The sequence below is a fragment of the Strongylocentrotus purpuratus genome, unplaced genomic scaffold (genome assembly GCF_000002235.5).
Source record: "Strongylocentrotus purpuratus isolate Spur 01 unplaced genomic scaffold, Spur_5.0 spur5_contig_845, whole genome shotgun sequence".
NCBI classification, from domain to species: Eukaryota; Metazoa; Echinodermata; class Echinoidea; order Camarodonta; family Strongylocentrotidae; genus Strongylocentrotus; species Strongylocentrotus purpuratus.
Window position 1 is genome coordinate 1,866,067 of NW_022145552.1, and position 64,146 is coordinate 1,930,212.

General features: G+C 38.1%; 4 protein-coding genes, 1 long non-coding RNA gene and 2 other non-coding genes across 8 annotated transcripts; 2 read left to right on the forward strand and 5 right to left on the reverse strand.

Moving 5' to 3' along the window:
• Nucleotides 1-4,622: 4,622 nt before the first annotated feature.
• Nucleotides 4,623-10,714, forward strand: LOC115926676 (actin, cytoskeletal 3B). 2 transcript variants are annotated; one of them, XM_030991731.1, is made up of 5 exons: nt 4,623-4,744; nt 8,143-8,533; nt 9,479-9,725; nt 10,087-10,590; nt 10,672-10,714. In XM_030991731.1, exons 2-5 carry the CDS (start codon nt 8,168-8,170, stop codon nt 10,683-10,685), a joined length of 1,131 nt encoding a protein of 376 aa, XP_030847591.1. In that variant the 5' UTR covers nt 4,623-4,744; nt 8,143-8,167; the 3' UTR covers nt 10,686-10,714. The 2 variants fall into 2 exon arrangements, with proteins under 2 accessions (XP_030847591.1, XP_030847597.1); XM_030991737.1 differs by lacking the exon at nt 10,672-10,714 and having other exon boundaries at nt 10,087-10,612.
• On the reverse strand, nt 10,501-10,744 carry LOC115926683. The gene is made up of 2 exons (XR_004065209.1): nt 10,691-10,744; nt 10,501-10,609 (listed from the first exon to the last, which is right to left on the reverse strand). It is a non-coding gene; the product is annotated as an uncharacterized LOC115926683 (long non-coding RNA).
• Nucleotides 10,745-25,323: 14,579 nt separating this feature from the next.
• Nucleotides 25,324-28,235, forward strand: LOC115926517. The gene is made up of 2 exons (XM_030991304.1): nt 25,324-25,950; nt 27,600-28,235. Exons 1-2 carry the CDS (start codon nt 25,324-25,326, stop codon nt 28,233-28,235), a joined length of 1,263 nt encoding a protein of 420 aa, XP_030847164.1.
• Nucleotides 28,236-30,121: 1,886 nt separating this feature from the next.
• Nucleotides 30,122-30,192, reverse strand: TRNAE-CUC. The gene has a single exon. It is a non-coding gene; the product is annotated as a tRNA-Glu (tRNA).
• A 2,940-nt stretch (nt 30,193-33,132) lies between these two features.
• Nucleotides 33,133-33,203, reverse strand: TRNAE-CUC. Its single transcript has one exon. It is a non-coding gene; the product is annotated as a tRNA-Glu (tRNA).
• A 4,432-nt stretch (nt 33,204-37,635) lies between these two features.
• On the reverse strand, nt 37,636-44,461 carry LOC115926686. Its single transcript, XM_030991752.1, has 2 exons — nt 44,128-44,461; nt 37,636-41,156 (listed from the first exon to the last, which is right to left on the reverse strand). The coding sequence occupies exon 2, from the start codon at nt 40,222-40,224 to the stop codon at nt 38,767-38,769; it is 1,458 nt and encodes a 485-aa protein (XP_030847612.1). The 5' UTR covers nt 40,225-41,156; nt 44,128-44,461; the 3' UTR covers nt 37,636-38,766.
• A 4,531-nt stretch (nt 44,462-48,992) lies between these two features.
• LOC100889927 lies at nt 48,993-58,607 on the reverse strand. The gene is made up of 2 exons (XM_003725323.3): nt 58,152-58,607; nt 48,993-50,559 (listed from the first exon to the last, which is right to left on the reverse strand). Exon 2 carries the CDS (start codon nt 50,462-50,464, stop codon nt 49,532-49,534), a length of 933 nt encoding a protein of 310 aa, XP_003725371.2. The 5' UTR covers nt 50,465-50,559; nt 58,152-58,607; the 3' UTR covers nt 48,993-49,531.
• Nucleotides 58,608-64,146: the final 5,539 nt, after the last annotated feature.

A 64,146-nucleotide genomic window follows, 5' to 3' on the forward strand; every position in this document is an offset into this window, starting at 1 on the left:
CAAATTATTTTATTCACCTGATGAGAATAATACAATTTCAATAGACCGAACTGCATACATTAGTTGTTGCAAAGTTGGACAAACATTATGGCTTGACCTACCTAGCAACACTTAATATATGCAGTTGCATTCTGACTATTGAATACTATTATTCCTATCAGGTGAATGAAATAATTTGTATTGAGGCATTTCACAAACACTTATGCATTAAATTTGGTCACATTACGAAAATGGCCTATTCAGGAGCCTTGTAGGTCAAATTCTGGGTAACCTAAATAATGCCAATTAATTTTCTAAAGAGGAGTCATACGATATGCCCCATGCATCCCCCTTCAAACCCTACATCCACCACTGATGATGTCAATATATGTACGTGAAAGGGTAGTGTGTTTGCTAGAGCTGTCAACATGTGCGTGATTTCTTTTCTGAATGGAACAAGGCGTGTGTGATATTCGTGTTCTGAACAGTGGCTTAGCTACAAGGGATCACAGGGGACACGTGCCCTCTAAGACTTATTGCCTGAAAAAGGAGAGACAAAAAAAGAAAAGGGAAAAAAGAGATGAAAGGAGGGAGAGACTATTTGAAAAAGGATGCTTTGACCACCTTCCACATCTTCCCCCGGATTAGTTGCCCTTGGAATTTGAATTACATCAACCGACCCCAACCCAAATGCCGGTACCCTCACCGTACCATGACCAGAATAACATAAGGAAAGACAAAGAGAAAGTGATAGAATGATTTTTTTTTTTTAAATAACATAAGAAAAGGTGAAAGAAGGACAAAATACAGAATAACATCAGGAATGATAGAAAGAGAAAGTGATAGAATGATAAAAACAAAGAATAACATGAGAGAAGATGAAAGAAGGAAGAAACAAAGAATAATATGAGGAAAGATAGAAAGAAAATATGATAGAATGATAACAACAACAATAACATTAGGAAATACAGAAAGAGAAAATTATAAAGAATAGACAATGGAAAGATAAAAGAGAAGATGAAAGAAGGAAAAACAAAGAATGACATAAGGAAAATAAAGAGTATAATAGAATGATAAACGAAGAATAACATGAGAAGTGAAAGAAGGAAAATTGAATAAGCATGCGGGGGCCATTACGTCGTCGTGTAGAGAACGGGCGTCGACTAAAAACGAAAAGGGTTATATAAACTAGTAAATAGGACGGGTGTCTGACGCCAATTCGCAGTAGAGGACGGGAACGCGGTCCTCGTCCACACAAACGAAAAGCCCATAATGTTAAAACGACTGGAGAGATAGCGGCGTAGGTATATGGAGGTACGGGGAGGGAACGACAATGGAAAGATAGAAGAGAAGATGAAAGAAGGAAAAACAAAGAATGACATAAGGAAAATAAAGAGTATAATAGAATGATAAACGAAGAATAACATGAGAAGTGAAAGAAGGAAAATTGAATAAGCATGCGGGGGCCATTACGTCGTCGTGTAGAGAACGGGCGTCGACTAAAAACGAAAAGGGTTATATAAACTAGTAAATAGGACGGGTGTCTGACGCCAATTTACACTGGCTACCCATTCACTCTCGCATTTTATTCAAAATATTGTTGTTAGCTTATGAATGTTTTTATTATTTTGCACCTCCTTATTTGATAGAGCTATTAAAATTGTACAAACCTTCTAGAAATCTTCGTTCTAATAAGACAAAATTGTTTGTTATTCCACCAGTGATTACCAGGTCATTTAACATTTAATTCATCCATTTTGTCTGTTACCCAGAGAGCGCTTAGGGACATGTTTTAATACTATGTGTTATGCGCTATACAAGAACGGGTAATTATTATTATTATTATTAGAGGACGGGAACGCGGTCCTTGTCCACACAAACGAAAAGCCCATAATGTTAAAACGACTGGAGAGGTAGCGGCGTAGCTATATGGAGGTACGGGGAGGGAACGTACCCCCCCCCCCCCCCCCGAGTGATCAAATGAATAAAACCATAACAATTACCTTCTGGGCAATCACCCCCGGCAATTACCAGCGAGACAACCCCCCCCCCCCCCTCCAAAGGACAATTACCCCCAGAAAATACCCCCAGAAAAATTACCTCCTCAGGACAATTACTCCCTAGGAAATTTACACCCCGCCGTTCAGGATAACTACCCCTTTAGTCAGGAGCGGCGGAGCGTCTTCCAAAATGAGGTGGGGGCACCATAAAAAGTGGGCACTTTCTGAAAAAATAGGGCACCTAAAAAAGGAAACCTCATGTAACGTCAAATAGTTCTACTTCGGTGTAATTATAGGTGCATTGGTTAACTTTCCCATAAATATTTTTTGCTTATCTACTTTGTAATTTATTTTTTTATTAATGTTCTTTATATATTTAAATTTGTCATGGTTTTAAAGCGCATAGAGACACTTTCAATTCATTATAAGCTTTATAAATATTCTCTATTATTATTAATGATGACTTATCAGAAGTGATTATTAGAAAGGAAAAGGGAATGTGTCAAAATAACATAGGCACTTATCAGAGGTGAAAAGGAGCGAAAAGGAAAGGAAAGAACAGGAGGGGAAGGGGAGCTTTACACAAGGAAGAGGGACACTTGTCAAAGTATAAGAGGGCATTTTTCCTATGAAAAAGGGGCACTTTTCCTACCTAAATAAGGGTACTTTAGGTGTACTTGTAAAAGTGGAAGGGGGCACTGTGTCCCCTACCCCTAAACAAAGTTCAAAATCAAAGTTCCCTTCAAGTTAGGTATATGTTTGTTGTAATGTTAAAATACATTGTTTTGTGGTAAAATAATCTCTTTTGTAATCAAAATTGCCTTCAAGCTATATATACATACATATATATTTATTATACACGTATATATTGGTATGCACAGTGTCATGTTATAATATAATAACAATTCCGCTTTCAGGAATTTTCATTTCATTTGGTTTTGTAGCTTCACAGATATGTATTTTCATGCAAACCTCGCTCAAAATGATAACTTTCTTGGAAAGCAGCAGCACGGGTGTAGCATATACATTACAGAGAAGGGAAATATGTATTCGGTAGGGAAAGTATTTCGAGGAACATGGGTCCTTACATGGGATATAATGGGCTCGTAGCCTTCTTCCCTCAGATCGTCTTTTACACTCGAATTCTCTTCTGTTAAGAAAACAAACTTTCATTAGAATAATGTTATCAATATTGTATTATAATTCTATTATAATTGTATTTGCCCTATTATTTAAGAACTTTAGGTAAAGCCCCTGCTGACATCAAACAAACCCACACACACACACAGACAGACACACACACACGCACACACATAAAAGACTAAACAAGGAAAAACAGACCACCAGTATGTGCGTATGTCTGCATGTGTGCTTGTGTGTGAGTGTGGGGGGGGGCTAGCACACGATGTTTGTGCTTTTGGCAATCGCCCTGGGGTACTTATTAATTAAGATATATTTCAAACAAAAAATTGTGTAAAAAAAAAAAAAAACACCTTCGTTTTTATACAAACACGGTCACTTTCCACCGAATTTAATTAAGCCGCTATTTGATTCACGGTGGAAACAAATATACATTATGAGTTACGCACTGTCCTCCGTTGTAACGACTGACTTGTATTTGTTTAATTTTTTTAAAAATCTATTTATTTATTTATATATATTTTTACAGGCACACAAGATCAGAAATAAATCTGTTTCGCATCTTGGACATGGTATTAAAAGCATCATATAAAAAGTAGCAACAATAACAAAGCAAAATACACAATACATCATAATAATACAAAATATGGTAGCATAACAATTCAAGGCCAAGTTACCAAAAATAACTTAAGAGTAGGTGATAAAAGGAAGAAACTAAGGATAGTGAAAGGAAAGATAGGAAGAGAATATAATAACAACAAAGAACAACACAAGAGAAGGTGATAGAAGGAAGAAACAAAGGATAGCGTAAGGAAAGATAGGAAGAGAATATAATAAAAACAAAGAACAACACAAGAGAAGGTGATAGAAGGAAGAAACAAAGGATAGCGTAAGGAAAGATAGAAATAAGATATAATAAAAACAAGAATGATATAAAAGAAGGGGATAGAATGAAAAACAAAGAATAACATAAAGAAAGATAGACGGAAGAGAAGATGAAAGGTGGAAAAACAAAGAATAATATAAGAAAAACAGATAGACTGATAAAAAGTGAAACAAACTATTGCATAAGATCAGGCACTCTATTCGGTTATTTGGCGCAAACATTTGACCCGCTGACCTTTGCTACCTCAGCAACATGAGCGGTCTAGCTCGTTCGCGCTATACCATGGCAACAAGACCGGTCTAGCTTGTGAGTGTGATCATAAACGAAGCGTACCTCTGAAGCGATCGAGTGGATCGGCCTAGCCTAGATCGGTTTAAAAAGGGAGTAAGAACGGGGTGACCTCTTGGGTGTTTATGAGCCGCGAAGCATTTCTAAAAATGCCTTACCGTCAGATCATCTTTTTTTTCATAAATAATTGAAGCGTAAAATAACATCCTTTACGAATAAGCACCGAATCTCATTTGCATATTCTTTTCAATGCATTCCTTATCTGCCCTGAGGCGTACAATGCGTCTAAATTTTCTCCTTATTTGGTCAAAAACTCTGGACATAACTCTCGCTTGGGGATCTATGTCCAGGGAAGGGTAGTGCATTCATTGGTCCCAACATCATTTGACTCTCTACCAAGCAAACTAGCAGGTGGCGTCATCCAGTTCTCTCTCTCTCTCTCTCTAACTCGGTAAGTTTTTGCCGTCATTGAATAATTCTTGCCTCCTTGTCTTATATTCAATGTTGATGCGATATGAGATTTGAGTTCAACTCACGCATATATATATATATATATATACCCTTGTTTAATATTGATTAATTATTCAACGTGTACACTATACTGATTCAGTAGAATGTTCCTTGTTAGTTCCCACAATTTTGTTAAACTTATAGTCGTACTGTCAGCTGAAGCCTGCTACCAGTAATTTATGCCTTAGACCAAACTAAAATATATTTCATGTACACTGTCGCTCATAACGTTGGAATATTTTATTTTTTACCCCAATTTATGGAATTCTTTTGACAATGATTTAGTGTTTTTCGTGACTACTAAAGCATGTGTATCCTACTAATACTATGCTTATCAACTAGGGGACCTACGCCCTTAAGTCATCAATGACAGTAATGAGGATTAATGCCCCACAAAAGGACACTAATATAGCACATCCACACAGTTTTGATCCTGTGGCCTCACAGTTACGAGGCCATTGCTTTGCCACTTTACCATGACTGTACGCAGCGGGGGCTAGGGTAGGGGGCAGTTCCCACAAATAAAAAAAAATGCTCGGTCGCCGCCGGAATTTAGGCATGGCCCAACGATTTTTTGGAAGGGTCGAGTAGGCTGTAGAGCTCCAGCGATGCCTAGGCGGTGTCCTGTCGATTTCCCGTCGGTCGCCGGTCGATTTTAGGTCAAAACTGGGCGAAATCGGGGAGCTTCTCCGGGCGGTGTACCGGCATTGACTGACTGATGACCCACCGATTCCCGAGCGGTCTCCCACGGGCCACCGGCTGATTTGAAAGAAATTGTCCGACGGCCGGCCGGTGATCGGCAAGGCACCAAAATACGCTCAGTGCCCGAGCGTTCGCCGCCCGGGCACCGACCTTATCGAGCGTTCGCCGTCGAGCGATTTAGGTCAAAAATCGAAGCCGCTAGGTCAAAGGCTGTCGACCGATTTTGAACTCACTGCCCAGTGATCGACTAGTATCCCAGCGGCAACCCGGCGGCGACCGGAAGGCGACCGCTCCGCAGACTTTGACCGCTCTGGGCTTCACACACGTACACACAGCGCCTTGCCTATATCAGCATGCATGGTTTGCGTGCATAGGCAAGGGCTTGCAAATGTTTCATTTCAGTTCTAACATCTCTACCTTTAACAAATTTATTACAGATCTACACATATCAGCTTATCAAATTGCTGTGAAACTGTTATTTAGCACTAAGTTACAATTATTCTATCAATCAAGGATAGCCTTGGCCTTTCTCGTCATCGAAGCCACTATATAATTATTATAGGGACTCATTTCTAAAGATTTTACAGTTGAGAATTTATTATAGATCTATACACCTCTAAAAAGGCTCTAATATAATATCAGCTCATTAAATTGCCGTGTAAAGTTACTACTTAGTGCTAGATCTAAATTTCAATTATTCTAGCAATCAATGATAGGCCTTATCGTCATCGAAGCCACTATATAATTATAGGGACTAATTTCTAAAGATTTTATGGTTGAGAAATTTACTATAGATCTATACCTCTAAAAGACTCTAATAATATCAGCTTAAGAAATTGCTGTGATGTTCTCAGGTAAGAATTCCTGCAATAAAAGAAGTAACAAAATAAAGCTGATATTATTAGAGCCTTTTAGAGGTGTATAATATAGTCTAGATCTATAATAAATTCCCAACCGTAAAATCTTTAGAAATGAGTCCCTATAATATATAGTGGCTTCGATGACGAGAAAGGCCTATCCTTGATTGCTAAAGGAATTTTGTTTTTTATTTATGGAAACTGCCCCTTACCCTAGCCCCCGCTGCGTACAGTCATGGCTCAGTGACAAAGCAATGGCCTCGTAACTGTGAGGCCCCAGGATCGAAACCGTGTCGATGTACTATATAAGTGCCCTTTTGTGGGGCATTAATCCTCATTACTGTCATTTATGACTTAAAGGCGTAGGTCCCCTAGTTGATAAGCATAGTAGCATATACATGCTTTAGCAGTCACGCAAAACACACATTGGCAAATTATTATTCAATAAAATCTGAGAATGTAGACTATTATCTAGATCTATTATTTTTAAATTATTTTTAAAATAATTCCATAAATTGGGGTAAAACAAAAATATTCCAACCATATGAGCGACAGTGTACAAGCAGAAATGTGAATACAGGTTTATATGTATTTCTTCCTAAGTGTGGGAGATATGAATTGATATCAAATTGCTTTTATATGTTTCTCAAAGTAACTTGATGTATTCCAGAACAAAAGAATACATTAGAAATAAAACAATAGATATAATAAGAAATTAAAAAAAATAAAAAAATACAAAAGGAAATAAATGATATTTGAAAATCGCATCAAATATCATTGTTAATTACATAAAAATAACTATTTTGTGTTAGAAAAGAAGTTCTCAAATGAATAATGAGTTTCAATTAACATTCAAAAAATGGAGTCTGACAATTTTTGTAATGATTCTAGTTCCCTGTATATTTCCAGATTTGATATTCATGAATGCGTATTCATAATTTATGCAAATTAACCTATACATTTTCAAATATCATACAAATAATTTAACCTCATGAATTTGAGATGAAGGAAACATTTATTCAATACATTTTAAAAAATTCTTCACAAGTCTACAGACAAATATGTAGAGTTTTCTGTAAAATGCTTAAAATTAGCATTTTGCATAATTAATAAGGCTATAACGACAAAAATGTGCATATTAGGATAAAACTAATTATACCATCTTGTTCCTTACGTAAATATCTACAAACATGCATATTTTCGTGTTCATCGGACTTTCGACGGCCGAGATCATGGGGGGGGGCCTCCCAGCCCCCCTCCCCCAGTCACGAGGTGCTCAAAATAGCCCAGTACAGTAAGGGTTAAAGCGATAACAATTTTCTTGTCCCCGTACTTTCTTGTAGCGCCCAATCCACCAATAGGCGGCGTCATGAGCCATGTATTTTGAGGGGCTGAGCCAAGAAGTATTGACAAATTTCTTATGCGCCATCAACTCAATTCATGTGACTCGGGCATTAGGGATAGCTTTGATTTTAAGAATGTTAAAATGAGAATGTCAAATAGCCTAACGCTGGTCTGTGCCAGTAAACATGAATCAATTCCAAATGTTGATATATTAATAGTCGGGGAGTTCAAATAGGACAACATGTTTCACGGGGATAGAATTATCAGACATAATTATAATCCCACTTTGTCGTGAATTTTGTTGGTTGTATGAAAGTTTTTTAGACCGTTTGAAAGGAAAACAGACCTATGCCAAATCCACCACCCCGAATTAACTAGTCTGCAAACAAAGAAACTAAAATTAATATTTCTCTGGGTATGTTTTTCTCATATTCAGGACAGGAAAACGAAATTCAATCATCATGTGTGACGATGATGTTGCCGCTCTTGTCGTCGACAACGGGTCCGGAATGGTGAAGGCCGGATTCGCCGGAGACGATGCACCAAGGGCTGTCTTTCCATCCATCGTTGGCAGGCCCCGTCACCAGGGTGTCATGGTTGGTATGGGACAAAAGGACAGCTACGTTGGAGACGAAGCACAGAGCAAGAGAGGTATCCTCACCCTGAAGTACCCTATTGAGCACGGTATCGTCACCAACTGGGACGATATGGAGAAGATATGGCATCACACCTTCTACAACGAGCTTCGTGTCGCTCCAGAGGAGCACCCCGTCCTTCTGACAGAGGCCCCCCTCAACCCTAAGGCCAACAGGGAAAAGATGACACAGGTAAGGATATAGTGCGGAATTGCAAAACATTCCTTAAAGATACTATGTCTCTTTTGCACCCAACATCAGATTCTGTAGAACTTTGCAGGAACTATGAATATGACTTGTCATGTATGTCCTATCTATGAAATCTAAACATTAGCAATGTCGTATTATTCGAATTATGCAAGGAAACCCGTTTATCTTCTAGACTTCACTGTCAGACTTACTGACATCTATTTTTCTTTATTGTAATAACATACATACATTTAGCTTTAACAGGTACATGAGCATTTGTCTACATCAATAACCCACTATTTGTGACGGCCAAAATTAAACTGATTGAATATTTGTACAGCACAAAACGTACGACCATTCGGTGAAAGGGTCTGAAAATGAAACTATTACTTAGGTGATCGCAATTACTTAACTCGATTCGATAACTAATGGTAACATGTAGTTATTTTCCCACTAAAAGCCCTTTTTAATCCTTTCGTTTCGAAGGAACTTCTAACTTAGTTTTTTTCCTTCAAATGCAGTTGGAATTTAATCTTTTCATTTGTTTGGCCTGCAAATGGGACATACAGTAGTACCTTTAAGTGCCATTTTGGCAGGAATGAAATGAACAACGGCTACAGATAGCCCACGTGACCAATAGCCTACATAAGCGACGACAACTAGTCGGATACCCCCACACGACCGACATATCGCTCTCCCTGACCAATCTAAAATATCGTTTTTCTTTTTTAAAGTCCATAAAATGCTATGAAAACCTTTTCGTTTCTTTACTGCAGTGAAAATAAAAGCTGATACGGACTACGAGTACAAAATCGCGAACATTCAGATAAAAAAGTTGAATTTGCCCAGTTTATAATCCCTAGAGTTTATTCTTAATTCAAAAAATATTTGCTTATAAATATATTGTAACTTATCGCATTGATTTATTACCCCAACTTCTTTTGTTAGATCATGTTTGAGACCTTCAACTCGCCCGCCATGTACGTCGCCATCCAGGCCGTGCTTTCCCTCTACGCCTCTGGTCGTACCACTGGTATCGTTTTCGACTCTGGCGACGGTGTTTCACACACTGTACCAATCTATGAGGGTTACGCCCTCCCCCACGCCATCATCCGTCTGGACTTGGCTGGACGTGATCTTACCGATTACCTGATGAAGATCCTTACCGAGCGTGGCTACTCTTTCACCACCACTGGTAAGACATGATAATGATAATAGCAATACTAATGATGATAATTAAAATAGGGATAATTATAATATTAGAATACTAATGTAAACAGATGAATGTCTTACCAAAGGGCAGTCGTCTCGGGTTGGAATTCAAAACCTCACATCTCGTTATCTTTAAGCCGCAGACCACAACACCTGCATGTTCATTTTTTTTTTACTGCTTGTTCAAATCCTTTTGACAAAGGAATATCTGATTAGATCGATAATAATTAATAACAAAATACCCCTCTAAGTCCCGGAGGTTTCAACACATTTCATTGTTATCTTCACATTTTACAATTTGTCTGCAATTGATATGTGACTGCATCCATTATTATCTCTTACAGCTGAGCGTGAAATCGTCCGTGACATAAAGGAGAAGCTCTGCTACGTAGCTCTTGATTTTGAGGAGGAGATGCAAACTGCTGCCTCATCCTCCTCCCTCGAGAAGAGCTACGAGCTTCCCGACGGACAGGTCATCACCATCGGCAACGAGCGATTTCGTTGCTCAGAGACCCTCTTACAGCCCTCTTTCATTGGAATGGAATCTGCTGGAATCCATGAGACCTGTTATAACAGCATCATGAAGTGCGATGTTGACATCCGTAAGGATCTATACGCCAACACCGTTCTCTCCGGAGGCTCCACCATGTTCCCAGGAATCGCTGACAGGATGCAGAAAGAGATTGTCGCCCTTGCCCCACCAACCATGAAGATCAAGATCATCGCTCCTCCTGAGAGGAAATACTCTGTATGGATCGGAGGCTCCATTCTTGCCTCTCTCTCCACCTTCCAACAGATGTGGATCAGCAAGCAGGAATACGATGAGTCTGGTCCATCCATCGTCCACAGGAAGTGCTTCTAAACAACCTTCCAACAGATTTGGATCAGCAAGCAGGAATACAATGAGTCCGGTCCATCCATCGTCCAAGGGAAGTGCTTCTAAACAACTTGATTTTCTTCTACTTCTAATGAGCAACCTGATTTTTTTAATTCTGTTTCACTCCATGTTGCCACCTCTTGATAGCCTTTGGTTTCGGATGGTTACATGTTATTAGATATTCACCTCTGTCTTTATCAAAAAGGTTTTTACCTTTGACCTAAATGTAAAAACGTTCATTACAAATATATAAGTATAAATTATAATTATATATATATATTCGGACTTAGAAAAACTTCTAATGAGCAGCATAAGAAACTGTCAGAGCAAGTTCATTTTACTCCATGTTGTCACCTGATGATAGTTTTGGGTTTCGAGTTGTAACTTACCTCTGTCTTTAAAAAGGTTATGCATTTGTCTTAAATGTAGAAACGTTCATTACAAATACATTAGATATATATATATATATATACATTTATAAATTTAGACTTTATAGAAGAACAACAATAAGAATAATCCGTCACGTTCTGTTGAATGGAAAATACAATAAAAACAGTACTAACTAAACTATTTTTATTATTTGAATCTTTCTTATTTGTTGTGTGTTTTGTCGTGAATATTTAGCCTTGGATAAAATAATTGCGGGTATGTAAGCGTTTCTATTAAAGTGTAAACACAGTTCATATATATATTTCATTTGTGTATTTTGCTAATGATTTTTTGTAAATATGGCAATGGTCAAGCACGGGTGCAGGGTTGTAATGGGGGATACAACATCGGAATACATCTGCAGACTAAATATATATAAAATCATATATATATATATATATATATATATATATTTTATATATATTTATACACTGTTGGTCATAAAGGTGGAAACATTATTTTTACCCCAATTCATGGAATGATTTTTTTGATTTTTGGGGGGCAGTAGGTTCCATTGTTATAAGTCTTTGGTATGCCTCGGCCGGGGTTCGAACCCACTACCCCCGGTTCATGAGGCGGGCGCTCTAACCACTGAGCCACCATGCCCGTCATACGATGTGCCCCATGCCCCACCTTCAAGCCCTAAATCCACCACTGATGATGGCAATATATGTACGTGAAAGAGTAGTGTGTTTGCTAGAGCTGTCAACATGTGCGTGATATATTTCTGAATGAAACAAGGCATGTGATATTCGTGTTCTGAACAGTGATGTAGCTACGAGGGACCACAGGGGACGTGTGCCCTCTAAGACTTATTGCCAGAAAAAGGAGAGACAAAGAAAGAAAAGGGAAAAAGAGATGAAAGGAGGGAGAGACTATTTGAAAAAAAGGATGCTTTGACCACCTTCCACATCTTCCCCCGAATTAGTTGCCCTTGAAATTTGCATTACATCAACCGACCCCAACCCAAATGCCGGTGCCCCCGCAGTAACATGAGCCACGCTACTCTGCCCACTGGTTTTGTATGGAAATCAAAGTAACATGTTCTTGATAATAATAAAAACGAGTTCAGCAATACCAGTTCAGAACTAATATTGTTGAAATGAGTGGAAGGGCAGCTGCGTAGCTATCGGGAGGTACGGGGAGGGAACGTACCCCCCCCCCCCCCCAATTAAGTGATGAAATGAAAAAAACCCACAAAAATCACCTTCTGGGCAATCACCCCCGGGCAATTACCAGCGGGACAATTACCCCCCCCCCCCCTCACCCTCCAAAGGACAATTACCCCAAGGAAATACCCCCAGCAAAATTACCTCCTTAGGACAAATACTCCCTAGGACATTTACACCACCTCACCCCCCTTTCAGGATAACTACCCCTTTAGTCAGGAGCGGCGGAGCGTCTTCCAAAATGAGGTTGGAGCACCATACAAAATGGGCACTTTCTGGAAAACAGGGCACCTAAAAAGGGAAACTTCAAAGCGAAAATATACTACTTCATCCATTGGTATATACCCCTACATTTTTTGGGGGGACGTGCCCCCCCCCCCCCCCGTGGCTACGTGGCTGGCTATTACACTCCTTTATTTAATTTTTACAAAATTATTAAATATAAATGAAGAAATAAGGTTTGTTAATTTTGAAACATGGGGCACAAAATTACTTGTTAAATAACTGAAATTGGGGAGACGTTGGCAAATACTACTACTACTCCCAGAATCTCTAACATCCGAACTAACTACACCTACTCTCCCTCGTGGCTCTCTCTCTCTCTCTCTCTCTCTCACTCTCTCTCTCTCTCTCTCTCTCTTCTTCTCCCATACACTTCTCCCTTTCTTGATATCTTTATCAAGATTCTCTTTTCTCGCTTTCTATTTCACCTGTTAATATACTATCCTAGCCTTTTATACAAAATATATACCTGTACTCGATAACTGTGATACCTGCTCGGAATCTGTGATACTCCCAAACTTCAATCATGACTATAATAAGCCTACCTGATACACACGTCATGGCATGCAATGAAAAAATGTATTAATCATTCAGCTCAAAATGTGCAAGTTGTATATTATGTACATGTATTTTATTTGCAATTCAAAACATCCCAATAATCGATTTGTCCTGGTGTACGTATAGCTAGTTCGAACGATGCGATGATGTTACTGTATAGTTTGGGTGCTGAAAATACTGAAACTAGACACGGGTGCAAAAGTGCATCGTACGTACTACACATTTTCAAAGTTAAAATTGATATAAAGACTAAAATTATTGATATTAATCATGTTGAAAGTAATATTGGGATCAATATTAATATGAATGCACCACTTGTATGAAAGTGGAAAGCCGTAATTACAATCCCCTTCTTCGATTTTCAGTTCCCACTGCTTCACGGAGGAAAATACAGCAGCAAAAAACAGGGCAAGTGACACGATGATCATCGCAAGTTTCATGTTGCCCGACTGTTCTGTAGGCGTATTACAAGTAGTGCTGAGTAGTAACGTAGTAGTATTGTAGTAGTAGAAGCAGGGCTCAAATTAATTTTTTGTCCACGGGGGCTCTTCTCCCGAAAAAAGAGCCCCCGTGAGCCTTCTCACGGGGGCTCTTTTATTACTGACGGGGGCTCTTTTTTATACAAATATCCATTGAATTGGTACCTATGATACTCCACAATTATTTGCTATTTCATCATTATAATTTCAATCAGCATTTTCCCTCTTACAAATTTACAAGCTACATAGCTGTTACTGGCCTGTGTATATAATATATACGCATACAACACTGATCTTTATGATGTCTTTAACGTGACATATCTTCTTCTCCCCTTGCAAACGAAAAAGAAAACATGGTCATTAAAAGGGATTAAGCGACAAATAATGATTGTGATTCAAATTGATGCGAATATTTGTTTGAATAAGCACTATTATTCACCCGAATCATTTTTGTAAAAACAACTTTTACAAATCTCAGCCATGCTTACTGAGTTGAGACGTTCCATTCAATTTAAAATACCCATTACATAATACACTTCTCCTAATCTCAAAGTGATCTTACAGCACAGTGGCAGAATTGCATGGCTGAGATTTGTAAAAGTCGTTTTTACAAAGAAGATTCTGGTGAAAAGCATTGCATATTCAAAACTAGATGGAATTTTGACTGCGCGCAGTCGAAAATGATGCCTCCGCCATAGAGCAATTTAAACAAGTTTGGAGTTTAAATCTCCAGTGGTTCTTGAGATATCATGATAACAATCTCAATGTATGGAATTTCATAAGTTGACCTCTGTGACCCTTGACCTTTGACCTACGTGCTCCAAAATCTAATCAGATTGTCTTCCTATGGTGATACACACTATCATTAAGTTTGAAGTTTAAATCTCCAGTGGTTCTTGAGATATTATGATATGGTGATACATACTATCATTAAGTTTGAAGTGAAAATTCTCCAGTGGTTCTTGAGATATCGCGATAACGATCTCAATGTATGGAATTTCATAAGTTGACCTCTGTGACCCTTGACCTTTGACCTACGTGCTCCAAAATCTAATCAGATTGTCTTCCTATGGTGATACACACTATCATTAAGTTTGAAGTTTAAATCTCCAGTGGTTCTTGAGATATGATAACAATCTCAATGTATGGAATTTCATAAGTTGACCTCTGTGACCCTTGACCTTTGACCTACGTGCTCCAAAATCTATTCAGATCGTCTTCCTATGGTGATACATACTATCCTTAAGTTTGAAGTTTTTACATCTCCAGTGGTTCTTGAGATATCATGATAACAATCTCAATGTATGGAATTTCATAAGTTGACCTCTATGACCCTTGACCTTTGACCTACGTGCTCCAAAATGTAATCAGATTGTTTTCCTATAGTGATACACACTATCACTAAGTTTGAAGTTTAAATCTCCAGTGGTTCTTGAGATATCATGATAACAATCTCAATGTATGGAATTTCATAAGTTGACCTCTGTGACCCTTGACCTTTGACATACGTGCTCCAAAATCTAATCAGATCGTCTTCCTATGGTGATACATACTATCCTTAAGTTTGAAGTTTAAATCTCAAATGGTTCTTGAGATATCGCGCTAACAAACTCAATACAAGGAATTTCATAAGTTGACCTCTGTGACCTGTGACCTTTGACCTACGTACTCCAAAATCTAATCAGATCGTCTTCCTATGATGATAAATACTATTCCCGAGTCTTAAGTTTAAATCTTAAATGGTTCTTGAGATATTGTGATAACGGTCAAACGGGACGGACGTACGGACGGACAACCCGAAAACATGATGCCTCCGGCACCACCTTCGGTGGCGGAGGCATAAAAATCCTTGCATCAATTTGAATCACAATGATTATTTGTCGCATGGTCCTTTTATTAAATAACCTTGTTTTCTGTTTTGTTTGCAGAGGGAGAAGATCAGTTGTATTATGCGTATATACACATGATACCAGAACAAATGTTGATTATCAGAATGTCATTTTGGAATACCTCTATACAAATACCACATTGTCTTTAGCCCGTATTAGTATTAGTATGATCCAATATAAAGCTACTATTCTTTATTTAATTCAGTATAATGCTTTTCCTCAAAAATAGTTTTGCTATTTTTTTAGGGTTGAGACGCTAAGAAATGGTTTCAAATGTACATTACACGAACCCTGAACCATTGCAAATTGATGGTGGTTCTCTCTCTCTCTCTCTCTCTTTATTTTAATCATGCATTATCAACTACATATAAAGCAGCAACCAAAAACTTAGGGTTATCTGAGATAGGTGAAAGTAAGAGTTAAAAAGAAAGTCATGCTAAAACGGCGCTTCACTTCCCCCTGCCCCCTGAAAAAAATAAAATAGATTAGTAGTCCTCCTCTCCAGAATCCCCCTCCCCCCGCTTTAATATCACATTTTCACTTGGCAGCCCAAGGGGGCTGAGGGGGTGGGAGGAGGGGGTTAAACCCCCTACCCCCCCCCCCCCCCCCCCCCGCCGTAGATCTGCCCATGTTATCATATCATTCCACGCAGGGGCGGCGATCTCGGGGGGGGGGACGGGGGGACACGTCCCCCCTCCCTCAATTTTTTTAGGGGGGATCGTCCCCCCCCCAGGAAATTTGAAAAAGTGCAAAACAAATTGTATAGCATATACTGAATAATGACTGCAACACACTTTTAGGCTCTGGAAGGCCCAAGAGTGCAGCGTTTAGACTAATAAAATTGCAAAAAAAATCTCGCTCGGTCGCTACGCTCCCTCGCATAACATCCTCGTAAAAAAAAAAAAAAAATCGCCACCCCTGATTCCACGACATTTTGGTCTTCCTCTTCTCCTCAAAAGAGACTTTTAGATTTGCGTGGACGTGGACGTGTTACGTCCTTTTAAGGCACTGGCAATCACATGTGACGTCCTTTTAAGCACTGGCAGTGCCTTAAAAGGAGGTCACACGTTGCAGTCCACGTTCTCATCGTGCAAATCTAAAAGTCCCTAATATTGATTTACTGGTCGAGGTTCATTATTTGCTGACAACGAAAAACTTCTCCAGGCCATGACCATGTTTCTGCCCTTGCCCGATCGCCTCCAGCTCCAGCAGACATGGCGCGGCAGCGTGCACACGCACCGCTACTAACGGCGCAGTAGGCCTATAACCACTGCTGACGGCGGCACTGCACTGCGAGCTGAATCGGTAATAATAGGCCTACTCATAAAACGAGAAATCTTGCACGCTAATCTTAGTTCTTTTTCATTGGTTTCTGATCTTTTGACAGGGTAGCCCATTCACCAGCAAGTAGTGGTCTTCCATGGGGCCCTGAATGAACATATTTACATCGTTTATAACATTTATACAGAACAGTTACAAAAATAATACTCGTTTGCAAAATAAACATCATAAACCTAGTAAACAGTAATGTCAATAGGAAAATATTAATTAAGTCTCAATTATGTGAATAAGTCATGTAAATATTACAGAACACGCACGTAGTGTATATACGGCTGAGCCATTCACAAATTACAACTTTGTTTAAACAATCTCTTAAATGAATTGACAGAGGAAGCCGTTCTCAATGAATTATCTAGCTTATTCCATTCAAATATGGAAGAAACAATTGGGCTACACTTATAACAATCAGTGTGAAATCTAGGCACACGTAAACATCCACTGTCTATTTGCCTTGTATGATGCTCATGTACATCATTAGGATTTATTAAGCCTACCTGAAGGTAAGAAGGTGCTAAGTTATGAACGCATTTATATATCATCATAACACGACTTAACTCAAACCGCTTGTCTAGTGTCATCCATTTAAGACTTGTGAACAAATCAGCCGACGGTGTGTCATATGTCTTGTTCAATATTATTCTTGCGGCCCTCTTTTGAATTTTTTGCAGCTTAGTTGTATGAGAATGAAATCGGTTCGACCATACAACTGAGCAGTAATCTAATCGTGGCAACACTAGACTGTTATAAAGTAACTTTAAGGATTTTTGAGGCAAAAAACTCTTTGCTCTCTTTATCATGCTAATGTTTTTCTGGGTAAGTTTACTTACGTTTTCGATTTGTTTAGACCATTTCAATTCTTCATCTATCAAAAGTCCTAAGCATTTGGTGAATTGAACTCTTTTGATCAAATTGCCGTTTAATGAAATGGTGAAAGATTCAATTTTCTTGAGATTAGCAGGAGAGCCTATTAACATGACACAAGTTTTTTCAGTGTTAAGAACAAGACGATTTTCCTTAATCCATGCCATGACTCTGTTTAACGCAACAGTTAATTTTTCTTCCACAACAGTTGCATCATTTGCACTGACGGTAAGTGTCGTATCATCAGCATATGATACCTTCAGGAGTACATTCAGGTAGACTATTAACATATATTGAAAATAAAAGGGGACCAAGAATTGAACCTTCCGTCCTCTCTTATCACGCTAGATGTAATTAACTTTCTTTCTTCGAGTTCTTTTGTTCTCTCTTCCGTCCTCTGTTATTACCCGAGACGTAATTAACGTTCTTTCTTTGTGTTCCTTTGTTCTCTCTTTCGTCCACTCCTATCACGCTAGATGTAATTAACGTTCTTTCTTCGTGTTCTTTTGTTCTCTCTTCCGTCCTCTCTTATCACGCTAGATGTAATTCACTTTCTTTCTTCGTGTTCTTTTGTTCTCTCTTCCGTCCTCTCTTATCACGCTAGATGTAATTAACTTTCTTTCTTCGAGTTCTTTTGTTCTCTCTTCCGTCCTCTGTTATTACCCGAGACGTAATTAACGTTCTTTCTTTGTGTTCCTTTGTTCTCTCTTTCGTCCACTCCTATCACGCTAGATGTAATTAACTTTCTTTCTTCGAGTTCTTTTGTTCTCTCTTCCGTCCTCTGTTATTACCCGAGACGTAATTAACGTTCTTTCTTTGTGTTCCTTTGTTCTCTCTTTCGTCCACTCCTATCACGCTAGATGTAATTAACTTTCTTTCTTCGAGTTCTTTTGTTCTCTCTTCCGTCCTCTGTTATTACCCGAGACGTAATTAACGTTCTTTCTTTGTGTTCCTTTGTTCTCTCTTTCGTCCACTCCTATCACGCTAGATGTAATTAACTTTCTTTCTTCGAGTTCTTTTGTTCTCTCTTCCGTCCTCTGTTATTACCCGAGACGTAATTAACGTTCTTTCTTTGTGTTCCTTTGTTCTCTCTTTCGTCCACTCCTATCACGCTAGATGTAATTAACTTTCTTTCTTCGTGTTCTTTTGTTCTCTCTTCCGTCCTCTCTTATCACGCTAGATGTAATTAACTTTCTTTCTTCGAGTTCTTTTGTTCTCTCTTCCGTCCTCTCTTATCACGCTAGATGTAATTAACTTTCTTTCTTCGAGTTCTTTTGTTCTCTCTTCCGTCCTCTGTTATTACCCGAGACGTAATTAACGTTCTTTCTTTGTGTTCCTTTGTTCTCTCTTTCGTCCACTCCTATCACGCTAGATGTAATTAACTTTCTTTCTTCGTGTTCTTTTGTTCTCTCTTCCGTCCTCTCTTATCACGCTAGATGTAATTCACTTTCTTTCTTCGAGTTCTTTTGTTCTCTCTTCCGTCCTCTCTTATCACGCTAGATGTAATTAACTTTCTTTCTTCGAGTTCTTTTGTTCTCTCTTCCGTCCTCTCTTATCACGCTAGATGTAATTAACTTTCTTTCTTCGAGTTCTTTTGTTCTCTCTTCCGTCCTCTGTTATTACCCGAGACGTAATTAACGTTCTTTCTTTGTGTTCCTTTGTTCTCTCTTTCGTCCACTCCTATCACGCTAGATGTAATTAACTTTCTTTCTTCGAGTTTTTTTGTTCTCTCTTCCGTCCTCTGTTATTACCCGAGACGTAATTAACGTTCTTTCTTTGTGTTCCTTTGTTCTCTCTTTCGTCCACTCCTATCACGCTAGATGTAATTAACTTTCTTTCTTCGTGTTCTTTTGTTCTCTCTTCCGTCCTCTCTTATCACGCTAGATGTAATTCACTTTCTTTCTTCGTGTTCTTTTGTTCTCTCTTCCGTCCTCTCTTATCACGCTAGATGTAATTAACTTTCTTTCTTCGAGTTCTTTTGTTCTCTCTTCCGTCCTCTGTTATTACCCGAGACGTAATTAACGTTCTTTCTTTGTGTTCATTTGTTCTCTCTTTCGTCCACTCCTATCACGCTAGATGTAATTAACTTTCTTTCTTCGAGTTCTTTTGTTCTCTCTTCCGTCCTCTCTTATCACGCTAGATGTAATTAACTTTCTTTCTTCGAGTTCTTTTGTTCTCTCTTCCGTCCTCTGTTATTACCCGAGACGTAATTAACGTTCTTTCTTTGTGTTCATTTGTTCTCTCTTTCGTCCACTCCTATCACGCTAGATGTAATTAACTTTCTTTCTTCGAGTTCTTTTGTTCTCTCTTCCGTCCTCTGTTATTACCCGAGACGTAATTAACGTTCTTTCTTTGTGTTCATTTGTTCTCTCTTTCGTCCACTCCTATCACGCTAGATGTAATTCACTTTCTTTCTTCGAGTTCTTTTGTTCTCTCTTCCGTCCTCTCTTATCACGCTAGATGTAATTCACTTTCTTTCTTCGAGTTCTTTTGTTCTCTCTTCCGTCCTCTGTTATTACCCGAGACGTAATTAACGTTCTTTCTTTGTGTTCCTTTGTTCTCTCTTTCGTCCACTCCTATCACGCCAGTGACGCCACACGTAATTAACTTTCTTTCTTCGAGTTCTTTTGTTCTCTCTTCCGTCCTCTCTTATCACGCTAGATGTAATTAACTTTCTTTCTTCGAGTTCTTTTGTTCTCTCTTCCGTCCTCTGTTATTACCCGAGACGTAATTAACGTTCTTTCTTTGTGCTCCTTTGTTCTCTCTTTCGTCCACTCCTATCACGCTACATGTAATTAACTTTCTTTCTTCGAGTTCTTTTGTTCTCTCTTCCGTCCTCTGTTATTACCCGAGACGTAATTAACGTTCTTTCTTTGTGTTCTTTTGTTCTCTCTTTCGTCCACTCCTATCACGCTAGATGTAATTCACTTTCTTTCTTCGTGTTCTTTTGTTCTCTCTTCCGTCCTTTCTTATCACGCTAGATGTAATTCACTTTCTTTCTTCGTGTTCTTTTGTTCTCTCTTCCGTCCTTTCTTATCACGCTAGATGTAATTAACTTTCTTTCTTCGAGTTCTTTTGTTCTCTCTTCCGTCCTCTCTTATCACGCTAGATGTAATTAACTTTCTTTCTTCGAGTTCTTTTGTTCTCTCTTCCGTCCTCTGTTATTACCCGAGACGTAATTAACGTTCTTTCTTTGTGTTCCTTTGTTCTCTCTTTCGTCCACTCCTATCACGCTAGATGTAATTAACTTTCTTTCTTCGTGTTCTTCTGTTCTCTCTTCAGTCCACTTTTACCATGCAAGACGTTTTCTTTCATTTTCTTTTTACAACGGAGTCAACAGGTCGTTTGTTATGACATTTCCTGGTCTTACTTTTCTTTTTCTTGTTCTCTTTTTCTCTCTTCAGTTCACTCTTTTTGAGCTTACACTCTTTTTTTTTTTAATTTTTACAAAATGATAAAATAAAAATGAACAAAATAGGTTTTGATTCGTGTTTATTTGCATTGAGAACTAATTTACTTGTTTCATAACTGCAATTGGAGAACAAATTTATGTGTTACATAAAATAAGAGAGATGTCAGCGAATAAAAACGGGCTCAAATAATATTGAAATGTATTGAACATTTTGAGACCTGTTACTTCTTTTTTGGTGAAATTTCCTCAAAAGTACGACAAAACTATGGGATTCTGCTGAACATGTTCTAGCCCAGCGAGGGCTCTAACTCAACTACCTCTCCACACTGAAGTAATTACTGTCTAGATATTTTTGAACTTTCACCCAATGCTGTATTATTTTGAAACTCCCAAACTGTAATATTTGTTCCCCCAACCCCCCCCCCCCCCCTACAAAAGGAGAAGTCTAAAGCTGATCCTCCCCCAGACTCTCTCACATCGGAACTACATAATACTTCCGAACACCCAAATGTCTCTCTCTCTCTCTCTCTTTCTCCCTTACACTTCTCCGTTCATGTAAATGCATTAGATACCTTTATCAAGATTCTATCGTCTCGCTTTAGATCTATGCTCAAACAACAGATCACGTGCACCGGATGCATGCCCCCGGAGGTCGTGACATTTCGTGCTAGACCGTCTGACCTGACTTTTACCACGCGTTTACCTCATGTTCGTGCTTTGTCCTTCATGCCATGGAGCGTTTAGATCTACTGAAGACAAAGGACGGCAGTTGCCACAACATGTCGAGTGCCGGCCTGAAAAAATGCACCAACGCAGTGTGCTCACAGAAACCCAGTTTCTCCAACCACTCGATTGAAGATTAATTAGCACATTTTGCAGCACACTCCCGGAGTAATTACTGTCTAGATTGCTTTTAGCTTTCACACAATGCTGTTGCATTTTGAAACTCCCAAACTGTAATATTTGTAGTCCCCCCCCCCCCCCTAAAAACAAAAAAAGTCTAAATCTGATCCTCCCCCAAGACTCTCACATCCGAACTACATGGGGACTACATGATACTTCCGAACACCCCACTGTCTCTCTCTCTCCCTCTCTATCCATCGTTCCTCGCGCGCTCTCTCTCTCTCTTTCTCCCTTACACTTCTCCCTTTCTTGTAAATGCATTAGATACCTTTATCAAGATTCTATCGTGTCGCTTTAGATCTATACTCAAACAACGGATTACATGCACCGGATGCATGCCTCCGGAGGTCGTGACATTTCGTGCTAGACCGTCTGACCTGACTTTTACCACGCGTTTACCTCATGTTCGTGCTTTGTCCTTCATGCCATGGAGCGTTTAGATCTACTGAAGACAAAGGACGGCAGTTGCCACAACATGTCGAGTGCCGGCCTGAAAAAATGCACCAACGCAGTGTGCTCACAGAAACCCAGTTTCTCCAACCACTCGATTGAAGATTAATTAGCACATTTTGCAGCACACTCCTGAAGTAATTACTGTCTAGATTGCTTTTAGCTTTCACACAATGCTGTTGCATTTTGAAACTCCCAAACTGTAATATTTTTAGTCCCCCCCCCCCCCTAAAAACAAAAAAAGTCTAAAGCTGATCCTCCCCCCAGACTCTCACATCCGAACTACATGGGGACTACATGATACTTCCGAACACCCCACTGTCTCTCTCTCTCTCTATCCATCGTTCCTCGCGCTCTCTCTCTCTCTCTCTCTCTCTTTCTCCCTTACACTTCTCCCTTTCTTGTAAATGCATTAGATACCTTTATCAAGATTCTATCGTGTCGCTTTAGATCTATGCTCAAACAACGGATCCCATGCACCGGATGCATGCCTCTGGAGGTCGTGACATTTCGTGCTAGACCGTCTGACCTGACTTTTACCACGCGTTTACCTCATGTTCGTGCTTTGTCCTTCATGCCATGGAGCGTTTAGATCTACTGAAGACAAAGGGCGGCAGTTGCCACAACATGTCGAGTGCCGGCCTGAAAAAATGCACCAACGCAGTGTGCTCACAGAAACCCAGTTTCTCCAACCACTCGATTGAAGATTAATTAGCACATTTTGCAGCACACTCCTGAAGTAATTACTGTCTAGATTGCTTTTAGCTTTCACACAATGCTGTTGCATTTTGAAACTCCCAAACTGTAATATTTTTAGTCCCCCCCCCCCCTAAAAACAAAAAAGTCTAAAGCTGATCCTCCCCCAGACTCTCACATCCGAACTACATGGGGACTACATGATACTTCCGAACACCCCACTGTCTCTCTCTCCCTCTCTATCCATCGTTCCTCGCGCTCTCTCTCTCTCTCTCTCTCTTTCTCCCTTACACTTCTCCCTTTCTTGTAAATGCATTAGATACCCTTATCAAGATTCTATCGTGTCGCTTTAGATCTATACTCAAACAACGGATCACATGCACCGGATGCATGCCTCCGGAGGTCGTGACATTTCGTGCTAGACCGTCTGACCTGACTTTTACCACGCGTTTACCTCATGTTCGTGATTTGTCCTTCATGCCATGGAGCGTTAAGATCTACCGAAGACAAAGGACGGCAGTTGCCACAACATGTCGAGTGCCGGCCTGAAGAAATGCACCAACGCAGTGTGCTCACAGAAACCCAGTTTCTCCAACCACTCGATTGAAGATTAATTAGCACATTTTGCAGCACACTCCTAAAGTAATTACTGTCTAGATTGCTTTTAGCTTTCACACAATGCTGTTGCATTTTGAAACTCCCTAACTATAATATTCTTATTCCCCCCCCCCTCCCTAAAAACAAAAAAAGTATAAAGCTGATCCTCCCCCAGACTCTTACATCCGAACTACATAATACTTCTGAACACCCCACTGTCTCTCTCTCCCTCTCTATCCATCGTTCCTCGCTCTCTCTCTCTCTCTCTCTCTTTCTCCCTTACACTTCTCCCTTTCTTGTAAATGCATTAGATACCTTTATCAAGATTCTATCGTGTCGCTTTAGATCTATGCTCAAACAACGGATCACATGCACCGGATGCATGCCTCTGGAGGTCGTGCCATTTCGTGCTAGACCGTCTAGTGTGACGTACTATCACCACGCGTTTACCTCGTGTTCATGCTTTGTCCTTTGTGCCGCAAGCATTTAGATCTACAGTGGACAAAGGTTGGATCGATGGACATAGTCGCACATAATCCGTATTATGTAAGACAGTACCGTAGTGAGTTCAGGAGAGCTCGAGAACAACAAGTAATAGTGAATTATCAAACAACATGTCGAGTGCCCTCTCTCCCTCCAACTCAGTGTGCTTCAGAAACCCAGTTTCGTGAAAAACTCGATTGAAGATATAGTTCCTTTTTGCAGCACTACATTTTTAAAGGAATTACTGTCTAGATATATTTTAACTATCACCCAATGCTGTTGCATTCTGAAACTCCCAAACTAATATTTGTAGTCCCCCCCCCCCTCCCCTCCTAAGAAAAAAGAACTCTAAAGCTGATACTCCCAGGCTCTCTCACACCCCTCTCTCTCTCTCTCTCTATCTATCTCTCTCTCTTTCTCCATCCCCCCTCCCTTGCCCTCTCTCTCTCTCTCTCTTTCTCCCAGATAGCAAAATGTTGTGGGGCCCATCTGGTTACAACTGGGCCCATTTGACCCAGATGGGCCCGGCAATCTTCACCAGGATTATATGGGCCCAGGCTCGCAGCCCATCTGGGGCCCACTTGGCCCAGATGTCCCCACATGGAACCATGCAGATGGGCCCCAGATTGGATTTTACACGGGGCCATATGGGCCAAGAGGATTCTTAATAGGCTTCATATAGTTATAATGGGTTATATATGGATCACACCGGATGCTTCCGGAGGTCATGCCATTTCGTGATAGACCGTATCGCGTGATCTTTACCACGCGTTTACCTCGTGTTCGTGCTTTGTCCTTTTTGCCGCGAGCGTTTAGATCTACAGTGGACAAAGGACGACACGAGGTCATCCCAAGATCGCTCCTATCGAAAGCCGGGTATTGTGTGATTGCGTGACGTACGTCGGTATCGATTGCCGTTTGTGGATGCAGTGGCTCTCGACCTCTATAAAAGTCGGAGCTAAACTATTATAATTATCATTACGCCAAGAGTTGTGGTTGCTGAGCTGTTGGACTTGTGTAGGCTAAATAAAACCTGTACTGGTTAACTCTAGCTCGTTTAAACTCTGACACTCAAACTCAATGGTTACTGTGAACATGGATCTAATTCTTAGTCCATGCTGTGATCAATGAGCCTGATGAAAATCTATTGACACAATGGATTCCATCGCTAAACCAGTTCTGTACGTTCACTCTTCAGTCCGATGTGATATCTGCGGGAGACAACCTGCTCGACACTATTGTCGTCATGACGCTTGCAAAGAACACATTTACATCTGCGACAATTGCATCTCTGCTCATAACACGTACAATGCACAACACGGTGACTTTCTGCAGTGTGTCGTAGTAAGTGAGGTGAAGAGTAAATGTTGCGAGCCTGGACATTCAGAGCGCCTTGCCGATCACATATGTGTCCCTTGCCAGAAGCCTCTTTGTGATGATTGTCGTGATGACCATCATGATCGAGGGCATGATTTTAATGAGATCCAGAGCGCTGTTGCCGCGACAAAGATCAAGATCAGTAAAAGCTTGGATCAACTGAAAGAGCAAGTGAAACACAAGCAGGAAATGTGCGCTAATGCTTTAGACCTTGTGGCAAGAGATACTGACAAGTTAGATGTGTTAAGTAAGGAAGTGAAAACAAACATCAATGATGTTTGGCGGCTTATTAAGGATCATGAAAGCAAAGTACTACATGAACTTGAAGATGAAAGGCATCAGCTGCTCAAGGATCTATGGTCTTCTATCACACCCATTCAGGACCAAACAGCTGCATCATCCGAAGTAATCTTTGACGCACAAGAATTGATTATTTGCAGATTATTTTCTGACTCAAGTGTATTTTTCTCTCACAGAAATCCACAAACTCTTTTGCAGACTGTAAACTCCGAGTTGACTAATGCGACTTTGTGGATTCATGCAAACAAGTTGTCTTTAAATCTAAAAAAACTAATTATATGCTCTTTAGTAATTCCCTGAGTATATTGCCTGGCAATGTAACGTTTGATGGTGTTGAGATTGAAAGGGTATCTACATTTAAATTTCTTGGCTTGCATATTGATGAACATTTAAATTGGAAGTACCATATTAGTAAGCTTTGTAAATTATTGTCACGAAATACTGGTGTAATTTATAAATTGAAATCTGTGTTCCCGCTGAATATTTTACGTATGTTGTACGCAACTTTAATTTTGCCATATTTGCACTATGGTGTGCTAGCTTGGGGCAACTCATTCAAATCTCAAATGGATAAATTACTACTGGTACAGAAAAGAGTGATACGAATTGTTTGTAATACTTACTATCTTGCGCATACAGATGTTCTTTTTTGTAATAGTGGTGTTTTGAAAGCTGAAGATATTTATCATTTACAACTAGGAGCTCTAATGTATGAATTGAATGCAGGTCTACTGCCAGTGGCCTTGGCTGGAATATTTAAGAAAAATAACCAAGTTCATAATTATTCCACACGACAGGCGCAAGCATATCACTTACCTCTTGTTAGAACGCAATTTGCCCTTACTACTTTGGGGTCCACTGGGCCTAGGTTTTGGAATTCCCTTGAACCAAGAATAGCGCAATCGGTCAGTATTTATGTATTTAAGCGCAAACTGAAGTTACTGTATTTGAGTCGATATCATCTAGATTTATAGTTGTGATCAATATTTAAGAAAATTATTTGCTATATAGGTCAGCTAATTCTACTCCCGTTTCTAACATCCATTCATCTGTCTGTCTTGTTTAGTTTTTGTCTGTATTTCATTCCTGTTGCTCGTAGTATATTCCTGTTCCAGTTGTTTATAGCCATTATTTAGTACTCAGTAGATTTAATTGTACTTATTTATGTTTAATATTTTATCAGTTGTTTAGTTAGTTTAGTTTTGTAATCATTTAAATGTATACATTATTCTTATCTGACGAGTTTGTTCTTTTAGGACATACTCATGAACTACTCATGAGGGACCTTAAATCCACAAGCCTTGCTTTCAACCAAGGTCACCTCATCTTTCTATTGTAACGCCATATTCTGTTCACTTTTTATATTCATGTCATATTTGTAGTGTGTTATGAAAGAAAGATAAATAAAACTTGAAACTTGAAACTTTGAACTTGATGCAACAGAGATCTTATCGAAACAAGATATGATACTACATAGCACCAAGGAGGTAGAGGACCGTGTAAGAATAAGTGATGCGTTGTGCCTCTATCCTGTCAAGAGTAAAATATCACGAATGAGTTTGGTTCCAGATGAGAGAGCCTATGGCCTGGGTCAGGTGATATGCTTATGGGAGCAGGTATGTAGCAATTCATTGAGTGAAGTGGGTAAGGCAGGTTCCTTTCTAGCGCCCCTTCCGAAAGGTGGCTTTGTTCTGGGAGCATCACACAGTGTCTCTCAATCCCATACATCTGCATAAGGTCTGTTTTTTGCTCAGGAGCAGGTTGAAACGAGCCACTACGATACCAGGCTTTCTAGTTATGCAGATAATGGAAAGCTCACTCACTCAAAGGACATTGAAATGCTTCTGGGAAATGGGACATTAAGGGGAATCACTGTTCTTCCTTGCGGTAAAATCGCTGTTCTTGGAAAGCACATTCAGATCTATGGCTCAGATTTAGAGTTTCTTTATGACATTAAACCAGCTGCAGGTCACGACTGGTATTCCATTGATGTTGGGCCATCTGGCACACTCTTAGCTGGTGATTGTCTGAATGGCTGCATTGATATTCTGACCGCAGAAGGCCTGATTGATCACTCCATTTCATGTTCTGGTGTGAAACCTAGGCAGCTTCATGTTCTACCTACTGGAAGTTTTGTCATCTCGCAGCCAGGCATCGAGGACTCTGGACCTATCATCAAAATTCTGAACCCTGATGGCAGTGAAGCATTGTCTCTATCAGACGATTCTTGGCAGTATGTATACTGTTCCGCAGATAACCGTGGTAGTCTTTATGTTGCCAATTTGCAAATAGTGCAGAGCAAAGAGGACACTGATGCTTCAGGGGCAATTAAGGCAAGATTGACTTTTGACAGGTATACTCAACACGGGAAAGAGAGGAAACTATCCTGAAAAATGAAATCATTGAAAATTGTTTATATATCAGCATTGCTGCTCAAAAGGATGGCAACCATGTAGCACTGAGTTCTAAAGATAAGTTCTGGATATTTAGGTAGAATGAAGGGCACAACTAATTGGATACAAGCAAATATAAGGTGTCGACCTGGGTTCAGGTTGTTTCGAGTAGTGATTCGGAAATTATGGATCTGGTGCCAACTAAAATATATTCCGTTTTTGCTTGTTGAAACGACATGTAAATAAATTTGGTCGTCTATCAGATTTGTTTTTAATTGTCGGTCTAGTTCCTTTGCTGAGTTTTTTGTTTGGTTGTAATCGCTGCTGCTGTTTTGAGATATACTTCGGGTGATGGTGGTGGAAGAAGAGTTATACTTCTGGTGGCGGTGGTAGAGGAAGAGATATACTTCGGGTGGCGGTGGTGAAAGAAAAGGTATATACTTAGGGTGACGGTGGTGGAGGAATAAGTATACTTAGGATGGCGTTGGTGGAGGAAAAGGTATACTTAGGGTGGCGGTGGTAGAGGAAGAGATATATACGCAGGGTGGCAGTGATGGAGGAAGAGGTGTATAATTCGAGTGGCGGCGGTGGAGGAAGAGGTTTACTTTTTGCGGCGGTGGTGGAGGAAGAGCTATACTAGTGGTGGCGGTAGTGGAGGAAGAGTATATTTCTCTCTCTCTCTCTCTCTCTCGCTCTCTCTCTCTCTCTCTCTCTCTCTCTCATTCCATCTCTAATGATTCGCCTCTCTCTCTCCATCTGTAATATTTATTATTCGCGTCTCCTTCTCTGTAATGTTACCCCTTTATATACCCTATTCAATACAGGCGAAAATGTCATATAGTGCATTCAATCTCTTTAAACAAAAGAGCCACCTCGGAAATGTTTATTTTCATTTATTTTTACATACTAATATCCTAAGACTAGGCCTTGACAAAATGGAAACAAAACGATTATAAGTAAACGAGGCTGCGGGGAAAGTTGCATTGAAGGAATATACTTAAGAGTTTGAATAAACCTCACAGCAAGACGGGTTTCACTGTTTGTCAACGACCAAATCCCAGCGTTCGGGTCAAAATGAAAGGTCAAATACCATCTGAATGCCCTGGAGTAACTGACGAAACTTTTAAAACGTAAATAAATAGCACACACATATTACTTTGACAGTATAATATCTCTTATTCGTGTGCTTTATATCTCTGTTATGTATGCCTCTCTCTCTCTCTCTCTCTCTATTCCTTCCTTCCTTCCTTTCACCTCCCCCCTTCTCTCTCTTTCTCTCTCTCTAACCCTTTATGTCTCCATCCCTCCCTCCCACCATTTTTTTAAAAAATAAATACATTTAATTGTTCATTCAATGCGCAAAAAATAATAACAGATTGATAATAAATATGATTAAACATAATGACAATATATTGAAGTTACATTACAAATAATATATGCGTTTAGTTACTAATTATCAGAGAAACATAACAGAATTATATACAGTTGGAAGTTATTAATATGATATGTTGTGAACTGAATGAATAAAATTCTAAACAAGAGACTCACACACACGCACACACACGCACAAACACGCAGACAGACACACATACAATCTAACCTATCCACCGCCCCCCCCCCCTCCTCCCCTTCTCCTTCTATATCCCCAAACTCCTAAATTCCACTTCCATGTCCCACTAACTAAATTATACAAACTATATTAATTATGACAGTTGTCCCATTTCCTGGAGTGAAGTGGCAAGGTGCCTCTCTTCTCCGCTAGTTCCATTTCTTCTTGTCTAATTTCTATTTTTTTTAAACTAATTCTTGAGGAATTTTGTGATCATGAAACGACAGGAATGATGTCAGTCAGAGATACAATAAAATATAAAAGATTATTTTGCTTCCCACACCGGAATCGAACCCGGGCCACGGCGGTGAGAGCGCCGGATCCTAACCACTAGACCATATGGGATCACATACATAAGTTGTTGTTCTTCTTGTTCTTGTTCTTGGGGTGGGGGAGGGGGGGATTTAGGATGATTCAAATGATTTTATTTCTCATGCTAAACATAATACAATGAATAATTATAGTACAAAGTATAGGCAATTAAACGACAAATATAATAGAAAAAGCACGAGAATAGGAACTAACTAGAAGAGAAGTGTTAGTTCATCAGATGCTGTTTTACCAAAGAGATACCAGCTTGTAATATCCTCCTTGGTTTTACAATGTAACATGAATAAAGTATGCTTAGAAATCAATAAATAGACAAATATGTAGCAAAGAAATTATAGATTTTTGTTTGGGGGGAGGGGAAATAAAAAAGTGGAAAAAGGAAGAAAGATACAAAAAAGGAAAATGAAAGATTGCAAAAGCTCTAGAAAAAGTAGGTTAGATCAGTAGAATGAGCGAGAAAGAGATTGAGTCGAGAGTCAAACAAACCGAGATTCTTGTGTGTTTAAAAGTTTAATTTTTATCTTTTTTTTTTTAATGTGTATAGACTGGTACTTTGTTTAAGAGATGGATATATGTTATATCAAAATACTGGACCGGTGTAAACAATTGATTTTTGTGCGAAGGCCGTTCTCATTCGATGGGATGTCCAATCAGAAAAGATTATATCCGCCTGGCTAGACCAGAACTGTAAATATTTCTGTAGGCAAAACGGTTCTTCGAGTTTTACATCAATGATAATTAGATGGCGCTGTTTCTTTTTCTCTGGCTCAAATATTGATTCAGTGAGGCCCAGGAGGGTTTGATTAAATTTAGTTGAATCGTCTGGTTGTGATACCCATTATATCAATCTTAACACTTTTGTTTCCATTCGATTTCGTCCCGCAACTGCCTAATCAATCTTGCTCAACTCATAAAAGTTGTTTTCGTCTTTGATCATTCATTTTCGAACTTTGTCCAATCAATTTCAATGATTTACATCCAATTTCGTCAAAATCAAATCGAGTTCGTCATCCTCGGCTACCAACATACTACACCAGGCGCGTACACAATTTCTCTAACCCCCCCCCCCCCCCTTTTGGAATTTTTTTTTTTATTTTTTTTTATTTAAAAAAAAAAAAAAAAAAAATATTCCCGTGGTTGACCTAAAAAAGCTGACCTTAAACCCCCCCCCCCCCAACGGAGCAAAATGTCAAATTTTCAAATTTCGAGACCCCCCCCCCCCCCCCCAAAAAAAAAAAAAAAAAAATGTGTCCTCTTATCCCCCCCCCCCCCCCCCCCCCCCCCCCCCCCCCCCCCCCCCGCTTATTCAGCGGCTGGCTGAGTCGTAGCGAAATTTTCGGCCCGATTTATAAATGTTAAACCCCCCCCCCCCTTGAAAAAATCCTGCGTACGCGCCTGTACTACACTGCATGATTGAATCAATTTCGCCATTTTCCAATCGATTTAGTCAAAAGCATCATTCCAGTTCGTCTGTCGTTGTTTGCTTAAACATCATACTTTGCAGTTGGGTGTCATGGTCTAAATATTAATTTGCGAGCGAGATTTGTGAGATGGCAGTGCGAAAAATTACATCTTATAAAGAGGAAAACCCAAATTCTGATAGGGGTATAAGCACATTCTCATAACAGAAGACTGAAAAGACCTTTGATAATTAACATGATTACAATCATTTATAAATGCGGGCGAGCGTAGCTTTAATTAGGGCACGTTTAGTGAGGAGAAAAAGTTACATTCATTCATGTTAGACATGAATGAATTAGATAATAACAAATCGCCCCTTACCATTTTTACATCTCGTTATCAAATTATTCTAAATGCATGACAAAACATGTAGGCCTTTACTAATTATTAGAGAAACATAATTATGTACAGTTGGAAGTTATTACTCACTTATAATACTATAATATGTTGTGAACTGAATGAATAATATTTCAATAACACACGCACACACACTCAGACAGACACATACACATACAATCTTACCTATCACCCCCCCCCCCCCCTTCCATACCCAAAACTCCCAAATTCCCCTCCCTTTCCGAATACAGCCACATCTACACGGTCGTTGGAAATCCAGTCTCTTCCATGTCCCTATAACAACTTTATATAAAATGTTTGAGTCTATGATAGAAATGTTTGCCTCGCCGTCCTGGACTACGGAAGTTGTCCCATTTTCTGAAGTGAAGTGTTAAAGTGCTTCTCGATCTCCTTCGCTAATTCCATTTCTTCTTGTCTATTTAAAAAAAATAAATATACTTGTACCTTTAAAGTGACTCATTGTGACTCATTGTTGAAGGTTGATGGAAAAAATGCCTAATTTGTGTATGAAATGTTACTTATTATATTCCTTTTATACTGTACTAACCCTCTAACATGCACAAAATCTTGAAAAACTTCTCCGAACCACAAAGATATTTATGGTTTTATTTGAAGGCGTCACTGTGCGATACCCTCTAACATTAAATTCTCCCAACCATTTTTAAATTTTCCTAAAGTTTTTTTCATGAAAATAAGGCCCAAGTCAGTCTTTTTAAAATCTTTCAACACTTAACTGTCGGGGATGGTATATAGAGCCAATTCATTGCATTGTGACAATTAACATTCACATTAAATGTAATTAAATTGTAATAATATATAGTTGGAAGATTTATGGAATCGATCAGATCAGTTTTTCCCAATTGTTATCATTAATAATTGTCAGTTTTCACTCAAACTTTCAGATTATCTTTAAGTGTACATCTAGCATTGAAGTAACTACCTTAGCACCCTTTGCTTTCATCTGAACAATGTTACCAAGTCCCTCTCCCCTCCGCTAATTTCATTTCTTCTTGTTTATTTTCTAAATTTTCTTGTTTTTAACTCCTGAGGAATTTTGTGATCGTTATAACGATATGAATGATGGCAGACAGAGATTCAATAAAATATACCTTTAAAGAGCAAAAAAGATTATTTTGCTTCCCACACCGGAATCGAACCCGAGCCACGGCGGTGAGAGCGCCGGATCCTAACCACTAGACCATATGGGATCACATATATGAGTAATCGTTCTTGTTGTTTTTTCTTTGTTGTTGATGTCGGTTTTAAGTGCGGGTTCATAGAAAATCACAAATATGGCAAATAGCGTATTACTAAACACTGGTATGCTAACAGATGGCCATCATGCAAGTTTTAGGTCAACTACATATCGGGGGATTTATTTAAAAAATACAAATAAAACAACCTCCATAGCATCTGGGATATGCGAGAGATTCGCCGGGAAATAACGATGTTTTATGCCGTCACAATATGAACCAATTCTGCCCAAGCAGACGACATCCCATAAAGAATGAACATAATTGCAATGCTTTTATTTCTCAAAATATAATGAGTTTAGTGTATAAAAATGTGATGGAATTTTACACCATTCAAAAAGGGATATGACCCCTATTCTGATAACTAAATTCTTTTGTTTGTAAAATGTAAATACACAGGATAGGGGTTAATGAACAATCAAAGAAACCACACTTTCAAATTAAAAAAACTCCAGAATGATAGCATGGACGTCATTTGTTCCCTCTTTAAACGCCGAACGTACCTCGGTGTATGCAGCTGAAAATACAATGGCGTCTTATTTTGTTTACAAGCGACGGATTCCTTTTTTTTTTTAATCCTTGCAATTTTCATCAAAATAATACCATGCACGGGGTTTAGAGTTGGGCAACAGATTAAATATTTAGCCTGAGGGCATTGAAGTAAGAGAAATAACTGGAACAAAAATGACAAAACAGGCACTGAAATTGTGTGAGATGTCATGGAACATCGTCTGCTTGTGCACATCATGTTCAACATGTGACGTCATATCTCAGCAGCGACCGGAGAGCTTTTCAGGTGCTATGTCGGGGCTATATCTAAGCGTTTTGTAATTGTTAATAATCATTACTTCGAATGTTTCCAAGCATTGGCTTTTGATAACCTTGGCCAATCAAAGTTTCACCTTTGCAATAATGACATTAAAGTTAGTTTTTTAAATCAATGAACCTTCTCTTTAAGGATGTCCAATCTGAAAAGATTATATCCGCCTGGGCGCCTGGCTATACCAAAGAAATGTAAATACATGTAGTTCTGTGGGCTATACGGTTCTTCGAGTTATTCATCAATGATAATTAGATGGCGCTGTTTCTTTTTCTCTGGCTCAAATATTGATTCAGTTAATTGTGATACCCATTTTATATCAATTTTGAACTTTTATTTCCATTCAATTTCGTCCCGCAACTGCCTAATCAATCTTGCTCATCTCATAATTATAGTCGAGTTCGTACTATGATTAAATCAATTTCGTCGTTTTCAAATTGATTTCGTCAAAGCGTCAATCGCTGTTACAAGGTCTTGCCTATGCGACGAATTGTGATGACTTACTCTTGAAATTGATTGCTCAAGGACGATTTTGGAATTTAGTACATTCTGCAGCAGACTTCCATTGTGAAACGACTCGAAAGAAACTTAACGAAAAAGAATGGACACCTACTAAAATTAACTTTGACAACTTTGCACGATCCCGGATTCCTAGGAAGAAATTAAAGTGTTTGTGATTAAAAAAGTGACGGGAAATCCAATGCTACACATTTAGCATGCCAACCTGATGAAAATTATCTATCTCTCTCTCTCTCTGTATAATCTCTCTCATTCTTATCCCTCACTATCTCTGAGTCATCCCCTCTCTCACCACCTCTCTCTCTCTCTCTCTCTCTCTCTCTCTCTCTCTTTCTCTCTCTCCTTCTTCCTCTCTCTCTCTTTCTGTCCATCTGCTCTCTCTTTAGACAGAGTAAATATTTAGAAATATCCTAACGCAAAAGTTGTGGCAGTGGAAATGACTAGATCAATAATTGCAAGTCTTCGAACTCATCACCTATATTTGTGTTATCAATAGACCTAATCTTTTTCTTCTTATTTTAATGTTCTTAGGTTGAATTTAATACACGGAATGATCATCCATTGATACAGCAAGTGCATTTACAACTTTACCATAATTCAACTCGCACTAAAATGCCGTTTCACATGAAAAGTCGCTTGTGGACATAATAGTCTGGGAAGAAGCCAGAGCTATATTTGTTCGACAAGTAAGACAATATTTGATGAGAAGGACGCTCTGATATCAAACCTTTTAAGTCTTCAATTATCGAATTGAATAATTTAAGTGCTTTTCAGTTATTGAAAGGCTTAGAACACATAGTAGTATTGACTCGATCTAGCAGTGCTCTATTCATGTTCCTGCATTCGGTGATCGGAAAAATAAGGAAGGGGTTTACAACAAAAATTATCATAAACAGCGGGGCACATATTCATAACAAGGACTTCTTTCTTGGCATTTTGAAAGATATATTTTGTTGTTTTATTATAGAAAATATAGGCTTAGATGGGTTTAACTGATATTGGAATAATTATATCGAGCTAATTAAGTGATACAGTTTAGAGCAACGTGATCAGGAAGCTTGGTTCTTTTTTTCTTCTTCTTATGTCAGAATCTTGTAGATTGATCAAATCACCATTTTCACCTCCACCTTTTTATTCTCCCCCGCTATACCTTCTGATATTCTTCCTTCTCCTTTCCTGGTATTCCCTCCTCATTCTTCTTCTTCTCCTTCTCTCCCTTGCCCTTCCTTTTCTCCTTCTCCTTCTTCTTCTTCCTCTTAACAGTCTTTCATGTTCACGAATGTTATGCCGAAGCTTTTCTGCTACATGTTCGTGTCTCATACAGTAGGCCCATTTAAATAAAATAACTATATAAATTATCTTGTGCTGCTTGATAATTTAAGTACCTAAACAAAGGAAGGAGTTCCTATCTTTATACTCCAGCATTCAAAACCGTTTAATTACATAATATCAATGAAAAGTAAACAAGAAACGTTTGGGAAATATGATTCACTTTAAGTGTAGTTACACTGAGATGTAGGCCTACAATAATCTATTATACGAAACACGGATAAGAATTGCGGAATAAACAAACACAATTAATCTTTTTCTTTTTTGCAATAGAAGGCACATCATTTATTTCCTGAAGTATAACACATGCAAAACATATCAATGAAAAGTTTAAAAAAAAAAAAAAAAATCGCTTTGGAAATATGATTCACTTTAAGTACAGTTACACTGAGATGTACAATAATCTATTGAACGAAAGACGGATAAGAATTACGGAATAATCGATTTTTTTTTTCTTCTATAAAAGGCACATCGATTAGTTCTTGAAGGATCACACATACAATAATAATTGTAACGATGGCCAATATAGTGCCATTTACACAATATATTTCTTGTATTGTTCATCGGAATATCTCGCAATATTCATATTATTGCTCGCATCAGACTCAATACAATGCAATTAAATATATATTAGACATTTTGGCGATATAGCACATTGCGAGGAAAAGAAATGATGTATTCAAAATGACAAATCAAACTACAATCCTACAAAAAAAGATTGAGATAGTGAAAGCAAATTCACGTCACTCTATTTTCCTGATCGTGCATAAATACAAATTCCTTCCCCTCCCACTTAAAAATATAATCCTCACAAAATTAGTTATGAATGAACAAATTAAATTAAATTGAAGAAAAAAAAGGTGTTTGGTGCGCTCGATATAGATCCCCCCCCCCCCCAAAAAAAAAGTCTTCTTCAATGGAAACATTTCAGTGTTTTTTTTTTTTAAATTTACAGGCAACTATATTTACACTACACCGACCAACCAGACGAAAGTAAGAAAACACACGAAGATTTTCCACTGCAGTATATTCCTATCATTATTGTTTCTATCTTTTCAAGTATAGGTAATTTGATTTTGAAATGAAAACAAAATGACAGAAAACAAACGATTGTAAATCATGAATCTTAGTATAGCAATATCTCACACAATGGTTGCTTACGATATTCAATATTTGATGTCCGCTGTCCAGTCTATCTCTGATAGTTGGACTCAATGTTTACAAATCTGTTTACATCATGTTATCCCGGATAATTTCGAGCACAGGACGAATTTTGAAAATGTCAAAACACTTGTGGACATTTTCAAAGCTATAGGTATAGAGATCACTAAGCACGTTCTACTGTGATAGAAAGAAAGAGGATTTTTAACAGAGCGATCAATAACAATTGAGGATAAAGAAGGAGAGATAGGCTAGAGTATGACTTTATCCCTTGTGCAAATACACCTGCAAGGACAGTAATAAATAAAATTGAAGAGTCGATTCAATCACTACATATACATCGTGTTTATAGTTCTGTCCCGTTTAACAGAATGTAACAACGTGAAATTTGGAGGTATAATTTGTTTCTGGAACATATTCAAACAAATATTACGCAGGACAGAAAAGTGAATGCGGAATGGAAAGATTGTTTTCTTCCGTTAATAATTGTAATTAAATAATAATGAAACGACTAATCATCACTCAAACAGTTTGCTACTACACGGCCTATTTTTATGAATTTAATTCTGATATCGCCTGCCTAATTTATACAAAATCCCGACCTGTGTATAAAAACATTATACATCTTGAATCATCACATCATAAATTTCGTAACATTTCCCACTTTGGTGCTAAAAAAGACCGTGATGCTACACACTTAAAGGACGTTTCGACACTCACAATATTATTGAAGTTTACACTAAGAACTGTCGGTTACATTTTTGTTCTCAATAACGATTAACATTCAGCTAATAAAAGAAGGAAATCATGTATTAATGCCAATTCGCGTTTCCAAAATAGTAGAGACCTAGTAGTAGTCTTTAAACAGTGGCGGAGCCAGAGCATGTTTATGGTGGACATGGGTTCCGATTTTATCAAGCAAAGAAAAAGGGCTGCTTATAATTTGTTTCGATGATAAAGCAACAAAAATCGTGGGGGGATTGCCAGCCCCCTTTGAGCGCCCCTAGTCCTAATACTGTAATCTTAAGATGAACAGAATGTGTTCCTCTCTTTTATAGACTTGGATGCCTAAAACTGACAAATACATTCCAGTTGTCACCCACCAAGTTGTGGATAAAACCATTTTAATCTGACACAAGAACAAATTGTGCTTTCTGATAAAATAGTCAATGACTCAAGGGCCACATACCCCATCCTTTAAATCTGACTTGCACCAAAACAAATCGGAAGTAACTAAAACAAGATAAGAGCATGAAAAGGAGGAGTGCGATCACTAGAAAATAATTTTGGGATAGAAAGATGGGTGTAGAAGATATTGGCCCTGGGAGTAGAAAAAGAAGAAATAATTTGACAAACCATGCAAGTACTCATTCCTTTTTTGCGAATCAAATTGAAATAGACTTATTTTCAATAATATTAGGTAGATTAGGTAATTAACATTGATCCCTAATTATTGCTGACTATGGTCACATCAAGAAATACCACTACATAATCCATTTCAGCTAAAGTAAAGGAATTAGTCAAATACAGAATCTGATGTGGTACACTTAACTTTCAATAAGCCATAGTGCAAGATAGACATGATGTGTTTACATATTGGCTATAAAAACAAAGCAAGTTATAAAAGTAAAGCAATATTGTTGAAACCAATCAAGCAATGCAGTGAATACATTATCTTTGTAGAGAACATCACGAAACTGTGATGTTCGGCAAAGGTTCTTGCTTTTGAGATGAAGTTTGACTGTCCTTTTTCTTCTTGTTCCGACCCCCCTCCGATTCGTCCTCTTGCATGGCAGACAACGCCTCCTTAGATGTATCATCCGGATGTGCAGACATCGTCGAAGTCTTCCGTCGCGAGACCTTCCTTCGATGCCCGCGGTCTCCGTCGCCCACGGGTTCGGAGATGCTATTCAACCTGTGTTTTCCTCGAGGATTTTTTCCTTTTCCTTTTCCTCCTCGCGTCGCTCGCATGATGAACGCAAGCGTCGACATCTTTGTCCGTTGGCCAGATCCATCCACGTCAGCGTTTATATCTGGCAGGGTTGGTGCTTTGGCGGGCTGCCGAAAGTTTGCCTGATTTTGGATCGAGTACGCATCCATCATCGTCGCCCATGTCCTCTGTAAATGACGATTGCTGCTCTTGCTCTCTGCATGCCCGACAGGCTTATGTTGTCTGCTGGATACAAACGATTGCGCGTATTGCTTGTCGTCTGCCGTTTGTGATGCGAGCCCCAGGAGTGTGATGGCAGAGTCGATTGACTTTGTTCTAAGATCGACGTCGTTGCCGTTTGGGAAGGGATATTGCGAGAGGTTGTTTGATTGAGATAAGCTTGGTAATCGCATGGGATGGTTGTCGATCGGAGGGGTACTGTCAGTCGGCAAGGATGATGTCGGTGACGATACTGAAGATTTGATGTTCGAATTTTTCGTGGTAAGATTTGGCATGAAAACAGTTTTCGATTTCATCTTAGAGATTTTTTCTTTTCGCCTCGTGGCATGATCTATAGGTGGACAGATCATGTATCGTTCTCGGGACATTTTCTTGGCGTGGGCTTGCTCTTCTTGTTCTCTGCGTCTTGCAGCCTCGGCCCACCCCTCGGCGTTCATGTGCATTTCGCGGTCACATATACGCGGATTGGCTTTCCCTCTGGTGATCAGTGTGTCAGCAATGTCCGTCAACCCCAGACGCCTGGCGTACAAAAGCGGCGTCAGACCATCATTGTCGGGTACATCAACGCTCTGCTGTCTCAAATTAATGTGATCAAGGACCTTATTCACAATCTCCGCATCCTCGCTAGCCACCGCATGATACAGAGCATTCCTGCCATGTTTGTCGCGTCCCATCATGTTCACGGCGCTCACCCCGGCCTTCTTCAAGATGATCTCCATCAGATCTAGAAAACCCAGACGACAGCAATGATGAAAAATTGTGACGTCATCATCATCCGATTCAAGCATCTCGGCACCGTGATGGACGAGGAACCTGAACATGTGCCTGCGCTTTTCATCGTCATGTATGCCCAGGGTGACCATGAGGGGGGTCCTTCCATTGTCCAGCTTGTTATTGATATTGACCCCCTGGTCAAGCAAGGCTTTTATCTGGCGGTAACGCAGACGGACAATCGCTTCGGTCAGCCTCTGGGCCATCGTCTCAAATGAAATCTCTTTCTGACCGATCACAAATCATATTTTTTTGTTCAGCAGCAATTTCGTTCTCATACTCTGCGGGCTATACAGATCAATATGATCTATATCTACAGCCCCTCGATGAAATAAAACGGCTCAGAATCAGTCGGGTAAATCTTTCATGAATACACTCACTGTGCTCAATCCTTAATTTTAATCAAAATGTAGCCAATGAACGACACGCACGCAATAGCTCAATTAGTATTTTCACCGCTGTTGATTAATTTCAATGCGATTCGATAGCGAGCCTCTCATGGTAGCAGTGCAACCACAGAACATCAGCGGTTGATTTGTAATAAATAAAAGTAATTCATTTCACGGAGTGAAATGTTTAACGATTTTGTCACTCTCCTTTTCTCAGCACAAAGCGATGTCAAATCAAAATTAACATGTAATACAAACAATCTTGTATTGGTATTCCGAAGAGAATAGGCCCAGGTGGTCCATGTTTGCTTTTGTCAAAACGTAAAAACTAGACTGACAAAACTAAATCTGTCCAGAAGATTGCATTTACACATTCACTGTCATAATCTACGCCTGACGTCTCACCCTCCAATGCAATCGAAATGACAAATGACAATTCATGGGGAAAAGACACTTGTTGTCTGCTCCGAGTCTTCCCACGTATTGTACATGTATTTCCTCCTTACTTTGAAGTACCTCTCTCTGTGCAATGGTGGATGGTGCACTTGTCGTGTGCAAGGTCAAGAGTCATTCATATCAAGTTCGTCTGTCTGTCTCCCTTTCTCTCTCTCCCTCTCTGTCTGTCTTTCTCCTTCAACCCTCAGCTAACTGACTCCATTTCTCTTCTCCTCCAGCAGCCGCGGTGTTTGTTGATCGGTTGCCATGGTGATGCCTCAAATCACTCTATTATTTAAAAGTGACGTGACAATCTAGTGCATGCACAAAAGGAAATAAAAAGAGAAAACGATCAAATTGTCATGAGTGCAATGTGTGCTCATAATCTGGTTGATGTATTGTTACATGGATCATCAATACTTTTCAAATTTGTAGCGCATTAAGTCACACAATGAACTTCCCACTGAAAGGCATTTCTTTGAGAGCAGGCCGATGAACACATGACATGACTGTCGCGACATATACCACATAAGTAATTTTAAAGAAACAAGAAGTGCTATGAATTTGGAATGCCCCGGCATGCATGCTCCTGCGATAACTGCCCAGGGTTTTACTTTGTCAAAGTTACAGGGTTAGGGTTCCAATCGGATTTTAGTTTAGGTTCAGGGTAAGGTATAATATTTGATCAAGGGCTGAGGTTGGGAAATCGGTAAGTGCGGGATATTTGCCGAGGAACAATTATTGTCAAATTAGTTTTGAGGGGCGAGCGTGAGAAACAAGATTGATGACCTTCAATAAGCCGTCCTATTTTGCCAAACATATTGATATCACCATGACGAACCAATATTACCATTTGTGAAGAAGTAAATATCAACACAACAAGAGGAAATTGATTTTTTAATAAATCATGGTTAGATCTCCATTATAGAAATCAAGATAAGAGGCCTAATTTCAAATGAACAGCTCAAAGAATAAACATAGATGTGAAGATTTATCTTACTATTACAATTTACATGTGTCAACATTTATGAACGAATACAACCGCTTGTGAAGGAAAAAACACAATATTTGGAAATTGATTTTGAATAAATCATGATTAGATCTCCTTTATAAAATCGAGATAAGCGACATATAGGCCCCGTTGCATGAAACTTACTATTGATGGTAACTTTGCCATCGATGGCAACTACCATGGTAACAGGGCTCAACAGCCAATCAAAGTTGTCCATGGTAGTCCACCATTTCTCCACTCCAACGTATTCAGAACATAGCAGTCTCATTACCAAAACCAGAAAATATGAACACATAACTCCTATTCTTAGATCTCTTTATTGGCTACCTATTTCAACTCGCATAGGGCAGTTTTGTTTAGAGTAAGTTTCTAATTATCTGTAATGTTATTATTACTAGTTACCATTGGTGACAAAGTTACCATCGATGGTAAGTTTTTGGGCAACGGGGCCCAGATTTCAAATCAATAGCTCTCGCTCAAAGAATAAACATAGATGTGAAGATTTATCTTACTATTACCAACATTTACAAACCAATATTACCATTTGTGAAGAAGAAAATACCAACAAAACAAGTAGATATTGATTTTAAATAAATCATGATTAGATCTCCAGTATTAACAAAATCAAGGTAAGAGGCCTAATTTCAAACGAACAGCTCTCGCTCAAAGAATGAACATAGATTTGAAGCTTTATCTCATTATGTACTCAAAGGAGACCGTAGGCGCGAAGAAATCTATCAATTAAATTAGACATTCAATAACACATTTTTTCTTGCTACATAATCATACATGTAGTAGAGACCTATCATAGTCCACATGCTAAGTTCTAGTGTGCATACCAAATTTTGTCAATTCAGAATGACAATATGATAAACGACTATGTACACACTATAATCATGAATGTCATTATAATCAAGTACAACTGTTATACAAAGGAGTAATAGTTTACGTTGACAATTTAACCTTGAAATACTTGTCAACATATATGTAGTTGCATAGAATAAGACGATCTAAGACACCAAAATATTGATCTGTTTTATTGATTATAGGTTTCACAACCGCTTCTATCAGCCATGTTCCTTTGGCCATTGACCAAACAGAACGTAATTACAGCACATGGGAATAAAGGGTATAGTATTGATTTACACCCGAGTGTAAAAGTTTGATCCAATAATATTGATTAAAATCCGCCACGATAGGAGTATAAATTCCTAGAACCATACAATGTTTCATAATCGGTTAATTCAGAGTTGGTACCTATCTTTACCAACCGTTAGAGGTTATAAGAACAAGATAGAAGTTATTATGAATTTAAGAGTCAGTAATATGAGTTGGTACAACAGTTAATGAAACCTAAAACAGAGAAAAGAAATCATCCTTTAAACATGATTTGGTATTCCCATAAAACTGAACATGATGATGAATCATTTTTAAAGTTAAAAGGTTATGAAAAAATGGGTGCATCCGAATTGTATGAACAGTAACAACAACCTAAAGAAAATATTTAGTTTGTGTATTTCCATTCGAATGTCCTCGACATGGTGTCCTTGAACATGATTTTATACCCTCTCTATAACTTGTAGGTTTATTTTAACATGTTTTACATTTAGTAATAGTACAGTTCCATTTCCTCATACATTTATGCGTGTAATGTACACTTTGATATATGGCTACATAAAATATGTCTACGTATGCGTTGGAAAGTTTGTGAGGTGCTAAAAGGACATTCCACGTTTATTAATAGGAATTTCCCTGTTAATGCCATTTGATATGGTTTCCAATTTTACCTGTTATTCAATCTTTGAATAACACTTTTCTTAATTATAAGCGATTCAAAAATAATCTGGTAAACTAGCTATAATACCTATTACTTTCGTAAAGAAGGCATTCCTTTTATACATGCAATATACTGTACGTATACAACATACTAGCTCAAATAGTGATCTAAATTTGTTCGTGAATTCGTTTCTCTATACTCAAAAGATTTCAACTATATACCTTTAGAATAATAAATCTATGTGAAGATTATAATATTTAGGTTATATTCCCTTTCTCCCTGAACATCTTATAGTGTGGCAGTAGCCTAGATCTTTAAAGTTGTATAAACATCCGTGGATTTGAAAGATACCTTTAAACACATTATACTTTGGAGTTTACACCCTTTATGTGCGTTATAGTTGGGTGTTTACGACAACTTTTATGGATTCTAGCCATTATTCCAACAAGACACGTACACTACGACAAGCAAACAAGTTCTTCAAAATCCAACTTACCTTGCCAACTGCTATTTCCATGTAGTACCGGAATTGATGTGAGCAATTTCATGTAATTTAAAGCACATGCGTGAATAGAAAGGTGCCGACGGATACAAATATATAAAACAAGACTTCTCTGTGGATATTGATCGTGTCAAGCGGTTGCTAAGTGTCTGTGCCTGCGGGCCAGGCGGGCATGGTAGCAAATTCGAACATCCTAATTGTTCCACAGATGGTTGCACGAAGTGAATACCAGATTAAACTTTAACAGAGCGGCGCCGGATCCCCTATAAGCACGATTATTCGAGGGACTGAAGCACCGATGAAATACATAAGTACGCACTCAAGTATCCTTCTTCAAAAATTAACTGGGCAGCCGACGGGCGCTCTCAGCGTCGATAGCAACTGTGTGTGTGTGTGTGTACTCATGAGGCCATTATTAACTTTTGCTCCAATTTGATAAAATCTTCCTATGTTCTTTGAGTTTGATAAAACTTTTCGTAGTAGTATACGTCACGTTTCGCCAGCTGTATCTTGTAGTTATGCTTATTTGCTTTGAAACATTTTGGTAGATCAGAAAAGAGGGGCTCGGTCGCATGTTGACATAATAGGTTAATCTCTTTGAGTTGTGAATCACACGACGTTTCATTACTTTTACAAATAGGTTTTGACTGAATTAATCAGCGTGTATACAATGAAATGTCTAGAACTGTTTGTCGTGTGACATCATTCATTGAAAATTCCGCTCCCCCTTCCATCTGAATATCCTCTTTTGATTATTTAGTCACAGCTCTTCATTTGTGATTCACTTAATTCGCTCTATTAAAAATCCAATTTCTAATTCATTTATTTATACTCATAAATGATATCAAATTGGGTAAAAGCTGTGTTTATTCTAAAATATGAACTCGACTGAATTTATAGATAAATTAATTTCCCACTTCGGTAGAAGTGCTGTTAAACACTTTGTCGAAAATAAATATGGTGAGATTTATGAACAAAATGAGAATCATAAACGATAACAATGTGAAAAGGGGGAAAACGGGTGACAGAAGTTACAAATCACATAGGCCTTCATTTATTTGTTTATTTTAGAGAGATACAGGAAAGTTGTTTTGTTTTGCTCTTTTTTATGACTGTTTGTTTTGTTTGTTCTGTTTTTTGTTGTTGATTGTTCCGTTTGTTGGTTTTTCTTTGTTGCTTTTTGTGGGGGGGGGGGTGTTTTGGGGTTTGTTTTTATTTTCAGATTTTTTTGCGTGCCCCGACATATGTATGCACGTATCAATACGAACATTTTTGTATTTGCTTTTTTTTTGTCAACTGTAATGAAAGATAGAGCAGATTCTCCACCGTTCAGTTATGTTAAATAGTTAAACAGATATATAAACTATGGTAAAACACGAAATACTGAAACAAAAGGTTCCTCATATGTTTCAAAATAGACCCACAACACATCCACATGTAACTATATCCAATAACCGGTGCCTCATCCATTTATCGACACCCTGGAAGCATAATGATTGCGTAATGAAAGAAATATAATCCACTTTGCTGTAGCCGCATTTAGCATGTAGAAAGGGAGAGGATTATATTAGGTGTATAGAGCACAGACGCCTAAAATCGCAATTAAAAAATTTCATTAAAAATTTCATTTTACATTAAATCCTACTTGCAATAGTTTGGCCAGGAGGGATTAGACCTCCCTGCACGGTCACCAACAGGTGGTCATCTACTCATCTCATCAAATCAGCTCTCAACTAACATAAGCAAAAGGGACAATGGGGGACCAACGGGTACCGCTTAGGCATTGTTGGCTGTATAGAGGGCGCAAGTAGCTATAAGTAGTGCAGTCCCGCTTTAAAGTCTCAAAGCTAGCCACAACAGAAATAATGTATAAATCGTTTACTTGACTATTTTATTGATATGAAAAAAGAAATTCAAGAATATGAAATGAAAGTGATTGCATTGACTCGAGATTTAATCATGATAATGAAACAAAATCTTCAAAGCGAATATCCTGAATTGGATTTTACTTTACCAAGATCTTACTGCAGTTTGTTTTAATTTTTATTTTACTTTAGTGGTTTGTTATTGTTTTGCCTTGTTTCATACTGGCCTTGCAATACTTTTAGCAAAACATACTTAGTACATCTGTGTCATTTCATTTCCTTTCTTCTATAATTTGTATTCTGTATCTTTATTGCTATTTCCATCTATAGTTTCGTTATTATCAGAATAATTTAATAATTAATAATTTACTAATTTAATTTTGTTCACATGCCAAATTCTACAGGACTTTGTTTAAAAAGCATCAGTGGTAAATAAAGACTAGACAACATAGGAATGGCATTGGGTGTTGTTTGAATTTTTCCGAGGTTAAAATGGAACACTTAATTTATGCGATAAGTTTTTTTTTTTCTCAATCCAATCAATTTCACTTATTTCTACACTACGCAGGGTATAGGTTCAGTGTAAAACAGTACCGTTCTCCACATAAAGTTATCCAAGGTTCCTACCTCGAAGAGGGCGCAATTCAAAATACACAAACAAGATCCATTGATGATGAGCATGGATTTTGGCTCTCACTGTCTCGATACGGTATGTAATCAGAGATATTATTTTGGAAAGTAAATTTTAACAACAACAAACATTTCAACATGAAGGGGAAATTATGAAATACAAACGGCTGTGAACAATGTAAATATCAAAGTGAATCGAGCACAAACAAACCGAATGAATAATTTGACTATATTGCTTATCTTTGTATGATCTAGCGATTGTCCGATAATCCAATTTAAGAAATGATAAATCCCAATGTTTTCCTTAGAGCAACTTTATACTGAATTAAAAGTTGAAATGTGATTATGAGGATGTTCATCCTCATAATCATCATCATCATTAAAAATCCTCATCAACTATCAGCATCATCGCCCTCCTCATCATCATCATCATCGCCATCATCATCATCATCATCACCATCGTCATCACCATCGTCATTATCATCATCATCATCACTTCATCATCGTCACACCATCATCATCATCATCACCACCATTGTCACCGTCATCACAGCCATCTTCATCATCATCCTCACACCATCAACACACCATCATCATCACCATCATCGTCACCATCATCACAATCATCATCATCCTCATCCTCACACCATCATCACACCATCATCGTCACCATCATCGTCACCACCATCATCATCATCATCCTCCTCACACCAGCATCATCATCCTCACCATCATCGTCACCATCATCGTCACCATCATCATCATCATCATCATCATCATCCTCCTTACACCATCATCATCATCCTCACCATCATCATCATCATCATCGCACCATCATCATCATCACCTCACACCACCACCACCACCACCACCACCATCATCATCATCATCATCATCATCATCATCATCATCGTCGCCATCTTCACTATTTCTTTGCTTTGTCGTCATTATCTTCGTCACAGGCAGACAATCGGTTGGAATTTAGAAAAGCACCGTACAAGAGCCTCCCTTTTTCAATATTCATCATCATTTAATATTACAAACTTGACAGTGAATAACATTTTTAAGCATAAATTTAACACATCAATGTTTGGGCGTTTGCAGTGGTTTTTCAAAGCTTTATTGATATCTAAATGTCGAATGCTTTGAAGTATATTGAAATATTTTTGGGGAAACGATGTAGAAAGCATACACAGTACAACTGAAGTATATAAAGACCAATAATTAAGTCCTAAGTGAGTATCCCTGTTATAGAACTTACAGACATTAAAAGCATAAGTATTGAGTAAGCGTACATAATATTGGTCCAAGAAAGAAAAAAAACCCTACAACCCCCAAACGTAAATATACCTTCACTACACCCCAGAACAATTAATTAAATTCACTGATCAAAATACGAGTGATGGATGTCCCAAACAAAGTCGATAATCGTGAATGGCAATAGACCATTTTTGTAATGGATTTAAAATGAATGCAATAAATCGTTGTTAAGTGCCATGTTACAAAATTATTTTATTCACCTCCTACGAATAATTGTATTTCAATAGTCGGAATGGGAATGGCATATATTATGACGTTTTGTTAGGTAGGATAAGCCATTATGTTGGTCCTATGTAGCATCAATTCGCGTTCTGACTATTTGAATACAATTATTCGTAACAGGTGAATGGAATTATTAGTAACTTGGCATTCAACAAAGAATTATAAATTGAATTTGATTGCATTACCAAAATGGTCTATTACAACCCAACCCCTAATATAGCAAGATTCTCTCTCCCTTTCTCTGTCTCTCTCTCTCTCTCTCTCTCTCCTTTTCTCTCTTTTGCTCTCTCTCTCTCTCTCTCTCTCTCTCTCTCTCTCACACACACACACACACACACGCAACTTGTTCCTCCCCTCTCTGTCCCTGTTTCACTCATGTCCCCCTTTTAACTGTGTATATGAGCAAAAAAATAATTAAAAACCAATTGCCATTTAATGTTTAGATATTGGGAGTATCATTAAGTCGTCTTCTATGGGAGTCAACGCACGGGCACAGAATATTTTTCCTAAACATCCGTGAAGGCGTGTAACATAAATCTGCAGCATTTAACGATCTGTCCCTAATCAGATAGAGCGTGTAATTACCAATGAGATGCAGTGGCGTAATGAGCAAAAACTCATTTGGGGGCAGAATGGGCAAAAGTGAGAAAAAACCCGGAAATACGTGTCATTTCAGCAACATTTGTTGGAAATAAACCGCGTTTGAATTTTAGTTGGGGAGGGGGAAACTGCCCCCAACCCCCCCCCCCTCATCAGTACGCCAGTGATGAGATGGATTTTATCTCCGACACAACTTTGATTAGGAAACATGATTGCAAAAACTTTCAGTTAATCAACTCAAGGGCAATTACAATACCTCACTGTACATCTCATAGAAATCATTTCAATATGTTATGGACAGGATAAATGAAACTTTCTTAGATCGATTTTTGAAAGTACTTGCAATCGTGTTAGTAGTAGACTTTCACCACCACACCACCCCCCCCCCCCCCCTGCATGGTTAAAGCATGTTGCACTCGCACTATGACGTGACACCCAGTTGATGATGTGGTATGATTCATACATTTTGGGTCAATCTTCTCTTTAATAAATCAATGACACAAAAAAGAGATTTATTTCAGATTTTTAGTTTTGATGACCATCATTAAGTCCGCCTCACTCTCTGCGTGGGATCACGAGCGAGCTCGGCACAGTTCGTACATAATCGTAAATGACTCGATGTGACTCGGCGCTAATCGTAGTTACTCGTAGTGACATTAGATGTCCCGAGTTCACCTCGAGTTGCCTCCATCACGGCAAAGTTTGAGGGAGGTTCAACTCAGCTTTGAGGCAGCCAATATATTTCATGAAGCTGTTGTGAGCTATAGGGCAACAGACATGCTCCGCGGCAACCCATTCAAAATGTTCTCAATGCTCGGTCCTGACTTGCCGTCGTAACTCGCCGACAGGGACCTCTCAAGTCCTTTAAACCTTCCGTCGTAAACCGAGCGGTATTTTAAATAGCGAGGGATGCGTTCTGCTGATGACGTCATTGTACCGTTGTGTCCTGGAGCGGTTGCTACACCCGGTCTCATCCCGGCTGTGTCCGGTAAGCGGTTGGTGCTGCTCCCGCGGCTCATACCACGTCGCATGTGGTTCGGCGGTACGCTCTGCTGTCGGGTCTTTTCAGGCGGTTGAATCGCGGGAAACATCGTCGGATTCTGTGGTCCTCGTCGCCTACCCGATTCGAACGCGCTTCGCTTCTTGTTCCGCGCGCTGAATGTCGGTTCGGTTTTGTACAACGGATCGTCGTACGTTCCCGGTATGATCGGCCTGATTTCTTCCGGATCCGTTTGGCACGTCTGCAGTTCCTTCTTGCGTTGCTCACTGTATGTCTTACGCACCAGATCGCGGTAAGTTTCGAGTTTCTCGTTCAACCGACTCCGCTGATTCTTTCCCTTTTGAACTGCCGGTGCACTCGTATCCACGGTCTCGACATTTCGTAGCAGGTCCTTCATCACACTCGTCTTACATTTCTGCTTGTCCATAAACGCTTTCCTCTGCCATGCGACATGAACAATAAACTTATACCTCTCTTTCGATAAATCAAGGAGTCTGTTTTCGAGGAGCCGTTGCTCTGTGATATTGTCTTTGACCTGGGAACCAATGATGCGGCCCTGTTCACCGCCTTCTTCATCGTCGTCGTCGTCAGTTCGTCGACTGGGTTTAGCCCAGCTGCGGATGTCCCTCCAGACATCGTCCCGACTTGTTACCCGCGAAGGGGCGCTGACTGGTTTAGCCTTCTCTTCGTTCATTCTGTCCCCCTTTTCGGTGTCAGACACGTGCAAAGAGAATCCCCGATATTAGTCTCTCATCGTCTTTCCAGTTCCTTTGTGACGTCACCTTGGACCTGTAAAGACATAAAGATATGATACATACAATAACGAGGTTTACAAATTACAATACATTTTTTCGTTTGCTTCCTTTTCCTGATAAAAGTATCGGATTCCTGTTACTGTAGATGATAACATAATATACATGTACATTTAAACCGAAATATTGTTTTGCTTTAAAACGTTTACCAAAAAAGGGTAAAATGGTTTGTATTCCCCCATCCTTAAAAAAAGGATCTTTATCATCAAATAATAATGACAGAAGATGAATCAAGATGGAGGAAAGTGAGCGATATATATAGAGAGAGAGAGAGAGAGAAGCCGAGACCCTTATTTGTTACATAAAAAAAAAAAAAATCAGTTTTTAATATCTCATTACTGCAGATGAATAGGCCTTTGAAAAGAGGAAAACCAGAGCAGGTCTCGATTATCATTTTTTTTTTCGTCACCCAACGCCGGTTGGCTGACGAGCGAAAACACTGTCTTCACGTTCGTTTAGAGGGCGCTATGAACAAATCCAAGAGTTACCGCTGTCTCCACAAATAGGCTTATTCTACCTTGTCCAATAGTCCATAACTCTTTGTGTCCTGAGCGGCCTTTGCTATTTGTTCAGTCGTCACCTCCCCCCCCCCCCCCCCTCTCTCTCTCTCTCTCTCTCTCTCTCTCTTAAAACAATTGTTAAGAACACAGAAAAGAAAAAAATCGGAGCGAAAAACCCACCTGCGCCGATTTAATGGCTTGGTTTTGTTTAAGGTTTGGAAATGTACCAAATCGCAGGTGTAGTGAAATTCCTCTGTATTTTTTTCTTCCTTTCTTTTCTAAATACAATGTAGAATAATGAAAAATTGATGGAGCTGAAACACTATTGAGTGTTTGCCTTGTTGACATTGTAAATATGAAAACCCCGTGCCACACAAAATGGACCTCCCGGACGGACAGCCCTGTAGAAATAATATTTCAAAGCACTTTTTGAGCATGCATTAAGCAAATTAAATGATGCCCGTTCCCTTTTATGAATTTGTTTAAAGAATTTACAAAGGGGATTGAATCCGTTCTAACTGATAGACAAAATATTATGTAGTGTGGCATTGTGTTAAGTGACAGAACGAAACAAAATCAACAGTTGTGTGGAAATAATATCGATTATATGAAATCTCGGTTTGTGCATGACGTTAATGCTTTGAAACATCATGAGCTGGTGTGTTGATTGACACCTCTTCCTCTAAACCTTCCTCCTTTGAAAGTTCGAATCAAGATATTTCAGTGGAATGAGTTAAAGAGGCGTCGAGATATAGTGGTTCATCCACTTGACTCTCAATGTAAGGGTTGAGGGATCGAATCCCAGCCCAGCACTCACGTCCTTTGGCGAGATATCAAGTCATATGTGCCACTCTCCACCCAGGTGTAAATGGGTAACTTGCTATTGATGGGGTAATGTTAATTGCAGGGTCCTCAGGAAGAACAGGATTGATGTTGATGAGGCTTCCCTGGGTAAATCATTATATCATATTTGTGCTCTTCTTATAGTCCATTGTAACAATTCATTCGTTACAAAGTCGTCATCCTCATCGTTAATTTTGTTGCTGTTGTGTTGTTGTTGTTGTTGTTTTGTTTTTTCTGCTGCTGCATATTCAAACATCTTTCCCCAACGCAGACAAACCTGGTCCTAATTCCATCTCTCCTCTCCGTTCAAAACTGTGATATTTTGGTTGTTATCTGAAATGAGGGAGTCCTGAATAATAACACAACAAACGGTGATTTCCTATGCCTTTACTGTCATGTCAGGCTGTATGGTTTATTCAGTCATAGTAGATGGCCCTCTGTCGCCCTCTTGCATTATAAAAATTATAATCTGAATTAGATCACATAAACAGAATGTTGTTACAAAAACGTTCTGACGACGTTGTCAGACAAATTGATATTTGAGAAGTGATTGGTATAATATATATTGAAACATAAACAGTGCGAGATCAGGGATCACGCGTGAGTCCACAAAGCAGGCGGAGTTCATCAGGTCACATGCGTGTGGAAATTTACTCGCTTCACGTTGCCGTGACAACAAAATCGAGTCGAAATCTATCAATGTGATGCTTCGTGTGTGATTACTCAAATCGATCTTTACGAAAACTCAACATCAGGATTTATCTTCTTAGGGTTGTAAGTTACAAAAGGGAAACATAACGCTATTTTCACGTCATATTTGACAACGAAATTGTTAACTATATGAATACGATGTGAAGAACATTAATAGGCATGCCTAGGTATTCAAAGTATGATTTCCTTTGTTTCTAGCCACTGTGTTTTACATAATACGCAGTATGATGCAAATGAGATGTACAAAGTGACATAATAGAACAATCCACGAGCATGATGTTATGAATGGAAGCTAACATCCTTTACAGAAAGGAGCTTGTGTTGGATACGCAGTGTTTTACACAGTTTATTGATCACATGATAAAACCCATAACATCGCCGTGACATTCATAGATCTTCATTGTTACAATCAACCAAATAATCACCGTTTAATTAGGTTAGTGATCCAACAGATAACCGTGGATCTCATTTTGTATACGTCTGTAATTTCAAGATGATTCATTAACTTCTGCGAGCATAGGGAGAATTGATATTCTCCGTGTCTTTATTTCCCAAACTACTTATATTGTTACCAGTCTGAAGCTGCTCCTCGATTAAAAGGAGTTCTACTAAGGTTCGCCTTTTTTCTTTTATTTACTATCCACCACAGGCAAGGGCTGAGATGCTTGACCTGTACCAACAAGAACCCATTTTCCAACATAAGACCATGACTAAACGGAAAACCAAGTGGGTACGAAAACGGCAATTCACCTTCATGGAAAACCTTGTTTTTAGACAGGTTTCTACACACGTTTCACTTTCTTAAGCCGTTGCCTGCGGCCTAGTCTGTCAAACGGTCTAAGTTTGATTATGACGTACGGGTCTTTAAGAAAGTGTTCCACGAAATATGACAAAGATTCAAAGTTGAACAGAACCATTCAAAAGGAAGACAGACAAAGAGGTGTAAATTTGTTAGAAAACCATGATGAAGCAATTTATGGAAAACAAAATTTGGCAACAAAAGTGGCAATGCTTGTAATGAACGAAGAACTTATATAACCCACTCATTTGTAAAGAAATATCAAAACCGACCAAGGTTAATACAAAGCAGGAAACAACTAATATATTCTCATGGTTCTTCTGTCTGCGAGAATTTTCTTTTCTTTTCAAATAAATATGCGGTTTTACTAAGCCAAGCTGTAAAGTTAGCTACTAACAATAAAGCATTACTACACAATTCTATGAAATGACACTTAAAAGTCTTTTGACATATATTATGTTTATCATCAGCGACTGGTTAAGAGTAGGTTTCGAGCACTCATCTAATTTCCTTAACCGAGGTTTTAAAAAGAAATAGGCCTTTGTTTGTCTGAAAGTTCGGCGTTTGAAAGATAGATAATGAAAAGCCTCCCAAAAGAAATCATACTCTATTGAGATGTACGAAATCAGGTATTAATAAGGAAAATCTAAACAACCTTAATAGTATATAGCATATTGAAGCCTGTAAAAAAATACCCAACAGATCTTCATGGATGTACCGACCGACTGACAAGCCAATCATTGTTACTTATGTTTAACAAAGTACTTATGAACCGTACGTGCGAATTATGTTGAATAAAGATTGCACCCTTCAGCTGAGCTGTGGTTCTTCCTCTAAGGTTTCTGTTTTCCAATAGCATCTCTAGTTATCTGTTTGCAAGACTCCAGATCGACAACAGACCGAAGAAAAGAAATCAAATTACCCTATGACCAAGAATTGATTGGTTCTGGAGTTGTTCTAGAATCTAGAGGTATTCTGAGGTGTCCAAGAGAAGATGGGGTACGATATGACATGACAAAACGGTCTTTCTTCTTCTTGCAACAAGGGAAAAAAAGAGCAAATTGTAAAACACAGATGTTGTCTTAGGATTTAGCCTTGTTATTCGAAAGAGATTTATTATATTACAAAATCAAAAGATATAGCTTTAAAACAAAGACACAAACCTGAGGATTGCCGTTTTCTACAACTATATATTGTGTCTAAAATGCCAAAAGTAGCAATGCACAGAAAGCCGAAATCAAGCAAAATAAACGCGCTAATAATAATATGGTTAATTATTTGGAATGAAAAGGCAATTATATAGATATGAATTTTATTTTCTTTCGGGAAATACATTTTTGATAGGATCTGAATTATATATATATATAACGTTGAACGGAGGAATGAGCATCATGTTGTCAGAGGAAAATCATTTGCAAAAGAGCAAATTGAAGCCAATTGTTACCTATTAAACCCGAACCAATTTACAGTCACTATTATTCATTAAACGAAATGCATTCAAGAGGATTTTGAGGATGTATCGATTTCTGCTATGACTTTATCCACCCATGGCAAGGGTAAAATAGAATGGACCATTCTACAGTGAGGTCGTTCCGATAGGAATGGAGAAAGGAATTCAAAATGGCCGCTAAGTATCGACGATGACAACAGTTTTCGAGGCTGTGAGAGGCTTTGAGAAAAACACACAAACAAGGAAAGTCACAGATCGATTAAATGAAGAGACAATGGAATGCCGATTGATCTTTTCTTAATATTACATAATGTTCAGCTGAGCGAAATGATATCTAGTCGATTTCATAAAGAATTGCCGTTGAGACAAATTGGATGACATGAAGCACATGAATATTTAATTGTTTACAACCTTGCGTCTTTCCAAAAAGAATTTGTTTCAATTGTAAAGAATATGTTAACACAGATTGTCCTTTAAAGAAGATCAAGAACGGAACATGAATTGCATTGAAACTAATGATTACAACTTGAAAACTTAGGAAGCTATTAGATTTGTATAAGGTAGTATTAGGCACATAGGTCAAAATGTATTTTCTTTGCAATGGTTTAAAAGATTGGTGCAGTATTACTTCGAAGGACAACATTTGGGGGTAAGGTTATTTTTACATGATTATTGTCAACAAAAAAATAAGATTTTAACTCCAAAGGTTACATGCGACTACCCTAATATCCTAATGCAATTGTTATCTAAATTGTTTTATTTCTCATTCCTTTTTTGGGGGAGGGGAAGGGGGTATGGTCCTTGATTTTACATAGATTTCTAGAACGACTTAATTGACTGATTATACTTGACTTTGTTCTTAAGACAATTTTCCTGATCATCTCCGTGTGTTATCCAGAAAAAAAGGTGAAAAGGACCATTCACTGATAGTGTTTTAGCCGGCACAGATCGTCATCTCCTTCTTTTTGAATCTTTATACTTTACAAAGTGATTCTAACACCAAGCGCTCTTCCTCGAAGGGCCTTTTGTTTTAATTAAATTCTCCTTAGGGTGACAAAGCTGAGTGCCGCTTTCAAAAAGCGGGTACTATATGGCCTCGAGATCTTTCTTTTTACTAGATCCTTGAGAGGATTTGGATGCAATTTAGGACCAGAATTAGCTTGAAATCAAATTTATCGATTTGTCGAGTTTACGGGTAGGTCTACACGAAAGAAAAGAGTTATACGTAGCAACACCAATCCTGGTATTTGTACATTTGTGAAATCGCAGTCCTAAATTTAGGGTTGTAGTTTAGGGAAAGGATGTGCATTGACCTTCTAAGTCTTGTATCTTACAGAAAAGCCTTTAATAAACATGGAATGTTATAGGGATTTACATTATGTATCGGAAATGTTGAAACAAAATGAAGAAGTTCGAGTGTCCACGTCTTTGTCGGTCGGGAAGTCGATGTCAGGTTGACCATCGATCATGTTATAGAAGTAGGTAAGTCAAGGTCATTCTTTAAAAGAGTCAACGTCAGAACTGAAGGTCATATGCAATGAAGAGCTATTGAATTAAAAGAATAAAGAAAAATCGTAAACGCAAGTAAATCTTAACTGAAATAATGACTAAAAAGATTGGTTAATCTTTTTAAATAAAGTAACTTACGAAAGGTCACCTCCACTAAGTAACACTCGATTCAATGTCATCAAGGTTTTAGGATCTTGAAAAACTTAATTTTAGGCTTATTAATTTGTGACCTGCCCATATGACATTAATGAGGACAGTCAGTGCATTTTAAATGATGTAAAATTAGCTGCCTTATGTCAAACGAATATATTTTGGTAATGAATTCCAAATCACCGGTAGATTACACAGAGGAGATTTTTCTTCATACGTAAACATAATTTTCCAACGATGAAAATTGGTTCGATTTCTTGGGTTCTAATTATGAATACCGGTACTAAGACTCGTAGGGAACATGTTCTAAATTGTATATGGAAGAAGATTATGAAAATAAAGGAAACCTAGCACTGCTGTATGATACTGGTATAAATCAAATATATTCAAGGTTTTGAGCTTGATAAAAAGAGGAGCGGAATGAGCAAGATAATGGCTACTAGTACAAATACGCAGTACTGTTTTCTGTAATTTAAATTAAGATGTTCATTTTCAGTTTGCCCAAGTTGAAATGTTTGAGGAGTGGAAACATTTTGTTTTTCTTTAAAATGTTAGATTAATACTTTAACAACCTGGGTCTAGCAGTAACAAAGGTGAATCCAGCCAGTTAAAAGGGTAAATCTACCATATCGTCGTTACCTTCTTAAAATAATGGCCATATTTTCAAGATTTGAGAAAAACAGAGAAAACTGAACCAAAAATAGAATAAGTGCTGTCTATCAAATCTGTTCCATAAGAGGATTAGAATACTTGCAAACAAGCCGTTGTGACTTACCAAAGCAATTTTACACCTGACTTAGGCCAAATTAATCGTGGAGTAAGCGACTTAGGCACCAGTTTACTTTATTTATTCCCCCTACAAACAATAACGTTGAAGGAAATTAACACATTTCCATTTAAAACAAGTTCTCCCATGTTTCTCATTCGTCTTCGTTGAACTTGATGCAAAGTCACATTTCTTGACATGTAGGCCCAAAAGTAAAATGGTCTGGACTTATATGCATATAAGTATAATATATTTAATTTAGCACATATGTCATTTAACAAAGGTGGCTATCCTCATGAAAAGATGGCTCGTGCAAAATAATATTTTCTTCAAAATGTGACACAGGCCATTATTTTAAGAAGATGACGATATTGAAAATGTTGTCACTCCTAAAACCTTTTTAAAGTGTTGATTGAGCATTTGAGTTTCAAGAGTGTAATTATCAATGCAGGCAAATAATGACACTGTATGAAAAGAGAAAGGTTAATGAGCCAATACTCCTGAGAAAGAGAGAACACCAATATGATAATTTAATATCATATTCTCCCTCCTGTTTCTTATTCGGTAATTGAAAAGTTGACGTACTCTGTCAGCACGTTTGATTTACAAAATAGTAATGGTGAGATGGTGTAATACACGTATGTTTCTACGAAGTATGTGTTTTGGAATACTCCATACATTTTTTGGTCAGTAATAACAACTGAATACAACAGTCCTATACCTTCGAGATTAGTCTATGAGCCATGAACTTAATGCGGTTTATCATAATTCATTGCGGAAATCGGACACCTTCAAACTGGAGAATGTTTTAACAAGATTTGAGAGGATATGAGTAACTCACCGATTTCAAAGTCGTCGAATCACATGATACAGCTGTCATTGAACTAGGCGATATAATATTCACCCCCAAACTTGACCGCAGTTCGATGATTATGCTGCCATTTGTCTTCTGAAGAACGTTTTAAGAAAAATATATAACCCAATGATCAAATTACTAAAAACTCTATGATATATCGTTGTGTTTTGTCAGATATATGGATCTCTTACGACTGCTGTCATACACTTCAGTGGACAAAACACCGTCGCACTCGAGCTTGTTGAATCTTTCCACTTTGGCGAAAATCTTTATTGGACGGATCCGCGGGCGAACAAAGTTATTCCAAACAATATCGTGTGTACGTCCAGAGAGCTTTGCACTTTGTATCGATTTATCACGAGCATGGAGAGGAACGCAAGGAGATGATGATAAAAGAAGAAGAAAAGAGCTGTATGGATGAAAAGATTTTGGAGTTGTTAGCGGTGGGTCGTTTTTGTTCGCGTGCACTATTGCGGCACGGCGAGGCGACGTAGGGGCGATGGGGGAGGGCGGTCTCTGTCAGTTATTTAGATCGGCGCTGTGGTTGCTATGCAACAAGACTTGATTTGGGGTCGAGGGGGTGGGATCCCCGTGCGTGCAGGAGCGAAAGGGTGAGGATGAAAGGTCACAAGGTGAAGATGCGACGTGAAGGACGGGTGAACTTGAATGGCAAGCAGCCAATGGAAAAATTATCTGTTCCCAAGGATATTCGATTGAAGAGTATGATACCAACCATAATGGATGGGAGAGATTTGATTTAGACCTAGTAAAGTGGAAAGTTGAGGGGAAAAGCAGGAATATAATTAGTTCCCTAACTTGGAAGTAATTCAAAAGTATGTACATATCTCAGTGATGTTAAACTTGTCGGATAGTGTCATCAAATTTTGTCTTGCATTGTTTGTTAATGGTATACACAAATCAACACAATACAGATATCAAATTGAAACATCAGACAGCTAATTCAGCTCTTTTTAATGTAATCAAAGGAGATGTCCTTAAACAAAACAAGCTCCTTCATAATGTTAGGGTGACGGATGGACGGATGAGCATCGTCATGCCAAATCTGTGATCAAACTTCACTAAGAAGACATGCAAAATTGTCTAACATTTCGTAACAATCGAACTCGAATAACCTTTAAACTCATCTTTCTCACCTAATAAGCGAGATACAATCAATAGTAAATGTTTGGCGTGACAACATAGTCCTTTATCAAGGTGAAAAGCTTTGATCAAGGCGACAAAGAAATAAGAGGGAAAATAAAGCAACATCGTGGAAATCTATCTAGAAAACGGAGGTCGAACCAATGGTAAAGGGAAAACAAATAAATGATAAAGATTGAAAGATAATCATGACCCGATTAAACTGATTATAGTCAATAAAGATATCGTTGTAATTCTATGGTTTAAGGATAGAAAGATTAAAAGGTAGACAAAATAAAACGTTGACGAAAGAAGGGAAATGTGCGTTATACGGGGAAGAAAAGGGGCAAAATAAATAAAATAAATGATAAAGATGAAGAAAGAAATCGCACAATGATTGGATTATGACCTGAGATCATGATCGTTGTAATTCTTTGTTTAAAGGATATACTTAGACAGATTAAGAAGTAGACAAAATAAGATTTTGACGAAATGTGCGTTGTATGAGGAAAAAGAGGGGCAAACATTAATGATAACGATTAAAAGATAGAAAATTGCACAATGATTGGCTTATGATCTGATTATACTGCTTCGTCAATAACGCTATCATTTGAATTCTCTGGTTTAAGGATAGATTGGTTGAAGGATAGACAAATTACATTTTGAGTAAAGAATAGTCAGGGAGTTATATTGGGGCGAGCAGAGGGGGGGGGGGGGGGGGGGGTCATTCCTATTATAGGAGGGAACCTTGCATCACTTCCATAAAAGGTATATTTGTTAATCAACTCAATCAAGGGCACTTTCAATATCTCTTTGTGTACTGAAATCCAGTTCGGATTATGTTATTTGCTATAATTTCGCATATTTTAAGAGGTGGCAGATATACTGCCGAAGATTGGTTTGTCGAAATGGTTTAAGAGAAGCATCACCGAAAGAAGAGGCACAATCAAGAGAAGGATGGTAAGATAAAAGATAGTAAGATAAAAGATAGTAAGATGAAAGATAGTAAGATAAAAGATAGTAAAGATAGTAAGATGAAAGATAGTAAGATGAAAGATAGTAAGATAAATGATTGAAAAACATTAGAAGCAGAAGGAAAATATGTAGTTATAGTAAAAGTGGAAAACACAAGAATTAAGCAGTGGTTAAAAAAAAACGCACAAAAAACGCATCTCTGAACATAGCCTGAGAAGCAAAACCGAGAGTGGAAATAAAAAATTGAAAAACATTAGAAGCAGAAGAAGAAATTGTAGTTATATTTAAGTGGAAGACCTAAGAATTGAGCAGTGGTATAAAAATATAAAAAAACTCTGAAACAGAAAGCCTGAGAAGCATAACCAAGAGTAGAAATAAATGACAAGGGAAAAAAGAAAAAGTAGAAGTAATTGAAGGTAAAAAAACAAAACCAGAGACAAAAGTAAAGTTAAAATATAGACAAAACCAGATGTAATATTTTAAGGATAAATGTAAGCAATACTAAAAGTTGTTTAAAAGCCACAGGGAGTAAAATTGTTGACAAAATAATGGGTAATATATAATTATAGTATAGAAATAATAATGTGTGGTTGTATAGAAAGAAGCGAAGAATGATAGAGAGGGAAAGGAAAGAAAGAGAAGTATTTATGACAAGCCATGAAAACCTCAATCAACAGCCATCAAATTCGATATATATCACAATTAATCGGTGATCATAACCAAACCGCCCTCCACATGTCCATAAACATAGGTAATCTTGAAATGCTTACACAACTCAGTGATCGTCTGTTTGGAGCCAGGAAGGGGTTAGCTCATATACTTTAAAACAGACTTAACGCCCTTCCGGTTCCAAACAAACGAAAACATGATCGCAAATACTTTCGAAAATTCTACGTAAAGCCAATTTCAATGGCTTGTATGTCACCTTTTGAAATGTGCGAACATTACGATAGCATATTTTGATATAATTTGATATCATTTGATATAACTTTATCAGCTGTAAAACGTTATTATGAAATGGAAAAATATATATACCAAACAAATCTCAGAGAGAATAAATTGAAAAAGAAATGGTTTCACTTTAGAAAATATTTTGAGAGTGTTGGAAATGTGCTAACATAAACATGATCATGTATTTTATGTTTGGTATTTGTTTTAATTATATATTTAAAGTACTAATTTTTCCATAAATGTTTGTTTTTATCTGCCACAAAAGTTTTCGGAAGTCATGATTATTACCTGTGTCAAGCCATTATGTATGGAAATTATTTCTGTAATTATTTGTATATATGATATATGGATATACTGTATATGATGGAATTTGTTTTGAAAATAAAGAACCCTGTGGAAGGGGGAAAAAAAATTACGATGGCATATTACGGAATCCCAACATTGTTTTTATGGGACATACGTAGGACATTGACATTTACCTCAAGTTGATTTTCTTGTTGAAAGTAGTCGCAATCACGCTTGAAATACACTTTCAAATAAAAGTTCGGAGACAAAAGTAAAATTCAAGTTCTGCTTTGACTTTGTCCAATCGATCATGAACATATTTTATTGCATTACTTCAAATTGATGACAATGGACGAACTGCAATGAGAAACAATAATTACTTTAAAGAATGGCTTTTATATTAATTATCTCTACATTTTTGTAAACCTATATTTTGCTATAATTGCACTATCCTTTAGCCCTATTTCACATCTAGTACACTAAATCAAGATATTCTTATTTTAATTCTACAGAAAAGATTGGTTGCGTTTCATTTGACAGAACTCAGAGCGTCCTTTATAATCCTGGTCGCTAGTACACTGGTCACTGCAGTATAGACTACTGAATACAAACATAATAACAGTCGCAAGTTAGAGAATCTGAATTATATGGACCTACTAGCCAATAGCTTTAGAATTAAACCAATAATCAATCGCAAAAGGGTCAAAACCACCTCTATTTATTACCACTCAACATTTACTGACCATCTTTTTATAGATTTATTTAAGATAATTGAATGTTTGTGGCAAGATTAAATTTAGATAAGTGGGGTGTACCTTCTCCCCTAAAAACATAACACAGGTATTGTAAGTGTTCATGTAAATAAATGGATTTGGTTCTATTCAATTTGACTTTGAATTTCTGCTACTCTAAAAATACAAATGATTAGCAAGTCTTATATTAAATTTGTTGGCGTTCCGATGTCTACTGTTGCACTGACAATGCCATGATTAAAATTGACTACAAATTTGTCACTATCAGTTTTTGTATCATCAGATACAGAATTGACTTGTTATTATTTTTTTGTTTTAATAATTATCAGGTCTTATGACATACAGTAATTATGACTCTATCACAAACATAACTTGTTGATTTTTACTTGAATGAAAAAGATATCACCGTTAGACAAATAAACAAATGATGCATTCTACAGGTCTTAGCATTTGTTAGCTTATGCTTCACATCTTGAAATTGTATCTGCAATTTCTGTGGAGAGAAATTAGAACTGTATCCTCACGTGGCTCAGTCCCTCATATAGGACTGTAAGGTTGTGCATTACCTGCATAATACCTTAACAGTATACAACTGCTTTTGTAGCATTCAGGTTCGAAAAAACAAACACTGTATAAAGTATCTTATCAATCAAATAATGCAGCACACAACCAGTGCATGAAGAAAAAAAATGCCCAACTAATACAAACGTAAATCCATAAACGAGGGATCACTTACAAGGTATACAGTAGGGCTGTCATCATCAGCTCGAGTTTGCCAAATAACACGCTATTTTCAGACTCGGGATATTATCCCGAAGCTCGAAATTGCGTCTTTACCAGACCAATACGCTCATCACAAACTAGCTCAGATGGGCGCAAATTAGCTTCCTATTTCCCAAATAGTGGGATATTTTGGAAACAAGGCCAAGATTTCTCGACCACATATATCCTGCTAATTAATAATAATAATAATAATAATAGCCTAATAGTCCACTCCAAATTGCAATTGCGGGCTGATGACGACGCAAATTTGCATTCGGGATAGTTAAAATAGCGGGTTATTTTGCAAAATTGAGCTGATGAAAATGGGCCTAGTGTGCATTACTAAAACATTGACAAAGAGGGCAGATCTCGGCAAATTTACTTTGATGAGGAGTTGAGCTCACAACCAAATGGCAAGGTCACAAGTAAAAGTGCGTAGGGAAACAACGGACAATTAAAGTGTGCTTTCGAGAAAAATGTTTTTCCTTGTGATTGGTCCAGATCTACTTCATTTCTTTCATTCATCATGAATAACCGAAATGAATAAGGTCTGCATCACTACTGTGGGAAAAATTCTCAAAAATTCTTCATAATTATCGTTCCAATTCACGCAGTTCCACAGTTCTTAACATTTCATAGTGTACACATACATCTTCTTTCCACATGAAAAGAAAAGAACTTCTTTTTCCAATATGCCCATAACAACGTCTTATCAATAACAATTTAAGACTTCTTTGACAATAGAAATTGAGTTTTCATATGATGGGAGCTTCAATGAGGGATTCTACATCTAAATTATCTCTATTTTTCTATTTTTTTTTTCTTCATTCCTTCTTCTCTCTTTTTTTTTTTTGCAGCATGACAAATTTGAAGAATGTTTTCAAAATGAAACAAAAAGGCACCAATGCTGATTACACGTGAAAGCATTTACAAAACTCAAGTAGACATGTGAAAAGTGGAAGAGAACCGGCAAACACGTAGTCATAAAAATATACAAACTCACAATTTAAAAGTATCTATAAATGATACACACAAATATAGTCTACAATAGATCATAATCTACACAATATAATTTTCACCCCCAAACAGAGATAGACACTTTGATAGCAGATAAG

Excerpts from the sequence above, each read along its gene's own strand:
- LOC115926676 (XM_030991731.1), top strand. The coding sequence starts at position 8,168 with ATGTGTGACGATGATGTTGCCGCTCTTGTCGTCGACAACGGGTCCGGA. Across the intron at positions 8,534-9,478 it reads ACAGGGAAAAGATGACACAG|ATCATGTTTGAGACCTTCAA; the intron begins GTAAGGATATAG and ends TTCTTTTGTTAG. Across the intron at positions 9,726-10,086 it reads CTACTCTTTCACCACCACTG|CTGAGCGTGAAATCGTCCGT; the intron begins GTAAGACATGAT and ends TATCTCTTACAG.
- LOC115926517 (XM_030991304.1), top strand. The coding sequence starts at position 25,324 with ATGGATTCCATCGCTAAACCAGTTCTGTACGTTCACTCTTCAGTCCGA. Across the intron at positions 25,951-27,599 it reads AAACAGCTGCATCATCCGAA|GAGCAGGTTGAAACGAGCCA; the intron begins GTAATCTTTGAC and ends TTTTTTGCTCAG.
- LOC115926686 (XM_030991752.1), bottom strand. The coding sequence starts at position 40,224 with ATGGCCCAGAGGCTGACCGAAGCGATTGTCCGTCTGCGTTACCGCCAG.
- LOC100889927 (XM_003725323.3), bottom strand. The coding sequence starts at position 50,464 with ATGAACGAAGAGAAGGCTAAACCAGTCAGCGCCCCTTCGCGGGTAACA.